Here is a 72,089-nt window from a genome sequence, read left to right as displayed (position 1 = left end):
ATCTTTTAAAAATACATATTATTTTCTTAACAGAACCAAGTGAGGTTTTTGTTCTCTAAGTGTATCTTTTGCCTTGCTTTGAAATGAGAAATACCATATCATTTTATTTTCTGCTGCACATTTGCCACAGCCCTTAAAGATTTCACACAGAGTAAAATCATCCAGACACGTAATATTCATAAGCAGGGCATTTTAAATAAAACTATTAGGACTATTCCTTTTAATTCAATCTCCTGATAGATTTTATTTTCAAGCCAGGTGCACAAAGGACATGATGATGTAACATCCATATTCCTATTTGAATACCCTGGACTCATTGGCTTCTGGAAACATTTTTGAAAGCTGGAATATATCCAAGAGAATTATGCTTTAATGTCCAGGTGTCTTTTATAGGTAATAAGATAAATGTATCAAAAATATCTTCTATTTGGCTATATTTCTTACAGAAAGAAGTGAAAACTGATACAAAGGAAGTTACTCTGACATGAAACAAAAAAGAAAGAAGCTTTGTGGCAACTTTATGTGAAAGGTTGCAGAGGTAGGTAATATAATCTTGAATAACTAACAAACTACCCTAGGTGATAAAACAGTGTGTAAGTTCCGAGGAGGAAGCCACATATTCTGTAAAGATAGGATTTAAAGGGACAAGTGTTAATAGAGTCAGATAGTCTATGCAGATGGCATTTTGAGCTTATTATAACTATCTCATGTCAGAACAAATCGAAAAGAACTTACTATTGATTTATATAATTCAAAATACAGCCACTTCCAATGTTTCCTTTCAAAGCCAGTAATATACAAATACCCAAGTATATACGCTTGACATCTAATTTATTTTTGATATTCTGTGAGCCTAGTGCATCAGTTTGCTTACATTTGAAGCACAGAGTTATAAAACAAAATTCAAAATGTTGTGAACATTTCATTGAGGCCATTACTCTCTATTCAGCAAGGCTGAACATTTGAAATATTCTTAAAATCAGTTTATCTCTCAGACTAACACAACTTGCCATTTTTAAATCTGATAATGACCTTAGCATTTCTTTTGCAGTTGAAGTATCGTAAATGTTACATCCATTTGATAGAGTAATATTTACGGTGTCTAGAAATTTATAAGTTTCTTTATGCCAAAATAAATGCAGATAAAATAAACTGATACAAAATACTAGCACAAAAGTGAGATAATATTATGCTTCACACATTTGCCTTCAAATCAGATAACATTCCACTTTGATAAGCCATCATCCCTAAAATTCACAGCAGATAGTATCTCCCATGAATAAGATTTGTTATGTGTTTTTAATATTAGGTTTTCCTTTTATTCAACATTAAATTAATAAGCAATTTGGGGGGCGCCTGGGGGGCGCAGTCCGTTGAGCGTCCGACTTCAACCAGGTCACGATCTCGCGGTCCGTGAGTTCGAGCCCCGCGTCAGGCTCTGGGCTGATGGCTCAGAGCCTGGAGCCTGTTTCCGATTCTGTGTCTCCCTCTCTCTCTGCCCCTCCCCCGTTCATGCTCTGTCTCTCTCTGTCCCAAAAATAAATGAAAAACGTTGAAAAAAAAAAATTAAAAAAAATAAGCAATTTGGATTGCTAAGAATATTCTTATTTGTCAATCCAGATGTCCTTTTCTCTTTGTCTCATCTTTTTTTTTTCTCTTTCACTTCACTGTGGTTTTAAACTGAGATTATTCGAGGAACTCTGCACTGGTAACAAAAATTTCAAGCTGTATATAGCCAAGGTACAGTGTTCAACTAAGCCAATTCTTTGAGTCTTTCAAGAAAGAGGAACATGATTATTTAATTTTGAGAGACACAGAGTGCAAGCATGGAGGGACAGAGAGACTGAGAGACGCAGAATCTGAAGCAGGCTCTAGGCTCCGAGTTGTTAGCATAGAGCCCAACATGGGGCTTGAACTCACGAACCGTGAGCTATGACCCGAGCTAAAGTTGGACACAACCAACTGAGCTACCCAGGTACTTCATATAGTTTGAATTTTATTTGTTTATTATATTAGGATACAAACCATGTGCATACTATAGAGAAGTTCATTACACAAAAAGAAAGATTCTAGAAGTAAAGAGATCAAGAATGACTGGTAGGGAGGAAGGGGGAGAGGGAAGGAGAGAAAGAGAGGGAGAGAAGAAGGAAGGAAAGAAAGGAGGAAGAGACAGAAAGAGGGAGGGGAGAAAAAAAGAACCTGTCATATGCATGTGCATTTTCACTGATGCCCAAGTCTGAGAGCTTTTGTTTTTATCCAGTAGGAACAGATTAAGACTAAAGCTAATTTTAAAATTTCAAGGATTCATCTAGCAGTTTTTCAACATAGAATTTAGTTAAAATTAAATTATGTAAATTAATAAATAATAAATAATATTTATATAATAAATACTTATATGAAACAAAAGTAATAATTAATGAGGTGCCTGGGTGGCTCAGTTGGTCAACCGCCCAACTCTTGATTTCGGTTCAGCTCATGATCCCAAGGTGGGGGGCTCTGAAAACACTGTGTCAGGCTCTGCACTGAGCTTGGCACCTGCTTAAGATTATCTCTCTCTCTCTCCCTCTGCCCTCTCCCCTGCTTATACTCTCTCTCTTTCTAAAAAAAAAAAAAAACAAAACAAAAAAAAAAAAACCCAGTAATAATCAAGACACATAATATTTTGCTGTATTTTACTATTATCTATACTTCTGATATTATTTATACCTATTTTCCTTTCACAGTGGAAATACCATAGAATGATGTGTTACTGCATATCTCTTCCACATTCTGTAATAACACCTTAATAGTTTGAAATTGGCCATGTTCCATGAATTTACATTATAGAAATCAGAAAGTGCTACAAAGCAGGGTTTGAGTTATTGTTTGTTGATTCTTTAGAATTAAGAAAGTAATAGCTCTAGCCACTGTTTTGTGAATAGAAATAAAGAAAAAAATAGAGAGCAAGAAAGATGATATTGTTGTAACATTTCAAAATAATGACTCAATTTAGCAAAAAAGTGCTGATATCATTGATGAGTTCTGTGGGCATGGATTGGCTATATTAAATCCATAATAAAGTGTATTGTATATTTTTTATTATCATTTGTAACTTGTGTGCTACTTAATATTTATATCAGTGAAAGTTATAATATGCATATGCATGCTGGATTTATTTGTTTATTGGTGTTGAGGGGGCAGTTTTTAACATTTATCAGCTAACCACTGCCTAGGATACATCTATTTATAATTTGTTGCTTAAAAGATTCCCTAATGAGGTCCCATAGAAAACCATATTAATAAAAGGAACTTTGGTTAAGTCTACACTTCTGGCCTGACAAATGTAGACAGACAAAGTATATATAAATAAGAACATGTGTCTAAGACTAGCTGCATCTAAATTTGTTCGCATATGGCAGTCAGAATTCTAAAATGGTTTCCATAATTCTGTCTTCTGGTACCCACATCTTTGGGTAATAGCCATCCCTTGAACCTGGGCACGATGTGTAAGTTTCATCTAAACAATAGACTATGGGAAGTTGAAGATATTTTGCAGATATAATGAAGGTCTCCATTCAATTGACTTCATGCTAATAAAAAGGCTATTATCTGGGGTGGTCTGCCCTAATTGAGAGAGCCTTACAAAAGAGGGTCAGAGGCAAGAGATTTTTCCCTCTCACTTCATTACTATTTTTAAATAAACAAGTTTATAGAGACTTGCAGCCACTAGGAAATGAATTCTGCCAAGAATCTGAAGGAGCTTAAAAGTGGACACTTCCTTAAACAAATCTAAGGTTGAGGATGCACGCTGTTCAATAACTTGACTATTATAGCCTGGTGAGATAATGAACACATAACTAAATTAAGATGTTCCTGGAACAATGCCCAATAGAAAGTATAAGATAAAAAGATTTTGTTGTTTTAAGCCTTCAGGTATATAATAATGTGTGTGTGTGTGTGTGTGTGTGTGTGTGTGTGTGTACTACTCTGCAAAGGATGTTAAACAAGGTTGTTTCTGTGGAAGAAAAAATATATATTTGGAAACTTGGTTCTGTTCAAAAAAATAAAGAGAATTAGGAAAAGAATTATTATTTTTAATGTTTAGTTATTTACTTTTACAGAAAGAGAGAGAGAGAGAAGTGGGGCAAAGAGAGAAAGAGAGAGAATCCCAAGCAGGCTCTGCACTATCATGACCTGAGCCAAATCAAGACTTGAACGCTTAACAGACTGAGCCAACCAGGTGCTATGGAAATAGAATTATTGATGGTCAATTAAAAATCTTATTTTATTTCTTAATCACTCCAAAAGTTAATTCTTTAGGGGAGCCTGGGTGGCTAAGTCGGTTAAACATCCGACTTCAGCTCAGGTCATGATCTCACAGTTCATGGGTTCAAGTCCCACATCAGGCTCTGTGATGACAGCTGGGCACCTGGCACCTGCTTCGGATTCTGGGTCTCCCTCTCTCTCTGCCCCTCCCCTGCTCACGCTCTCTCTTTCTCTCAAAATAAATAAAATATTAAAAAAATTTAAAAAAGAAGATTTAAAAGTTAATTCTTTAAAGCATATATAAAAATGAAATTAATAACAAAGAAAACAAATGTGGAAGAAAGTAATAGAGTGTATACTGTTATAAGGACCTTAGAACATATATGAAGCAGTGGAATATTATTTAAAAATGGACTTTGTAAGGTCAAGGGAGGTTACTATATAATAAGCAATAGAGGAGATAAAATGGAATAATAAAATCCACAATTGAATCCAGAGAAAGGGAAAAAATAATTTGTTTAATGGAAGACATGTAAAACAGAAAGGAATATGGTAGATTGTGATGTAAACATATGGATAATCATTGTAAATGGAGATGATCTCAACTCAGGGGTTGAAAGAAGACAACGACTACCAAATTAGATGAAAAAATTGAGACCCAACCTCATACTGACTGTAAGTATCTCATTTAAATATAGACATAGATAGGTTTAGAGTAAACGAATGGAGAAACGTATTTCTCACAAACACTGACATCAAGAAGGTAATCAAGAGGGAAATTAATGATATAGGGTCGATTCTGCAGGAAGTTGGAACAATCCCAATTGTGTTATTTACCGTAGTCCCCTTTTATTCAGGATTTTGCTTTCCTCAGTTTCAGTTACCCACTGTCAAGTGTGATCTGGAAGCACATGATCCTCTTTCTGAGTATCATCAGAAGGTAAACAGTGGCCTATTGCTACATCACAATGCCTATGCCATTCTCCTTACTTCTCTCATCATATAGGCGTTTTATCATCTCACCTCATCACAAGAAGATTCAGTAGAGTACAATAAGATATTCTTGGAGAAAGAGAGAGACCATGTTTACATAAATTTTATTACACTATATTGTTAAAATTATTCTATTTTACTATTAGCTATTATTGTTAATCATAGGTATGTATGTACAGCAAAAATATTATATGTAGGGTTTGGCTCTTTTTACACTTTCAGGTATCTGCTGGGGGTTTTGGAAGATATCCCCACAGATACTGGAGGACTAATGTAATTCTGAAACTACTTTTAATCTACATAATCTCTCAATGTGGTTTGAGTCAAATGAAATGATCTTCCGCCTTATTCATATTTTATAAAATATGAATCAAAAATCGCATTTGACACGTTTATTTTAAGATATTTCTTGAAAATTGATTGTATAATGGAGAGAAGAAAGGCACCACATAATTTAAATACAATATAGTGAAGCTTCCTTAACTACCGTTCAAAGAAATTCGAGACGTCTCTATGGAGTGTTGTGAAACCTTCCGCTTGACAGCAATTTTAGAGGCTTCTCAAAAGTCACTGGGTAAGGAACTTTTTCTAAAGCATGGTGTCCTACTAATATCACTGGGTTAGCTATAGAAAGACAAATATTTATGTGTGTATTTGACTTAAAACTGACCCTCACTCCTGAGAAATATAGCCTATTATTAAAACGAAATTGACAAACAGGAAAATAATATGCAAAATACTATTATTTTCAATTGCTTAAAACTAAAGCTATTTGGAGTATGACACAAGATGAATAGCAAACAGTGTGAGTAATAGAACCAAATTACCCACATATAAAATGAGAGAGATGAGTTTTTTCCCCTTTATAATGATATCACTAATCGTATTTACTACAAACCTAGGGCAATCGTTCTTAAAACACACTTCTAATTTAAGAATATGCGCTACACAGACTTTATGGTGCCATCAAAATCTTGGTTTTATAAGCCTGTTTCCTAATGCTTAGCCCAAATTGCTTTGACAAGGTTAAAAGAAAGATCAATAATTTCTAGGAAGAGCTAACTGATATTTAACTGAGAATATTTTTCCATATTAAATGCCAAAATTGTGGCTCACCACAGTAATAATAATAATGTGTGTGTGTGTGTGTGTGTGTGTGTGTGTGTGTGTATACAGTGCAGTTTAACTAGAGAAAAACTAAACAATCAAGAAATTATGGAAAAATATGCTTTTCCTCTAAACCATAAAGAAAATACCTCAAAGTAATATCTAAAAGAAAACCACAGGTAAAGTGAATTATGTAATGAAAACTAAATCTAAAAAAGGTTAAATAAAATCATAATGAATGATTACCTTCTTTGGAGCTGTGGATAATCTCATCAGCCTGTCCTTTATCTGTACATCTAAACACAGCTTTTATTAACATATATGACCATTTCTAGAACATGATTTCATCTCAGCTTCTCATTTAGTGACCACAATGTATTATGTGTGTATGGGTACTTGGTTACAAGTAATAATTTGGCAAAAGGAAATTGCTAATACTTCAATGATGAATAAATGTCACTTTCACTAGGAAATACACAACAAGTGAAGAAAATGCATTATTGGTTCTCATATTCAGAAATTAGGCAAAGGACTGGAACGCCGCCCATAAATACACGGTGTTGTACAACACATTTTTATTATTATCTAACATAAAATTATATTTTACTATCTTTCATATTGTTAAATGTGCAATAAAGAGAAAGTCAATATTCCTTTTACCACTTGGTCTACTTTTATGTTAGTTTTAATTTTATTGAGATATCCATTGGCAGCATTTTTAACACTCTAATAACTCTTTTCTGAATATAAGGAAAGGTTATGGAGAGAGAGAGAAAGCCAAGAAATATTTGCATTTTGGGTTGTTTCAAAGTCATCACCTCCAAATCTAAAACACAGAAAAAATAGTGAGGCATTGCATTTCTTGGTTGTTCAAATAAATCAGGTTTCTCAAATAAGTCAGGTGAGGAGGGGAGGTTGGAGATGTAATAGTACACCGAGACAGGGCTTTCACATGCATGCAGAGATACACTTTATTTTACTGCTTTTGACTTAGAAGTATCTATTTATTCAAAAAAGAATTTTGCCAGATAACATGGAAACATTCAAATATTTTAAATTTGGTGGGGGTGGGACTGCCTTGTTTTCCAATTAATGCATGAAGATAAATAAGGAAAAGGAAAAAGATAGACTCATGTCAGATATATGTACACTAAATTCTTCTTTTCCAAAAAAATACCACATCCAAACAACTGGAATTTCTAATGAGTTTGCGATGATAAATAATTTCAAATATGAAAATGTAATTGCTTCAGTTTTCCATTGTTAATGAAGACCATAATATATATGTAGTCATGGGGTTGGTTTTTATTTGACTGGCTTATTATGAATGTGTAGACTTTATAGGTCTAGAAATTTCATTTGCCTGTGAGTTGCACAGAGCAGGAAGAAAGTGAGGGAACAAAGCTTCTTTTTCTATTGCTCCATTCTTTTGTTGTGTTTGTTTATTTATTTTGAAAGAGAGAGAGAGAGAGAGAGAGAGAGAGAGAGAGAGCAGGTGAGGGGCAGAGTAAGAGCGAGAGAGAGAATCCCTGCAGGGCTGGATCTCACCAATCAAGAGATCATTACCTGAACTGAAATCAAGAGTCGGACATTTAGCTGACTGATCCACCCAGACACCCCACTGTTGCTCCATTCTTTGTACATTCCCTGAAGTTTTGCTGGCTATTGTAGCAAACTATCAAAAAATATATTATGACTGAGGCACTGGGGTGCCCCATGAGTGACCTGCTCTTTATTTTGGTTTAAGTCATTATCCCAGAGTTGTGAGATTGAGCCCTGCATCGGGCTCTGCACTGAGCACGGAGCCAGCTTAAGATTCTCTCTCCCCCTCTGCCCCTCTCTGCTGCTTACACTCATTCTCTCACTCTAAAATTAAAAAAAAAAAAAATGAAAAAAGTGTATATTCATATCATGACTGAAACATGGTACAAGTAAATGTGTCAATTATCAAAAATCCAATATGGTTTTCTTGGATGATTCTTATTATACAAGAGGTGACCAACAAACAGGCTCTTCCATCCTCATGGTGCTGTCACTGGCTTTGGGCATAGAAAGACTGTGCCTCACTTCGGATCACATTTCTTCAGTGTCCACCAGTTAGAAAGGAAGAGAATAGGGAGGAATACAAAAGGCATATGACATTATAAAGTGACTCCTTTTATCAAGCCAATGGCAGGTCCTCCTAGTAAATGTCCTATATGTTCCTTTGGCCAAATGTATGGGGTTTGTTTGTTTGCCTGTTTGTTTGTTTTAAACATAACTGTAAGGGAGATTGAGAAATAGATTTTTGCTTCCTTACTTGTTCTATTTTTGGCTATGCACATCATTAAACTAAATAAAGCTGGAGTTTATGTAATAATAAGTAAATGGAGAAAATGGATGTTTACTCGGCAACTGACAGCTATGCCGATGGCCACATGGACAGAGCTATTGTTCCGTGGATAGCAACACACTGTAAGGTTAGCACATTCGTATTACTACCTATGTCATCAGTTCTTTTGTGTCTATGACCAATGGTGTTAGTTTATATTCATGAGCTGTCAACAATTCTAATTACCTAACATATAGTTTATTATTAGCCCAACCTTCTACCCACTTATAATGGCAGGTAAAGGACCACTGATCTTTAAGTAGGAAAAATGAAGACATTTATGTCCCGGGAAAGCTATTTTGAATACCACAGCATTCTCTCTTGATATATACAAAACTCAAGTATTGGCTAGTTGAAACTCTCCATCCACCTCATAATAAGCTTTGAGTAGGAATAGGTACTTCAAAATAGTCATGGCATAACACGAGGATCACTCAAAGTCATAGACCCTCATTGTTGCCAAATTAGGCTTTATAAAGGAGGCATAAACCCAGGAAGTGACGACTTGTCTTTATGAATTTTCTAAGTCCTCCTGGACTTCTCATATTCCTTTCCTGAACATCACTGCCTCTGGTCACATTTATCTGGAAGTACCTACTTATATCACATTGGCTGTAATTAGAGTGTCCACAAGATCTGATGTGCCAGATGGTTATAGCTTTCACTTGTCCCAGCACCCTATCCAGACAGTGAACAACTGTACTCTCACTTTTACAAGTATCTCTGTCTGGATAGCAGTTGTAGTGGCCAGGTAGCTATGAGGTTCATGAACAGAGTTATGTGGTCATGCAGGTTCCTTATGGAGTAGTCTCCATACTTCTTAGATCCTTTGCTTCCTTGATTCCTACTACAGTATCAGTGAATAAAAGTATCAAGGAGATGCAATCACAAAATAATCCCCCAAAATCTTACTACTAATAACAAAAGTAACATTAGTTACAAAGACTAAGCATATTTATAATAATTCAACTAGGTTTCAGTGTTTTACAACTTGCAGAATGGTAAATATCAGTGTTAACCCAACCTAGAATAGGGCTTTTCAAACTTTAATGTAAATACAGATCACTCTGGAGGTCTTTCCAAAATCCAGATTCTGACTCATGTCTTGGGTGAGAGATAAGACTCTCCATCTCTACAAACGTCCAGTTGATGTAGATGAGCAAATGAGCAGATCACACGTAAGCCTAGTCTATTTCAAGATAATTAATTTGAACTTGGAAAATGCAATTGGTTCCATTTATCAAAAGTAAATTACAATACAAGTGCTCTTTGAATTCAAATGCTTTGTTTGGTACATAAAAGATTAGAGATAAATTGAGCTGAGCAAGTTTTAAAAGTAGCTGTATTAGTTTGCTAAGATTGGCATAACAGAGTACTAAGCACTGGACAGCTAAAACAACAAAAATGTACGCTCACAATTCCGGAAGTTCTAAGTCTGAGATTAAGGTGTCAGCAGGGTTGATTTCTTCTCTTCTTGACTTGCAGATGGCAGTCTTCTCCCTGTGTCTTTACATGATCTTACCGCTATGTGTGAGTGTCTGAGTCCTAATCTCTTCTTATGGGGACACCAGTCATATTGTATTCAGGCCCGCCAAAATGACCGCATTTTAATTTAAAGACCTTATCTCCAAATAAGTCACATTCTGAATTATTGGGGATTATAACATCAATATATGAATTAGGGGGTAGATACAATTCATCCCATTTCAATACTATTCAACTTCCCCGGACATAAAAAGGCAAGCAGAGCTTTTCCTTTTGAATAATTTTTTGAAGAGTACAAAACATTATAATATTTTTTCCATTTATTTTAATAATATTTTTACAATTGCCTTAAAAACAATTTTCTTCAGGTTTGATTATTTTTTCAAGTAAATTATTATTTTTTTTAATTTTTTTTAATCTTTATTTTATTTTTGACAGAGAGAGAGACAGAGCATGAGCAGGGGAGGGGCAGAGAGAGGGAGACACAGAATCGAAAGCAGGCTCCAGGCTCTGAGCTGCCAGCACAGAACCCGATGCAGGGCTCCAACTCACAGACCGCGAGATCATGACCTGAGCCGAAGTCGGACGCTCAACCGACTGAGCCACCCAGGTGCCCCTCAAGTAAATTATTAAACAAATGTGTCAAAATTTTCTTTAGGTTGAAGTTTAAACTAGAGAGATTACTCTTTGGGCTTAAATGTACATGAAGTTGGTAAGGGGATCCATTGTGTTGTAACAGAAAGAGTTGCATTTTCAGTCAAACTGTGATGGTAAATAGTAAATGAGCGATGGTACACGTGTAACTTTTTCTAAGCTTCATGATAGCATTTACAAATGTGGCAGTAACTATCAATATTTGGTATATAATAAATGTAGTATCTCACAATATATGGGAAGAGTTATGCAGATAGTGTACATGAAACTGTAAAAGAGCATATTTTAAGATTTTGGACAGAGTTGAAAGAAATGTTATAGAATAGAATGAGAATGGGTTTTGTCCTTAAACCCTAGCTGTATGACTATGGGTAAATCACTTTACTCCTCTAAGCAATTGTTTCCCCTTTGTATAAAATAAAAATCACAATACTTTTTAAAAAGTGTTTATTTATTTCTGAGACAGAGAAAGCGTGCAGCAAGCAGGGGAGGGGAAGAGAGAGAAGAAGAGAATACCAAGCAGGCTCCACACTGTCAGTGCACAGCCCAATGCAGAGCTCAGTCTCACAAAATGTGAGATCATGACCTGAGCTGAAATCAAAAGTTGGACGCTTAACCAACTAAGCTACCCAGGCACCCCAAGACTACAATACTTAATTTTCAGGGATTTCTTAGTTTATGTAATTGTCCTTTTCCATAACAGATACTCAATACATTTTACTTTTGATCTCAAATCATTGATTTCCTAGAGAAATGCTGACCCTAATTTCTCCCATGACAGTATTTTAGATATTTTTCCAATTATATCTTTATGCTGACTGTGCTAAAAAACCAACAAAACTCATGATGATAAAAATATAGAGTAAATAAATAGGCATAGTAAAATTCTGAGCTATTACCTCCATTACACACAATAAGTTACAAATGATTACCTGAAGTCCTTGCTCAGCCATCACCAAGAATGTTTTTTATTCTCTAAGGTCAAACAAAAGCAAGTGGTGAAGCAGAAATCAAAGCAAAAGGCAAACAATAAACAACAATATTTATAAACTATGTTAATTACATTCCAAAATAAAATAAAACTTGGGTCTAAGCAATTAATTCTACATTCCATACAAGAATTTGGGCTGTTCAGTTTCAGATAAGAGATCTCAAAATTTATTATCTTATAAATAAGGAAGACAATAGGTAAAGAACCAAAAGACCAGTCAAGTTATAGTAAGTTCTTTTAGAGGAGTGATTAGAAACATTATTAGAAACAGATAAATATGGCTCAGCTGGATAAGCATCTGACTTTGGCTCGGGTCATGATCTCATGGTTGGTGGGTTTGAGCCCCGCATCAGCTTCACTGCTGCCAGCACAGAGCATGCTTCAGATCTTCTGTTCCCTTCTATCTCTCCCCCTCCCTTATGTGCTCTCTCTCTCTCTCTTTCCTCCTCTCTTCTTCTCACAAAAATAAACATTAAAAAAAGAGAAAGAGATAAATATGTCTAGATAGTGAGAACGTAAATAAATTCCCTGGTTCCCTCCACCCAAAGCTGATTTCTGAAAGGACAGAATTGGTGATGAAAAAACCCCAGAGGGTTTGGAGGAACTGAAACTAAAAACCTTGCCTTTGTGTGAGTCTTGAATCTTGGTGAGGCTTGAGAGGACTTTTCCTTGCCAAAAATAGTGGCAAAATTAGTCTAACCAAAGAGTCTTGAGGCTATCACCCTCCAAAACTTCTACCCAGATGTCATACAGTTTTCCTACTCCCAGATGGAGCAGCCGCGTTTTCCAAATCACATCCTGTTTTAGAGTTAATGCAATTTTGGAAGAGTAGTGCAAATGTAAATATTAATAAAGGAAAAAGTAGGATAAGTTGTTGTTTTTTTTTTTCTCATTCATACCAGTGGCTTTGAGGGTAGCTTTGAACCAAAGGACCCTGTGAATTCATGTTATACTGTAGACTCTTCCCATTCCGGAAACTATACAGCAACTAAGGAAGAATGAGGACCAGCTAAATGGACATATTGATAAATGGCAGCAACTAACTTTACCTTAAATTGATTTATTTATAGTTTAAGATATCATGAACATGGGAGCTTTTGCTATAAGGTAAATAAATTACAGAAAAATAGAGAATATCACAGGTCTTTACACCTGAATTCCTGTAACAGCAAGACTTCGCCTACTGGATATTGCAGTTAACTTTTAAATTATTATCTTAAATAGCATATACTCTGTATTAGTTGCTTGGACTGCCATTACAAGCGATCACAGGTTAAGTGGCTTAAACAACAGAAATTTATTTTCTCACAGTTCTGAAAGCTGGATGGTTAAGATGAAGGTGCTGTTAAGGGTTGAGTTTTGATTCCTGGCTTGCAGATGACCCCCTTCTTGCTGGGCCCTCATATGGCTCTTCTTTGTGCATACACAGAGGGAGATGTCTCGTATCTCTTCTTTTGCTTAAAAAGACACCAATCACAGAATTAAGTGCCCCTACATATGACCTTTCTTAACTTTAATTACCTCCCTTGGACATTATATCTCTAAATGCAGTCCCATTGTGGGGTTAAGGCTTCAACATAAGAATTGAGGTGAGAGGGTCACAATTCAGTTCACAAGGATACTCCCAAGATTTTCAAAGTAGATTCTGAAAAATAAAAATTTGCCTAATATTATCTTACTCAGAACCCACTTCTCTGAAGATTTGCTCACATACATGTTAAGATTTATGGTCCATCAACATAAACATCAAATCAAGATAACTTACTGAAATATAATATTTCAAACTCAGACTTATTGAAATTAGTATCACAACAAAAATATAATAATAATTTCCATAAATATTTTAAACAAAGCTAAACTTTACAGATAAAATGACCATAATTATGAAATATAATGCTAGAATATATCTATACATATTGCACTAAAAATAATTAAGGTGATGCATTTAAGATATATGATATGATTTCCTACCAGAACCATACCTTGTGGTATTTCTATCATTCTTTTTTCCTTTTAAGTAGCTCTTGGAAGCCATTACATCACTTCTTTTTGAGTCTTAGTCACTAACTTGTGGATGATGCTTAATGACCAAGTCTATTGAAAAGATGGATGAAAAAGGCCACTTTGCCAATGAAGATCTGCATTTCAGAGATTTTCCTTCTTTGAATTCTATGTCTTTGTCATGTCCATAGTGCTTTTATGGACTTCTTAAGTTTCTACTGTTCTTCTGAAGTTTAAAATATAGTCAGTGGTTATCAACCCACTGATTTACTTTTCCTTTCAGGATATGGACATTTGAATTGCTCATTTTAGGTTTTGATTTTGTATTTAAAGAAAGCAGTAATCACTGTTATAATGCCCAAAGTATGCCACCTCTCCCCTATGTTTCTAAATATGAGGAAAACTAAAGAACCTATAGGCCTGGGAGGCTAAGTTGACATAAAACTATAGTCAAAAAACAAGTTATAGAAGTAAATAAGCAAGTATAACACAATCGAGGTAACACCAGGGTCATTTACTTTTGTAAACCTTTGTAAGAGTCTAATTACACAATGCATTATTATAATACAACTTTTTAAGTTCAAATTGGTACTCCATGATGCTTGGAGAATGAGCTGTGACTATTGGATTTACAAATAACAGGGTTGCTCAGGTGATATTTTTAATCTTACTTAATCTCAAAGGAAAAGGAATTAATTATTTAAGTTTGACTACATGGGAAGTAAGTGAACATATTGTTAGAATTCGAAAATTTGCAACCAAACTTAACATTGCATTGCTATGTGATTGAGAATTTATTCTGAATATAGTGATGTTCCCACCCTCTTAATGCCAGCAGAGGGAAAATGTGCCCTCACAACTAATTTGTTTGTTCTTTTTCTTACTAAGAAAATATAAATTAAGAAACAAAGAATGATTTTTATTATGAATGTCATCCATAATAGAAAATATCTATAATATATTGCTGATTAGGAATGAAATAAATGAAATGGCCTTATGATTTTTGAGCAAAAGTTGAAGTTGTGCAAATGAAGATGAGAGAAAGTCACAATATTGACAATAACAAAGCTTATCAATTAATAATTCAGGAACTCTACTGCAATTATTCACTATATTTTTAACCAAGCAAGGCGTTTGGGTCAATGGGGGAAAAGTGTTAATATGAAAATTAAAACTATTACGTACAGAAATGCACTTCTTGAAATGTGATATGTTTTACAATTTGAATCAACATGAACAGCTCCAGTCAGCAAGAAGAAAATTATTAAACCATTCCCCTTACCTTTTGTCAACTGACAAAGGAGACAGAACTGAAAAAGAACAAAGGCCATTATTTGGGATCTCAGAATTGTAATATGAGGAGCATGAATCCAGAGAAACCGGAAAAGGGAGCTGTTCATATGTAGAAAGTAAGGGGCCTTTACGAGAAAAAAGAAGGGGATAATTACATGATTTAGATGAAGAAAAAAGAGAAAAAGAAAACTTAATTTAGTGCTAACCATTTGAGACACTTTTGATTTCTATCTAGCTTATTACTTTATTTTTGTTATCAAACTATCCCTGGTATGCTTTTGACAACTCTTCTGTCTTTATAAAATTCACATCAACAGTTTTATGGTCCTAATGCCAATTATTCTGTTGGATTTTATGAGCAACTTCTTACAAAATAATTATCACTCTTGGCCCAGTTCAAGATTTCATTTGTTAGAAAGGAAAATGGAGTCTCTCATGTCCAGACACCTTATACAATTTCACACTATGATAATTTTCTAATAGAATATTCAAAAAAATAAGTGAATTTTATTATATGTTTGGTGTCATTCAGTGACATGAGGATTGCAACATGCATATAAAACATGTTTTCTGAGTTTGTGTACCAATTAAGAGAAAACATAAGAGATAAACTAAATAGTAACCAGGTGATATTTTAGACTTAACTGTCTTATCAGTTCATGGGCTATTAAAATAACATTTTAAAAGCTGAAGGAAAAAATAAAAAGTATAGATTAAAAAAGGACAGAAAGTATATAAAAAACTTTAAATTTTTTAATGTTTTTATTTGTTTTTGAGACAGAGAGAGACAGAGCATGAGCAGGAGAGGGGCAGAGATGGGGGGGTGGGCACAGAATCTGAAGCTGGCTCCAGGCTCTGAGATGTCAGCACAGAGCCCAACGCGGGGCTCAAACTCACAGACTGTGAGATCATGACCTGAGCTGAAGTCAGATGCTTAACTGACTGAGCCACCCAGGCACCCCTATAAAAAAAACTTTTAAAAGATATTCAGTACATTTGAATTTTCCTGAGCAGGTTCATGATGCATTTGAAGCTTAAAAATATGAAGTACATATTCTGTCTGAATAAAACTTGACTACTATAATTTTATCCTTTTTGTTTGAAATTTTGGAGTCTTGAAGATATATGAACATCAATTATTAACAGGCTGAGAAAGACCAGATTCTGTAACATAAATGTCATCTTAAGATTTCTGAGAAAAATGGTGGTGTAAGAGGACCCTAAGCTCACCTCGATACATGGATGCAACTAGATAACACCCGCATCAGTGTTAATAGCCCAGAAAATGACCCAAAGACTGACAGAAGAGACTCCCCACAGTCAAATGTAGAGAAGGGCTCACATCAAAGGGGGTAGGAAAGGCAGAGATGCGATCGATTGATCTGAAGGTAAATGGGTCCACAGAACTATCTGCAGGAGGGAGGGATGCTGTATGCCACAGAGAAATGGGAAGGAGTGGATCCCCACACTAGGTAATCCAGGCATGGGGGACCACATGGGGAAGAAGATTCCCCAAAGCAATTAGTTTTGGAAACCAAGAGAGCTGAATTGCATGAGCTGTTACAATCAGTGAGGCTTAACACCTGGAATCAGTGGGCTTGACTCTAAGAAAGCCAATAAGTTGAAAGGAAACTTATTCTTCACCCTTTAGGAAACAGCACAATGAATAGCTCCATAGATATACAACATAGAAGTATCAGTTTGAAAGATGCTTGGAGTATACAGGGAAGAGATTTGTTTACTAAACTCAGCCCATGTGCTAGAGGGGTGGGGATTATTGGAAGACATCTCCGGGAATAAAGGGGCTGGCAGGCACCATTTTCCTCTCCCATACCCCAGCCCACATACAAGGACACCTGTGGGAGCCAGAACTATGCAAACACTTGCTACTTAACTTGCAAACAATGCACCCCACCTGCCTGTGCATTCTCCAGCAGATGTGTCCCTTACAGCCAGGCCTTGGCTCCAGGTCTCTTTCCACAGCAGACCTGTTCAAATCTCACTAACACCATGCATCCCACCCCTGTGCACTTCTATGGATCTGCCCCATCCAGTGTGGCCTACCTTGGTCCAGCCGGCTGCAATTGGACCAGCAATGCAGACCTTGCTAATAGCATAATCCCCGCCCCTGCATTCTTCTGTAGACATGCCTCCTCTATCTTGGCCTAGGAGGAGTATTCCTGAGTAGCTGCAGGCCCACTCCTGCAGCGGATCAGCACAGACCTTGCTGGCATAAAGTGCTCCACCCCCATGTTCTCCTGCAGACCTGCTCTCTGCAATACACCCTTGGCCAGAGACCACCCAAAGTAGTGCTACAAAACTGCTAGTGTACAAGCAGCACTGAAAGAGGCCAGCACTACCCCAACACGACTCCTGCCTTGGGGAGAAGGGAAAGATAAATGCATACACCAGTCTGATTTCAGCCCCTATAGTGTGCTGGGGCAGACATCTGGTATGATTTTTGGCCTTACCCACCAATGATAGCTTCTAGGGGACAACACAGGGATAGTGCCCTGCAGTTTAGTGCCACTGCATCTCTGATAAACAACTTGTCTGACTGAACTTAAGCTCAAAGCAGTCTCAGACTGACGCACTAGTAAATCAAGGACCAAACCCTCCCCACAATAGGCAAAGAGAAACATTGCAAATGATTGGACAGAAGGCAAAAGTGGCTCAGCCACCATAGCAGAGTGAAGGTGACACACATAGGAGACCCCCCTGAAGTGCCAGATTCTGGTTAACAGGGAACATTGCACTGCAGGGTAGTATAGGACCTCTTCTTTATAAGGCCACTCCTGTCAAGAACAGGAGACACAGCTGACTTTCCTAACACATAGAAACAGACACAGAGAGTTAACAAAATGAGAAGACAGAGGAGTATGTCTCAAATGAAAGAACAGGACGAAGTAATAACAAGACACTTAAACGAGATGGAGAAAAATAATATGCTTGATATATAATTTAAAGTAATGATTATAAAAATATTCCCTGGATTTGAGAAAAGAATGGAAAATAAAAGTTAGGTCATTAACAAAGAGATAAAAAACATACAAATCAACTAATAGATGAAGAACTCAATAACTGATATTAAAAATATACTAAATGAAATAGATAGTAGACTAAAGGAAGAAGAAAAATGGGTCAGCAACCTGGAGAACAGAAATAGAAAGCAATCAAGCTGAACAGGAAAGAGAAAAATAATAATAATAAATGAAAACGGACTTAGAGAATTCAGCAACACAACCAAGCATAATAACATTTGCATTATATGGATCCCAGAAGGAGAAGAGAAAGAAAAGGGGCAGAAAATTTATTTGAAAAAAATAATAGCTGAAAACTTCCCAATTCTGAAGAAGGAAACAGAAATCCAGATCCAGAAGGAACAGAGTCCCCAACAAAATCAACTCAAGGAGGTTCACGCCAAGACACATACTAATTAAAATCTCAAAAAGTAGTGATAAGGAGATAATTTTAAAAGCAGCAAGAGAAAATAAAAGTTACAAAAAAGGAAAACTCCATGACACTATTGGCTAAATTTTCAGCAGAAATTTTGCAAGCGAGAAAGGAGTGACATGATATATTCAAAGTGCTGAAAGAAAAGCACCTGCAGCCAAGAATACTCTATCAAGCAAGACCTTCATTCAGAATAGGACAGATAGAGTTTCCCAGACAAACAAAAGTTAAAGGAATTCATGACCACTAAATCAGTCTTACAAGTAATCTTGAAGGTGACTCTTTGAGTGGAAAGGAAAGATCAAAAGTAGAAGTAAGAGGGGCGCCTGGGTGGCTCAGTCGGTTAAGTGTCCGACTTCAGCTCAGGTCATGATCTCACGGTTCATGAGTTCAAGACCCGTGTCGGGCTCTGTGCTGACAGCTTAGAGCCTGGAGCCTGCTTCGAAATCTGTGTCTCCCTCTCTCTCTGTTCCTTCCCCATTCATGCTCTGTCTCTCTCTCTCTCCTTCAAAAATAAATAAAAACATTAAAAAAAAGTAGAAGTAAGAAAAGTAGGATACACAGATCATTAAAATGAAGTTTATTTATAAAAATCAGTCAAGGGATTCACAAAATGAAGGATGCAAAGTATGACACCATATACATAAAATGTGGGCGGGGGGAGAAAGAATTAAAGAATGGGTTGAAACATATGTGATTATATCAACTTAATATAGACTACTATATGTAGAATATGTTATATACAAAGTTAACATTAATCATAAATCAAAAACAATTGATATGCAAAACATAAAGAGAGAGGAATCCAAATATATTACTAAAGAAAGCCAACAAACCCTGAGAGAAGAGGACAAGAGAAAAAAGGAACAGAGAAGGACTACAAAAACAATCATAAAACAACTAACAAAATGACAAAGCGTACATAACTATCAATTATTACTTTGAATGTAAACAGACTAAACACTCCAGTCAAAAGAGAGAGGGTGACAGAATGGATAAAAAAGCAAGACCCGAAGGGGGTTCCGGAAGATGGCGGTGTAGGAGGACGCGGGGCTCACAGCGCGTCCTGCCGATCACTTAGATTCCACCTACACCTGCCTAAAGAACCCAGAAAACCGCCAGAGGATTAGCAGAAGGGAGTCTCCGGAGTCAAGCGCAGACCAGAGGCCCACGGAAGAGGGTAGGAAGGGCGGCGAGGCGGTGCGCGCTCCACGGACTGGCGGGAGGGAGCCGGGGCGGAGGGGCGGCTCGCCGGCCAAGCAGAGCCCCCGAGTCTGGCTGGCAAAAGCGGAGGGGCCGGACGGACTGTGTTCCGACAGCAAGCGCGACTTAGCGTCTGGGAGGTCATAAGTGAACAGCTCTGCTCGGAAAGCGGGAAGGCTGGAGGACAAAGGGAGGGAGAGCTGCTGAGCCCCCGGACGGCAGAGCTCAGCTTGGCGGGGAACAAAGGCGCCAGCGCCATCTCCCCCGCCCATCCCCCAGCCAAAATCCCAAAGGGAACCAGTTCCTGCCAGGGAACTTGCTCGCTCCGCGCAAACGCCCAACTCTGTGCTTCTGCGGAGCCAAACCTCCGGCAGCGGATCTGACTCCCTCCCGCTGCCACAGGGCTCCTCCTGAAGTGGATCACCTAAGGAGAAGCGAGCTAAGCCTGCCCCTCCAGCCCCCGTGCACCTTGCCTACCCACCCCAGCTAATACGCCAGATCCCCAGCAACACAAGCCTGGCAGTGTGCAAGTAGCCCAGACGGGACACGCCACCCCACAGTGAATCCCGCCCCTAGGAGAGGGGAAGAGAAGGCACACACCAGTCTGACTGTGGCCCCAGCAGTGGGCTGGGGGCAGACATCGGGTCGGACTGCGGCCCCTCCCACTAACTCCAGTTATACACCACAGCACAGGGGAAGTGCACTACAGGTCCTCACCACGCCAGGGACTCTCCAAAATGACCAAACGGAAGAATTCCCCTCAGAAGAATCTCCAGGAAATAACAACAGCTAATGAACTGATCAAAAAGGATTTAAATAATATAACAGAAAGTGAATTTAGAATAATAGTCATAAAATTAATCGCTGGGCTTGAAAACAGTATACAGGACAGCAGAGAATCTCTTGCCACAAAGATCGAGGGACTAAGGAACAGTCACGAGGAGTTGAAAAACGCTTTAAACGAATTGCAAAACAAAATGGAATCCACGATGGCTCGGCTTGAAGAGGCAGAGGAGAGAATAGGTGAACTAGAAGATAAAGTTATGGAGAAAGAGGAAGCTGAAAGAAAGAGAGATAAAAAAATCCAGGAGTATGAGGGGAAAATTAGAGAACTAAGTGATACACTAAAAAAAAATAATATACGCATAATTGGTATCCCAGAGGAGGAAGAGAGAGGGAAGGGTGCTGAAGGGGTACTTGAACAAATTATAGCTGAGAACTTCCCTGAACTGGGGAAGGAAAAAGGCATTGAAATCCAAGAGGCACAGAGAACTCCCTTCAGACGTAACTTGAATCGATCTTCTGCACGACATATCATAGTGAAACTGGCAAAATACAAGGATAAAGAGAAAATTCTGAAAGCAGCAAGGGATAAACGTGCCCTCACATATAAAGGGAGACCTATAAGACTCGTGACTGATCTCTCCTTTGAAACTTGGCAGGCCAGAAAGGCTTGGCACGATATCTACAGTGTGCTAAACAGAAAAAATATGCAGCCGAGAATCCTTTATCCAGCAAGTCTGTCATTTAGAATAGAAGGAGAGATAAAGGTCTTCCCAAACAAACAAAAACTGAAGGAATTTGTCACCACAAAACCAGCCCTACAAGAGATCCTAAGGGGGATCCTGTGAGACAAAGTACCAGAGACATCACTACAAGCATAAAACATACAGACATCACAATGACCCTAAACCCATATCTTTCTATAATAACACTGAATGTAAATGGATTAAATGCGCCAACTAAAAGACATAGGGTATCAGAATGGATAAAAAAACAAGACCCATCTATTTGCTGTCTACAAGAGACTCATTTTAGATCTGAGGACACCTTTAGATTGAGAGTGAGGGGATGGAGAACTATTTATCATGCTCCTGGAAGCCAAAAGAAAGCTGGAGTAGCCATACTTATATCAGACAAACTAGACTTTAAATTAAAGGCTGTAACAAGAGATGAAGAAGGGCATTATATAATAATCACAGGGTCTATCCACCAGGAAGAGCTAACTATTATAAATGTCTATGCGCCAAATACCCGAGCCCCCAGATATATAAAACAATTACTCATAAACATAAGCAACCTTATTGATAAGAATGTGGTCATTGCAGGGGACTTTAACACCCCACTTACAGAAATGGATAGATCATCTAGACACACAGTCAATAAAGAAACAAGGGCCCTGAATGATACATTGGATCAGATGGACTTGACAGATATATTTAGAACTCTGCATCCCAAAGCAACAGAATATACTTTCTTCTCGAGTGCACATGGAACATTCTCCAAGATAGATCATATACTGGGTCACAAAACAGCCCTTCATAAGTATACAAGAATTGAAATTATACCATGCATACTTTCAGACCACAATGCTATGAAGCTTGAAATCAACCACAGGAAAAAGTCTGGAAAACCTCCAAAAGCATGGAGGTTAAAGAACACCCTACTAACGAATGAGTGGGTCAACCAGGCAATTAGAGAAGAAATTAAAACATATATGGAAACAAACGAAAATGAAAATACAACAATCCAAACGCTTTGGGATGCAGCGAAGGCAGTCCTGAGAGGAAAATACATTGCAATCCAGGCCTATCTCAAGAAACAAGAAAAATCCCAAATACAAAATCTAACAGCACACCTAAAGGAAATCGAAGCAGAACAGCAAAGGCAGCCTAAACCCAGCAGAAGAAGAGAAATAATAAAGATCAGAGCAGAAATAAACAATATAGAATCTAAAAAAAACTGTAGAGCAGATCAACGAAACCAAGAGTTGGTTTTTTGAAAAAATAAACAAAATTGACAAACCTCTAGCCAGGCTTCTCAAAAAGAAAAGGGAGATGACCCAAATAGATAAAATCATGAATGAAAATGGAATGATTACAACCAATCCCTCAGAGATACAAACAATTATCAGGGAATACTATGAAAAATTATATGCCAGCAAATTGGACAACCTGGAAGAAATGGACAAATTTCTAAACACCCACACTCTTCCAAAACTCAATCAGGAGGAAATAGAAAGCTTGAACAGACCCATAACCAGCGAAGAAATTGAATCGGTTATCAAAAATCTCCCAACAAATAAGAGTCCAGGACCAGATGGCTTCCCAGGGGAGTTCTACCAGACATTTAAAGCAGAGATAATACCTATCCTTCTCAAGCTATTCCAAGAAATAGAAAGGGAAGGAAAACTTCCAGACTCATTCTATGAAGCCAGTATTACTTTGATTCCTAAACCAGACAGAGACCCAGTAAAAAAAGAGAACTACAGGCCAATATCCCTGATGAATATGGATGCAAAAATTCTTAATAAGATACTAGCAAATCGAATTCAACAGCATATAAAAAGAATTATTCACCATGATCAAGTGGGATTCATTCCTGGGATGCAGGGCTGGTTCAACATTCGCAAATCGATCAACGTGATACATCACATTAACAAAAAAAAAGAGAAGAACCATATGATCCTGTCAATCGATGCAGAAAAGGCCTTTGACAAAATCCAGCACCCTTTCTTAATAAAAACCCTTGAGAAAGTCGGGATAGAAGGAACATACTTAAAGATCATAAAGGCCATTTATGAAAAGCCCACAGCTAACATCATCCTCAACGGGGAAAAACTGAGAGCTTTTTCCCTGAGATCAGGAACACGACAGGGATGCCCACTGTCACCGCTGCTGTTTAATATAGTGCTGGAAGTTCTAGCATCAGCAATCAGACAACAAAAGGAAATCAAAGGCATCAAAATTGGCAAAGATGAAGTCAAGCTTTCGCTTTTTGCAGATGACATGATATTATACATGGAAAATCCGATAGACTCCACCAAAAGTCTGCTAGAACTGATACATGAATTCAGCAAAGTTGCAGGATACAAAATCAATGTGCAGAAATCAGTTGCATTCTTATACACTAACAATGAAGCAACAGAAAGACAAAGGAAGAAACTGATCCCATTCACAATTGCACCAAGAAGCATAAAATACCTAGGAATAAATCTAACCAAAGATGTAAAAGATCTGTATGCTGAAAACTATAGAAAGCTTATGCAGGTAATTGAAGAAGATATAAAGAAATGGAAAGACATTCCCTGCTCATGGATTGGAAGAATAAATATTGTCAAAATGTCAATACTACCCAAAGCTATCTACACATTCAATGCAATCCCAATCAAAATTGCACCAGCATTCTTCTCGAAACTAGAACAAGCGATCCTAAAATTCATATGGAACCACAAAAGGCCCCGAATAGCCAAAGTAATTTTGAAGAAGAAGACCAAAGCAGGAGGCATCACAATCCCAGACTTTAGCCTCTACTACAAAGCTGTCATCATCAAGACAGCATGGTATTGGCACAAAAACAGACACATAGACCAATGGAATAGAATAGAAACCCCAGAACTAGACCCACAAACGTATGGCCAACTCATCTTTGACAAAGCAGGAAAGAACATCCAATGGAAAAAAGACAGTCTCTTTAACAAATGGTGCTGGGAGAACTGGACAGCAACATGCAGAAGGTTGAAACTAGACCACTTTCTCACACCATTCACAAAAATAAACTCAAAATGGATAAAGGACCTGAATGTGAGACAGGAAACCATCAAAACCTTAGAGGAGAAAGCAGGAAAAGACCTCTCTGACCTCAGCCGTAGCAATCTCTTACTCGGCACATCCCCAAAGGCAAGGGAATTAAAAGCAAAAGTGAATTACTGGGACCTTATGAAGATAAAAAGCTTCTGCACAGCAAAGGAAACAACCAACAAAACGAAAAGGCAACCAACGGAATGGGAAAAGGTATTTGCAAATGACACATCGGACAAAGGGCTAGTATCCAAAATCTATAAAGAGCTCATCAAACTCCACACCCGAAAAACAAATAACCCAGTGAAGAAATGGGCAGAAAACATGAATAGACACTTCTCTAAAGAAGACATCCGGATGGCCAACAGGCACATGAAAAGATGTTCAACGTCGCTCCTTATCAGGGAAATACAAATCAAAACCACACTCAGATATCACCTCACGCCAGTCAGAGTGGCCAAAATGAACAAATCAGGAGACTATAGATGCTGGAGAGGATGTGGAGAAACAGGAACCCTCTTGCACTGTTGGTGGGAATGCAAATTGGTGCAGCCGCTCTGGAAAGCAGTGTGGAGGTTCCTCAGAAAATTAAAAATAGACCTACCCTATGACCCAGCAATAGCACTGCTAGGAATTTATCCAAGGGATACAGGAGTACTGATGCATAGGGGCACCTGTACCCCAATGTTTATAGCGGCACTCTCAACAATAGCCAAATTATGGAAAGAGCCTAAATGTCCATCAACTGATGAATGGATAAAGAAATTGTGGTTTATATACACAATGGAATACTACGTGGCAATGAGAAAAAATGAAATATGGCCTTTTGTAGCAACGTGGATGGAACTGGAGAGTGTGATGCTAAGTGAAATAAGCCATACAGAGAAAGACAGATACCATATGGTTTCACTCTTATGCGGATCCTGAGAAACATAACAGAAACCCATGGGGGAGGGGAAGGAAAAAAAAAAAAAAAGAGGTTAGAGTGGGAGAGAGCCAAAGCATTAGAGACTGTTAAAAACTGAGAACAAACTGAGGGTTGATGGGGGGTGGGAGGGAGGGCAGGGTGGGAGGGAGGGCAGGGTGGGTGATGGGTATTGAGGAGGGCACCTTTTGGGATGAGCACTGGGTGTTGTATGGAAACCAATTTGACAGTAAATTTCATATATTAAAAAAAAAAAAAAAAAAAGCAAGACCCTTTTGCTGCCTACAAGAGACTAATTTCAGATATAAAGGCATGCAGATTGAAAGTGAAGTAATGGAAAGGCATTTATCATACAAATGGAAGTGAAAAGAAAGCCAGGGTAGCAATACTTTATCAGACTTTGAAATAAAGATGGTACCAAGAGACAAAGAAGGACACTACATAATCATAAAGGGAACAATCCAACAAGAAGATGTAACAATTAAAAATAATTATGCACCCAACATAATTTGGAAGCACCCAAATACATAAACCATCTATGTTAATATGAACATTGATAGTAATACAGTAATGGTAGGGGACCTTAACACTCCACTTACATAAATGAATAGATTATCCAAACAGAAAATCAGCAAGGAAATTGGCTTGGAATCACACATTGGACAGATGGACCAAACAGATATATTCAGAAAATCCTATCCTTAAACAGCAGAATACACATTCTTTTCAAGTGCACATAAAACATTTTCCAGAAGAGATCAATGTTAGACCACAAAATAATCTCCAAAAATTAACAAAAGATTGAAATCATACTATGCATCTTTTCTAACCACAATACTATGAAACTAGAAATCAACCACAATAAAAAAATGGAAAGAACACCAATTTAAGAAGTTAAATAACATGCTAATACACAATGAATAGGTCAACCAAGAAATCAAAGAGAAAATTTAAAAAAAAAGAATAATGAGACAAATGAAAATGAAAACACACTGGACCAAAATCTTTGGAATGCAGCAAAAGCTATTCTAAGAGGAAAGTTTACAGCAATACAGGTCTGCCTCAAGAAGCAAGAAAAATCTCAAATAAACAACCTCACCTTCCACCTAAAAGAGCTAGAAAAAGAACAAATAAAACCCCAAAACAGTACAAGAAAGGAAACAATAAAGATTAGAGCAGGAATAAACAAAATAGAAAGGAAAAAGCAAACAAAACACAATAGAACAGATTAATGAAACCAGCAGCTATTTCTTTGAAAAGATCAACAAAATTGAAAATTCTTTTGCTAGACTCATAAAAAACAGGGAGACAGACAGAGACAGACAGAGAGAGAGAGAGAGAGAGAGAGAGAGAGAGAGAGAAAGAGAAGACCCAAACAAACACAATCAGAAATGAAACAGGAGGGGCAGGAGGGGCGCCTGGGTGGCTCAGTCGGTTGGGCGGCGGACTTTGGCCCAGGTCATGATCTCGTGATCCGTGGGTTCGAGCCCCGTGTCGGGCTCTGTGTTGACAGCTCAGAGCCTAGAGCCTGTTTCAGATTCTGTGTCTCCCTCTCTCTCTGACCCTCCCCCATTCATGCTCTGTCTCTCCCTGTCTCAAAAATAAATAAACGTTAAAAATTTTTTTTTTAAAAAGAAATGAAACAGGAGAAATAACAACTGACACACAGAAATACAAAGGATTGTAAAAGAGAATATTATAAAATTTTTATACCAACAAACTGGATAACCTAGAAGAAAAGGATAAATTCCTAGGAACTTATAACTTCCCAAAACAGAATCAAAAAGAAATAGAAAGTTTGAACAGACTGATTACCAGCGGTGAATTGAATCAAAATCTCCTATCAAATAAAAGTCCTGGGCCTGATGGCTTCACAGATGAATCCTACCAAATATTTAAAGAAGAGATAATATCTATTCTTTTCAAACTATTCCAAAAAAATAGAAAAGTAAGGGAAGCTTCCAAATTCATTCTATGAGGCCAGCATTACCATGATACCAAAGCCAAATAAAGATAGTACAAAAACAGAGAACTACAGGCCAAGGAACATCTATGCAAAAATGAACATAGAGGCAAAAATCCTCAGCAAATATTAACAAACAGAAACCAACAATACATTAAAAAAATTCATCATGGTCAAGTAGGATTTATTCCTGGAATTCAAGGTGGTTGAATATTCAAAAATTAAACAACATGATGTATCACATCAAGAAAAGATAAAAACCATATGATCATTTTAATAGATGCAGTAAAAACGTTTGACAAATTACAATGTCCGTTTATGATAAAAACCCTCAACACAGGTCTAGAGGGGACATAGCTCAACACACTATAAGCCATTTATGAAAAATCTACAACCAACATCATAATCTATGGCTAAAAACTGAGAGCTTTTCCTCTAAGACAGGAAAGTATAAGAATGTCTACTCTCACCACTTTCATTCACCACAGTCCTGGAAGTTCTAGCCTTAGAAATGAGAAAACAAAAAGAAATAAAAGAAAAGACATCCAAAAAGGAAGAAGTAAAACTTTCTCTATTTGTAGTGACTTGATACTACATGTAGAAAACCCTAAAAACTACCAAAAAATTACAGAATTAATAAGTGAATTTGGTGAGTCACAAGATACAAAATCAATATGCCAAAATTGGTTGCATTTCTATGCTCTAATAATGAAGTAGCAGAAAGAGAAATTAAGAAAACAATTTCAAAAAAGAAAAACAATTTCATTTACAATTGCACCTAAAAGAAGACTATATCTAGGAATAACTTAAACCAAACATGAATAATCTGTACTGTAAAAACTATAAAATATTGATAAGAATACATTGAAGATGAAACAAATGGAAAGATATTAAAATGTACATGATGCCCCAAACAATCTACAGATTTAATGCTATCCCTTTCAAAATACCAACATTTTCACACAACTAGAATAAATAATCCTAAAATTTGTACAGAAAAAGACATTGGATAGCCAAAGTAACCTTGAAAAAGAACAAAACTGGAGGTATCACAAACCCAGATTTCAAGACACACTATAAAGCTGTAGTAATTCAAAAAGATATTGGCGTGCACACACAAAAAACCCATATAGAACAATAGAACACAGCAGATAACCCAGAAATAAACCCACACTTATATGGTCAATTAATCTTTGACAAAGGATGCAAGCATATGCAATGGGAAAAACAATAGTTTCTTCAACAAGTAGTTTTCAAAAGAATGAAACTGGACCATTTTCTCACATCATACACACAGATAAACTCAAAAACGGATTAAAGACCTAAATGTGAGACCTGAAATCATAAAAATCCTAGAAAAGAGTGCAGGCAATAATTTCTGTGACAGTAGCCATAGGGACATTCTTCTAGAAGCAAGAAAAATAAAAATAAGTTATTGGGGCTACATTGAAATAAAGAGCTTCTGCAAAACAAAGGAAACAATAAAATTAAAAGACAACGCACTGAATAGAAGTTATTTGCAAATGACATATCTGATAAAGAATTAGCATTCAAATGTATAAAGAACTTACACAACTCAACTCCCCCCAAAAAACCCCACCAATAATCCAATTAAAAATGGACAGAAGACATGAACAGCCATTTCTTCAAAGAAGACATCCAGATAGCCAACAGACACATGAAAAGATGCTCAAAGTCACTCATCCTCAACAGTGAGTGTTATACGTAAGGGATGAATCACTAAATTCTACTCCTGAAACCAGTAGCACACTATATATTAACTAACCTGAATTTAAATAAAAACTTGAAACAAACAAAAAAAAATCACTCATCATCAAGGTAATGCAAATCAAAATCACAATAAGATATTACTTACATTTTATATCTAAAATACTTTAAATATTTTAGAATGGCTAAAATAAAAAACACAAGAAACAACACATGTTGGCAAAGATGTGGAGAAAAAGGAACCCTTGTGCACTATTGGTGATAGTGCAAATTGGTGCAGTCACTGTGAAAAACAGTATGGAGATTTCTCAAAAAAATAAAAATAGAACTACCATGTGATCCAGCAATTCTACTAGTGGGTATTTACCCAAAGAATACAAAAACGCAATTCAAAAAAGATGTATGCAGCCCCATGTTCATTATGGCATTATTTACAATAGGAAAATTATGGAACCAGACCAAGTGTCCATCCTTCAATGAATATATATATATATGGACTATTAATCAACTAAACAAAAAGGAATGAAATCTTGTCATTTGCAATGCTGTGGATGGATCTACAAAGTATAATGCTAAGTGAAGTAAGTCAGTCAGAGAAAGACAAATACATGATTTCACTCATGTGTGGAGTTTAAGAAACAAAATAAAGAAAAAAATAGACAAACCAAAATATAGACTCTTACCTATAGAGAACAAACAGATGGTTACCAGTGGGGAGGAGGAATGAGTGAAATAGGTGAAGGGCATTAAGATTACACTTATGATGAGCACTGAGTGATGTATATAATTGTTGAATCACTATGTCGTATACCTGTAACTAATATAACACTGTAAGTTTATTAAAAATATCCCTTTTATTGTCACAGTTCATTCTCAAGTGAGAATACAGCAGTAATAATTCTGGTAGAATAAACAGGCTTTAAATATTGCTGTATTTAGCAAACATGTTATCTATTTCAAACTTCAAGTCATTAGGAAATAAAAGAAAGTATGTCGCATCATCTGTAAAATATATTGTAACTGTGGTAGGCTGGATAATAGCCCTCCAAAGATGTCTTTGTCCTTTCCCTGGAAACTGCGAATATGCTACACAATATAGCAAAAGGGATTTTGCAGATATGACTAAGTTAAAGATCTCGAGATGGAAAGACTATCCTCTCAGTGGGTCCTACATATAATCATAAGTGACCTCATAGCAGGAAGGCAAGAGGGTCAGTGAAAGAGAAGGCAATGTGCCAATGCAAGCATAAATTAGATAATGTGAACAGGAGTTGAGGAAGGCAGTGGTCGCTAGAATCTGGAAGAGTCAAGTGACAGATTCTCCCCCTGAAACCTCCAGAAGGAACCAAACTTGCCTCCATATTGAGTTTAACCCCTTAAGACTCATTTTGGACTTCTGACCTCCAGACCTGTAATATAAATCTTTGGGGTGTTTTAAGCCACCAAATTTAGTATGTAATTTGTTATAACGGCAATAGAAAACTAATTTAGAAAATGGATATAATTTTAAATCCATTTGGTAATTTGCAAATGGAACACATTTGTCTTTAAATGTAACCTCTGGCATAATACATGTGAAATATGTCTGACAACTTTATATTACTAATACTAAATAGTATTAAAAGCAATGGTTTTGCTGATACAATAAAAGTAGTTAAAATGTTCACCTCCATATACAATCCGTGTGGCACAATCTACATGTTATTCCATAAAAGTCATACTCCCTGAAATGGTGTACTGCAATGTCCTTTTAGAGACTTGTCATCCTACTTTGTTCACTCAGCAGATTCAGTGCTTGAGCATCCAAAGTCCTCGTACCAAGTTTTGTATCTGTAGCATCATACCAACTGCAAATAACACCAAATCTAATTTACCTTGGATTCAAAAACAAGGGTATTTGTATCTATCATAAGCTGGAAGACAGTGACTCAATATGTCATCAAAAACTCTTGATTCTTGGGGAGACTGGGTGATTCAGTAGGTTAAAAATCCAACTCTGACTCTTGATTTCAGCTCAGGTCATGATCTTATGGTCTTGAGATGGAGCCTTGAGGCAGGCTCTTCATTGGGCATGGAGCCTGCTTAAGATTCTCTCCCTCCCTCTCCCTCTGCCCTTCCCCCGCTCTTGTGTGCTCACATGTGTGCTCTCTCTCAAAAACTGAAACCAAAACCAAAACAAACAAATGCCTCTTGATTTTTCCTTCCTCTCCTCTCTGCTATTCACAACAGCTAGATGCTAAGGCACAGTCATCATCATAACATAGCTATCAGTAATAAAATAGACTACATTTTTTTCTCTGCTCATGAACAGTACATAAAAAGGATTCACTTACTAATGCAGTATAAATCTCCTTTGAGTCTGATTGAGTCCATTTAAGTTACATGTAATTCTTGAAACAAAGACTTTTTAAAAGAAATCATACATTGTGTTTGAATTAAGCCTTGGTTCCTGAACCATATGCCAGAAAAATGGCATTAACATGATTATCATAGACTCATCTGACTCTACCCCTGGCACTGGGGCTACTACTTCTGAGTCATATAGACTGCTTCGGGGAAGAGTGCTTATCTGCCCAATATTTTTTTAATGTTATAAAGGCAATAAAGAGAAGGATTGGATATTGAAAAAATAAGTATTTGGTTCACTGAAATAAGTTCAGATTGAGATTTATTCAAAAAGCCTTTTCTTACCCCTTCCCACTATTCACCCATTTAGAACTGAGAACATTTTTTTTTTTGCTTTAAATTCTAATACCTCATCCCTGATCTTATACAGGGATAAATTTCAGGTTCCTCTTCTGTGGTAAAAACTCCCCTTTGCATGTACACATGGACATTAGACTCATTATGCTGTTCTATGGAGAATCTATTTATGGAGAACAGGTATTAAAATGCCCTGCAGTAAATAGTTGATCTGCTCTATGATCCGGAAACCTTGTTTTTCCTGTCAAGATAAATAAATACATAAACAAACAAACATAGGTATAAAAACCTAATTTTGGTGACAAGGAAAAGATACACTCTCACAGACACGAACTTGAAAAGGAAAGATGAAGGCCCTGTGGATCAATGTTAACAGATAGTGGATATGTTAAAAATTGTTTGGTCTATTGAGAAATACATTTTTCTCCACTCTGCTGCCCATTAAGAAAGAATTTGGGAGGTGCCAGGGTGGTTCAGTCGGTTAAGCATCTAACTCAGTTTCGGCTCAGGTCATGATCTCCCGGTTTCATGAATCCAAGCCCCGTGTTGGGTTCTGCGCTGGCAGCACAGAGCCTGCTTAGGGTTCTCTGGCTCCTTGTCTCTCTGTCCTTCCCGCACTCACGCTGTCTCTGTCTCTGTCTCTCTCAAAATAAATAAATAAACTTTTACAAAATTAAAAAAAAGAAAGAAAGAATTTGGAAGGCATTTGAAAGCCAAGTAATAGAAGATAGGGTTGAAGCAAGAAACCTGAATAGTGATTTCATTTTTTGTTCTTTCCTCCAACCCATAAGAAAAGGATGCAGGTGTTCTGACAGCAAGTGGGCCTTTGGTGAACCAAATTTACTTTTAGGAGCGGAGACATTTTCTATGTGTCCCTTTATTCCTTGCTTCTTTCTATCCTAATTTCAGCAACTTTAAGGGTTAGAGGTGAGATCAAGGTCTGTACCTAAGAAGGACTGAAGGCCATACACAGTCATCCAAATATGTTGGAACTCTGGGGTTGGAAGGCATTCGAAGTGTATAGAACTGTTGCAAATAGACACCCAAGACATGGCTCTGCCCACCTGCAGGCACAGAGGTAGACGAAAGTGCCATGGAATGTAGAGTGAAATGAAATGGCATGTGAGGGGTAGATAGAAAGAGCCCGTGAGCCCTGGCACTACCTGGGTGCTAGAAAGTGAACTGGTGAGTAGGCAGAAATAAAAAAAGTCTCCAAGGCTGCTAAAGCTATCACTCCCCATGATTTGCCTCAACTCTTTTTTTCCCCGACGCTCTGGCACTTTTCAGTTCCCATCAGGAAGATAAAATGATTTCCTGGCAACTTTGAATGTATGTAAATGCTGAACTTATAGAATGGAGCAAATTTGCAATGATGAAACATAAAAGAGGTTACAATGGCTTTGAATTGCTTTGGTGTTTCTACACATGAATGTATAAGAAGAACTAATATTGGACATTATATGCCTTTAATTTTACATCTCATAAGTGGCAAGATCATTCTGACAAGAGGAAAGCTGGAGACAGAAAAGTGGGTTAATAAAACAAATTTACCCACGCCTTTTGCCACCAGTTGTTTTCTTAGGATTTAGCATGAGTGGCAATCAATTCATTGGACCCTTTGGGTATTGAGGATAGAACAAATCTCTAATGATAATTTTCATCCACTGGAGACTTTTGCAAAGGGAGTCTCCATCCAAAAGGATGAAGCCCTTACTAGCAATAACCTCAGTGTGATTTGGACATGGGGTCTTAAAGAGGCTATTAGAGATGTTATTTTATTAAATACAGCTTGATAATAAGTGCTTGTTAAATTGGATGCCTAAATCATAGAAACCTAGTGACTCTCTGACCTAAGGCTAATTATATTTGAGTGGATCAAGTTAAATAAAGTCTGTGGCTAAGAAGGCAGAAAAGGCCCCCAAAGTCATGCTTGTTGAGTAGATGTGGTATAGTGAAGATTGTGGCCAGCCTGTCCCCATCAGCATTTTGGCTCTACATGAAAAGTGGGAGTATATTTTGGGGTGGAGAAGATGGTCTTGTGGCAAGGTGGGATTTATCTCCTATTCCACTGTTCGAAGTCAGAGATGCTGGCTCTTTTGGGATCATTGACTCACAGTATTTCCCCTAAATGCCAGTTGTGGTTGACTGATTTTTTAGCTAACGGAAATCCCATGATGTCTACTGTAGCTATGTTAGCTCCAGTAGCAGGCATTCCAAACTGAAAGTAGGCGTGGTCATTCTTCTTCATGGGTAAAACTCAGACACCGAGACTGGTACAGATTAAAGACACCCTGTTGGGGAGTCATGGCTGTGGAAACAGATCATGGGTCAGCTATGCAGTTATACTCGGCAAGTGTCTGTTCTTAAATGAGACCAACTGAGATTGAACTACTGAGTGAATCTGTCTTTCTGAAGGAGAGGCAATAACTACAAGTCAGATGTAGGACTTTTGTCAAAGATGCCCTCTTTGTCTCTAGGTTGGGGAGGCCACCCTGCTTGGAGTGTGTCCCCAACCTCTCTTGGCACATTGACAACTTCAGACTTTCAACCTTCTCTCTGGGCTACTCATTGGCTGATTCTGGCCACATTTATAGTTCCCTTAAAGTTAATGAGGTCATGTGCTTGGGTTTTTGGATGAATCTGTTTAATAGTGATAATGCCTTTTATGGTAGAAGCTATTCAACAATGAGCTGATAGAGTAACTTTACTCCTCTTTTTTTTTTTTTTTTTTTTTTTCTCCTGATCTGACTTAATAAGCCAGTTAGTTGGTGTTTTCTAAAGTACAACCTGTCGCCAGAAAGGGATTATCTTGTCAAGCCTGATACATGGATAACATTAAGGGTGAAAGGAGTCAGGGGACCGGTGGGGTTATATTGTGAAAATTCAGAATTCTGTCCTGATCATTCCTGAGCATGACATCACTCTTTCTCTCAACAGCAACCCCAGGTCACCCAGTTGGCACATCCTCAACTTGGCAGCCTACAGAAATGAGGACCTAGAGAATTCATACCTATTTCTGGTTAAATTATATGAAAAACAAAACAAAACAAAAAACAAACAAAAAAAGAAACTTTTGTCCTTCTTGCACCAGATCTTTCTGGATAAAGTCTGGATTAGGGTAAGAGATGATTGAAAAATAAATAAACGTATAGTTACGGAAATAGGACAGGCTGATTTGGTGAAAGTGCAGAAAGAAGAAAAAAGCATATACCTGAGGAGGGACAACCTTAAACCCTGGACGGTGCAGGGAATGGGAAAGTCATCATTATTTTTCAGAACTGCCTGTGGAGCTTTTCTATGAAAGGATAATACCCAGGCGTTGCTCTCCCAAACAGTTGCAGGAAACTTGGAGCCTGAGTCCAGCATCCCTTTCCGGAGAGCTCTGAGTCTAAGACCGAGGGTGGCCTCAACTCCTACACTTTATGTGCAAAACACTTCCAGATGTTGCCTACACCTCCTTTTTAGACATTCTGTGGGGCAGATGAGTAAGTGTCACCGACAAGCAGGACAGATTGAATTGATTATCCTCAAGCCATCTCTCTGTATCCACAGACTAGACTCTGTTTTCCACACTCAACTGAGGAACCTACAGCTTACCAGCTGGGAAGGCACCCTGGGTTGCCACTGGCCACTTGCAGCTTCTGATTGATGTATGTCCCACTTGGGAGGCCTCAATAATTGTTTTTAGGGATATCATGTTTCCTTCAAGATTTCACTTCACTTTTTATTTATTAAAAATATTTAATATTGAGGGGCGCCTGGGTGGCTCATTTGGTTAAGCGTCCGAGTTTGGCTCAGGTCATAATCTCGTGCTTTGGAAGCCCTGCGTCAGGTTCTGTGCTGACAGCTTAACTCAGAGCCTGGAGCCTGCTCCAGATTCTGTCTCCCTTTCTCTCTGCCCCTCCCCCGCTTACACTCTGTCTCTGTCTCTCTTGAAAATAAATCACCATTAGAAAAAACTTTTTTTCAAAATAAAAAATAAATTTATTATTGAAATATAGTTGACATGCAATGATAATATCACCTTTGGGTTTAAAATCATGTACAATGTGATCTGACAATTCTGTACATTACTCAGTGCTTACCACAATAAGTGTAGTCACAATCCATCATCATACATTGCTATTACAGTATTATTGACTACACTCCTTATGCTGTATTTTTCATCTCCATGGCTTTCTTATTTTATAACTACAAGTTTATACCTCTTAACTCCAATCACCTATTTTCCCATCCCCTCCCCCCCACTCATTGGCAACCACCAGTTCTCTATGCCTTTGAATGTTTCTGGGTTTTTTGTTGTTGTTGGGCATTTTATTTCTTTTTTAAGGATATGCATATAAGAAAAATCATATAGCATTTGTATTTTCTGTTTGACTTATTTCACTCAGCATAATACCCTCTAGGTCCGTCCATACTGTTGCAAATGGAAGATATCATTCTTTTCATGGCTGATTGATATTCCACATATAATATATGAGATACATATATGTATATATCTCACATTTTCTTTACCCATTGATCTATTAGTGGACAGTTATATAATGGCTATTTTAAATAATGCTGTAGTAAACAAAGGGTGCATATATATCTTTGAATTAGCACTTTCATTTTTTTCAGTAAAACCCAAAGTGGAATTACTGGATCATATGGCGTTTGTATTGTTAATTTTCTGGGGCTACTCCATCCTGTTTTCCACATTGGTTTTTCTAGTTCACATTCCCACCAATAATGCATGAGCCCTCTCTTTTATCCACATTCTTGCCAACATTTTTTTATTTCTTGCCTTTTTGATGTTAGCCATCCTGTTTTAAGATGATTTAACATGGTTTAAGACTGTTTTCACCTGTATTTCCTTGGTGATTAGTGATGTTAAGGATCTTTTCATGTGTTTGTTGGCCATCTGTATGTCTTCTTTGGAAAATTATCTATGCTGGTTTTCTGCCCATTTTTCAATTGGTGTGTGTGTGTGTGTCTGTGTGTGTGTGTGTGTGTGTGTGTGTGTGTGTGTGTGTGTGTGTTTAGTTGCATAAGTTCTTTATATATTTTGGAATTTAATCCCTTATCAGATATATCATTTGCAAATATCTTATTCCATTTGGTAGCTGCCATTTTGTTTTGTTGATGTTTCCATTGCCGTGCAGAAGATTTTAATTTTGTTGTTTACTATGGGTTTTTCATATATGATAAACTTTCATATATAGCCTTTATTATGTTAAGGTATGCTCCCTCTAAACCCATTCTGTGGAGAGTTTTTATCATGAATGGATTTTGTATTTTGTCAAATGCTTTTTCTGCATCTGATAAGATGATCATATGGTTTTTATACTGCCTCTTGTTAATGTGATATATCACACTGATTTGTGAGTATTGAACCACCTTTGTAACTCTGGAAAACCCCATTTATCATCTTTTTATTATATATCACACACACACACACATGAACACACACAATCTACCTGTCATATAGGCTGATATCTTAGACCCTTGATAGTTTCAAATTCAACAAGTCTAACTAAATGCCACTTGAATAGTTTAGAAAATCAGCAGTAATTTTAAAATCCCACTCATTCTGTACTTCTATAGCTCTGTCTTATCCACTGCTACAAGTTGAGGTGCTATAATTCTAGCCTAAGTGTTGGAAATTCTTGATGCAGCTACATTTTAAAATGATTAAAGTTAATCAACAGAGAGAAACATAAGGGGATTTACAACTTATAAATGGCTCTTAAATAAAAATTCTCATTACAATTATGTATTTTAATAACATTTTTATATCTTCTTATTAAATTTTGCCCTTTAAGGGCATAGATAATTTCATTTATATAAATCCTCCTGAATTAGGATCTCCAAACCATCATCATAAACCTTATCTGAACATGATTTTTTCAAAAAGATCCTTGGTATCATGATGCTATATAGTTGTTTTAAAAGACAGATTTTATTAGTGATTTTTTTAATTTAATTTTTTTAAAATTTATATCCAAGTTAGCATATAGTGCAACAATGATTTTAGGAGTAGATTCCCTAATGCCCCCTACCCATTTAGCCCATCCCCCTCCCACAACCCCTCCAGTAACCCTCTGTTTGTTCTCCATATTTATGAGTCTCATGTTTTATCCCACTCCTGTTTTTATATTATTTTTGTTTCCCTTCCCTTATGTTCATCTGTTTCGTCTCTTAAAGTCCTCATATGAGTGAAATCATATGATATTTGTCTTTCTCTGACTGACTAATTTCACTTAGCATAATACCCTCCAGTTCCATCCATGTAGTTGCAAATGGCGATATTTCATTCTTATTGATTGCCAAGTAATACTCCATTGTATATATATACCACATCTTCTCTATCCATTCATCCATCAATGGACATTTGGGATCTTTCCATACTTTGGCTATTGTTGATAGTGCTGCTATAAACATGGGGGTGCATGTGCCCCTTTGGAACAGCACACTTGTATCCCATGGATAAATGCCTAGTGGTGTAATTTATTACATATGAAATATGTGTACATAAGTATCTAAACCATAAAGAATATATGGTTTAGTCATGGGTGTTTACATTCATTAAGATGTAGACAAAAGCAACTCATCAGTACAATCCAGTTTTTGATATCTTTATATCACCATATAGATTTAGATTTATACACTTTTCAAATTGTAAAAAGCTTGAGCTCAATGGTCCAAGATCATTTACAGTGTTTTTATTTGTTTGTTTGTTTGTTTTTTGTTTTTTCTATTTTGGAATAGTACTTTGATATGGACACTAAGGAAACAGTACAATAGAGTAACTGTAAATCTAGCACAGGCCTCTTACCATGGTTATTACCTTGGAAAGTCTTTCAATTGTAGCCAAAAAGACAAAAAAATTCTAGATGAATGTAAATTAAATAAATTTATTAGTGAATGTTAATTGACTCCACAGCAATTACAACCTTGCCACCAACTATACAACCTTAAAAGAAGACTAAAGGGGAGCCTTGGTGGCTCAGTCAGTTAAGTTTCTGAGTCTTGATTTTGGCTCAAGTTATGATCAAGTTCATGAGATCAAGCCCTGTATTGGGCTCTGTGCTGACAGCATGGAGCCTATTTGGGATTCTCTCTCTCTCTTTCTCTGTCTGCCCCTCCCTTGCTCATGCTCTCTCTCTCTCTCTTTCTCTCTCTCAAATTAAATAAATAAACATTAAAAAAATAAGAGGACTATGATTTTTGGGGAGATATAGGGAGACAGATGTGAAGATAAATAAATTAAGACAATTTCTCACTGGTTCTGAACTGTGGGTGTGTGTGGAAAACTGTATGAATATAAGATTACTAGATGGAATGTGACTACAGGGCCTAACAAATCTCAAAATTATCTAGCAAATACTTCTTCCCTGAGTTTCACCTTCACGGACAGACATCGCCACAGAAACCAAATTGTACTACTCAAGAGTGCACAGCACAATAGAAGACTTTCAGCGAGCCAACACAGAGGGGCCTGGAGAACTTAGATTCCACCATGAAACTACCAAATGTTCTTGACCTGACTTGACCATGAGGGACAATAGTTATGTACTGATTCCATACGTTGAATCTTTTCTAAAAAACAAATTGAAAAGGGTTTTCAAGCTGAGAGACCAGAGCTATGACAGCACATACCCTACTGTAAGAGTGCCCATCAACAGGCCTGAAAATTCATCCACATTTATCTGTGGGAAACAGAAAATACAGTAGAGCCCTCATCAAATTAATATTTTAAAAAGATGAAAATAAGCCATTTTAGCTTACAAAAGAAGATGAGAATATATCATAAAATGAGTAGTAAACAATAGTTTACTACTCCAAAATAATCCCAAAAGAAAATACTTACCATGAATAGAAAATATTATATGGGGTATAGATCACCAAAATTCACATACCTGTCATATCTAGAGTGATCCACAGGACAAAATTTGGTAAGCTTACAGGAGACGTAGCAAACATAATTTTTGAATACTTCCAAAACCCTAAAACCATGATAATAAAAATATACTTTCTTTTCAAGTGTTATGGGGCATTGAGAAAATTTAATCATATCTTAAATAGGAAATAAAACTTCAGTATGTTTTAAAAAAGAAAGCCTTTTCTGACAATTAAATAAAAAGTCCCTTTCATGGGAGATTGATAGAAAATCACTATTAGTGATTCAGTAATTCCATATCAGGTATTTACCCAAATAAAACAAAAACAGAAATTCAAAAAGACATATACACGCCTATGTTTATTGCAGCATTATTTACAATAGCCAAGATATGGAAACAACCCAAGTGCCCATCCATAAGTGAATGGATAAAGAATATGTGTGGTTTATATAGATATATAGATATAAATATATACAGTAAAATGTTATTCAGACATAAAAAAAGAATGAAATCTTATTATTTACAACAACGTGGATGGACCTACAGTGTATAATGCTATGCTAAGTGAAATAAGTCAGTCAGAAAAGACAAATGCCTGGGCACCTGGGTGGCTCAGTCGGTTGAGCATCTGACTTCAACTCAGGTCATGATCTCGCTGTTTGTGCATTTGAGCCCCGTGGGGCTCTGTGCTGACATCTCAGAGCCTGGAGCCTGCTTCGGATTCTGTGTCTCCTTCTCTCTCTGCCCCTCCCCCACTTGTGCTCTGTCTCTGTCTCTCAAAAATAAATAAATGTAAAAAAAAAAAAACAAAAGAAAAGACAAATGCTATATAATTCTGCTCATTTGTAGAATTTAAGAACCAAAGCAAATGAACAAACACAAACACATTGATAGTTACCACAGGGGAAGTTGGTGGGGGTATAGGTGAAATAGGTGAAGGGGATTAAGAGTACACTTACCTTTTTTTTTTTTTTTTAAGCTTGTTTATTTATTTTTGAGAGATAGAGAGAGAGAGAGAGAGAGAATCCCAACCAGGCTCTGCACTGTCATAATGGGAGCCCAGTGCAGGGCTCAAACTCATGAACCGGACATCATGACCTGGCCGGAAATCAAGAGACGCTTAAATGACTGAGCCACCCAGGCACCCTAACAGTGTGACACTTATCTTGATGAGCACTAAGAAGTATATAGGATTGTTGAATCAATATATTGTACACCAGAAATCAATACAACGGTGTATGTTAGTTACACTTCAATTAAAGAATTACTATTAAAGATCCCTTGGTCTTGTGAATAAAAATTTAAGTTGCATTATTTCTATGCAACTATGTAAAGAGGCCTGTAAGCATCTATGAGATGTAGTTAAAGTGGTGCTCTGACACTAACTGGATCTATTCTTCGATTTCTTTTTATTACCCATGTCAATCTTCACCATTGCTGTATCTCACAGCAAGGAGAGAAGTATCTAGCATATAACAGGCATCCGATGACCATTGCTGAGTTCTCAATTATTTATCTAATGGGAAGTAGAAGCATAAATACTGAGAAAAAATATTCTATTTATTTTTTTAACGTTTATTCATATTTTGAGAGACAGAGAGTGGGGGAGGGGCAGAGAGAGAGGGAGACACAGAATCCGAAGCAGGCTCCAAGCTCTGAACGGCCCAACCTAGGGCTCGAACTCACAGCACACAGCCTGACCTGAGCCAAAGTGGCCACTTAACCGCCTGAGCCACCCAGGTGCCCCGAGAAAAAACATTTTAAAATAAGGACAACAATGGAAGAATATATCTGCCAAAGAGTAAAATAAACTGTCTGTAAAAAAATTAATCACAATATTATACTTACCAAATGAACGGATTTATACAAAAAATACATGTATGATAAAGGTTACATTTTGATATATTTTAAAATGATCTAGAAGAAAATAGTTTTCTATACTAATCCACATATAAATACCAATTGAGTAAGATTAAGAATAAATTTAAATAATTTAACCAACAATGTAAAATTAAATGAAAGAGTGTATTTTTATTAGGTTTAGGGTGAGAAAAAATTCATAAAAGATATGAATTCCAAAAGTCAACAGTGAAAATACAGATATATTTTCTTGCATAGAAATGAAAATTTAAAGGGGCACCTGGGTGGTTCAGTCAGTTAAGCATCTGACTTCGGCTCAGGTCATGATCTCAGGGTTCGTGGGTTCGGGCCCCACTTCGGGCTCTGTTCTGATAGCTCAGAGCCTGGAGCCTGCTTCGGATTCTGGGTCTCCTTCTCTCTCTGCTCCTTCCCCACTCACGCTCTCTCTCTCTCTCTCTCTCTCTCTCTCTCAAAAATAAATGTAAAAATTTTTTTTTTTTTAATTTAAAGAGCAAAATACAAATACACATGCAAAGGGACAACAACAACAGAGGTGTTCTAAGTAGTTGGAGGGTTACAACATAGCTAATGAAAAATTGAAACTTACAACGAACACTGAGTTTACACCATTTAATATAAAGAAAAACAACTCAGCGTGAATGGCGGGAAAATGCTAACAGACAGCTCACAAAAGAGCAATTCCCAATGATAAAGATACAGTTAAGGTGGGGCTCAAAGTCACAGGCAGTCAAGGAAAAATATTCTCATTTTAAGATGCTGTTCACAGAAGGGCTGGTGAATATAAAAATCTTTCATATCCAATGTTGGTGAGGGAGAATACGCATTTTATTTCTCAATAGAGTAACAGAAAAAGAGCAGTTAAAATTAATTAATTCCTAGTCCCATTTGTTTCACTGTTATCTACTTTTTAGGAATAAAGTATAGGAAAGTATGCATAAGGGAATTTTTTGCAACAATGTTTTAGTTGCAAAAGTAAATTTTGTTTTATCCATAAAAGGAAAGAATAAGTAGCTATTAAGAAAAATTACATCTAATGCTAAAAACATAAAGGGATTTTCATTATTTTTTAAATGAGAAAGTATGATAATAATAAAACGCTTGTAATTATATAGTGAAAGCTTATTCCCTAGACTTGTTACTGTGCACAATGCAAAAAATGTGGAATTTGGTTGAGGAGGAAGAAACAGAAATTTGCGACATATAATACAATTCTAACATTGACACATTTACACCAAAATGCAGGTCTTGGGGTGCTTGGGTGGCTCAGGTGGCTCAGGTCATGATCTCGTAGTTTGTTGGTTTGAGCCCTGCATTAGGCTCCGGGACATCAGTGTGGAGCCTGCTTAGGATTCTTTCTCTCTCTCTCTCTCTCTCTCTCTCTCTCTCTCTCTCCCTCTCTCTCTCTCTCCAAATAAATAAACTTAAAAAATGCAGGTTTCATTTTCTAATTGTGTTAGAAAAAGATAGATAAGTTTATCAATGTACATAAAAATGTCACGAGGGAAAGAAGGAATAAACAAAGAGGCCATGATCTAAACATAGCTGTGTTCTTTTACCAACTCTTGTTCTGTAACTTGAAAGCATGAAGATTTGAGGAGAATAAATTAAAGTTATAATTGGATTTTTAATGCTATAGTTAAATAAAATAAAAATATCTTTATTTTTTCCTCTATTTTTTCCCTGAATTTCAAGTTAAAAAATGTGAAAATATAGGTAGTGATTTGAGAAGCATTGGTTAAACATTTCAACATTAAAAATATACAAGGTGTTGATAATAAAAGTGTGACTGACAAGAGATTAACATTTATAAATACTTACAATGGGCTGAGTACCCTTTTAAGCACATGATACGTTTCATCTTAAAACCTGTACAATTCTGAGATAGACTATTTTCATTCCCATTTTATGAGCAGCAAGACACTGAAGTTAAGTAATTTGATCAAGGTTCCAGAGGAAACAGTAAATTCAGAATTATAATCCATGCTTACACTATTCTAAATAAACATGGTTTAAAGTTGAGTACTATATTTAACATGAACTTCAAAACTTTTTTATCCAATTATTGGTATTTTATAACAGACCTGGGAATAATATTTCTGAAGGCTTTTATTGCAGTCCCCTTACAAATTTCTTCTTGACATCTAGTATTTTAAATCAGGGTCTAGTTTTTCATCTTTATTCTTTCATGCATTTTTTTCACCCATTGCTTTTGTGATTATACATGCAAGATTGCATAGAGCATGTAATAGAGTAGAAATGTGTTTAAGTTTTGTTTAGGCTATTTACCTAACAGTATTTACAGAGAAATGATGTGGCTGATAAACTCTTATGATGGGCTCCATGATTCCCTACAGGTATCCATGCCCTGTGTGATCACCCCCCCGCCTTTAATGTATGTGGGATGTGTGAGTTGATTATACCCCATAGAATACAGCAACTATGGCAGGTGGCACTTGACTAGATGTACATGTTGACATGATTATGTTGCATAAGGTTGTAGCACCGATCTTGCTGGAATCTTTCTCTCCTTTGCTCACCTTGAGGAAGCAAGTGGACATTTTGAGGATCCGCGTAAGTCAAGGAACTCTGAGTATTCTCTTGAAGGTGAGGGTGGCCGCAGGCTGACAATTGGCCAAATAACTCATATTCTCAGTCTACAACTGCAAAGAAATGAATTTCTCAACAACCTGAAATGGGAATACTGAAACCTTTATATGAACACTGCAAGTATTACCTAATTAGGTATTATGAAACACTTTGTAAATGACAGAGCGATACAAAATTAGATTATTACCACTGTCTGTACAGATATATAAAAATTTCCATTTAATGAAAAATGACGGAACTAAACTATACAAGTTGAGTGCTGCAATTTACTACTACTGCGAGTAATAACAGACGACCATCCAAATTTGATGGAAAAGCATTTACCTACATGTTTAAAAAGATCAGTAAAACTTTGCATAAGATAAACTCAAAGATAGGCACACCTAAACACACCATAGTCAAACAACACAAAGTCAAAATAGAGAGAGTATCTTGAAAGGAGTGAGAGAGAAGCAGCCCAATGCATGTGTAAGAGATCCACAATAGAATCAACAGCCACTACTCACCAGAAACCTTAGAGTTTATGACATATTCATGACATAGAGTTGATGAATGATACATTCAAAGGGCTGGAAGACAAAACTGTGCACCCAAAGTATTATATATAACAACTATCTTTCAAAAATATAGGAGAAATTAACACATACCCTGATAGACAAAAACCCGAGAGAAGCTTGTATTGGCAAAACTGCTTTTATCAAGAATCCTTGAGACATAAATGAAAGGATACTAGAATGTAATTCAAATCAACACAAAGAAATAAAAAGCACCAGCAAAGGAACTACAGATATAAATATATGTGGCAGATTATTAAATTTTTTTTCTCCCAGTTTAAAATGCAACTTGTATAAAGCAATAATGTAAAACTGCCTTGATGATCATGTAACATATAAACCTGTAATTTGCATGATGGTATTAGCACAAAGGTAGGGAAAAGGAAGCTATAGAGAAGTGAAATTTTCCTACCCTATCAAAATTAAGTTGGTATTAGTCTGAACTAGATTATTATAAAATATATTATATATATTTTATATTTATACTTTATTTAAATATGTTATTTAAAAATATAATCATGTAATAATTATAATTTCCAGAGCAATAATTAAGAAAATATAATCCAAAAATAATATAGTAAGAGGGGCACCTGGGTGATCCAGTTGATTAAGCGTCCAACTCTTGATTGTGGCTTAGGTCATAATCTCTCATTTCATGAGTTTGAGCCCTGCATTGGGCTCTTTGCTGACAGTGGAGAGCCTGCTTGGAATTCTCTCTCTCTTTCTCTCTCTCTGCCCCTCTCATGCATGCTCTATCTCTCTCTCTCTCTCAAAATAAATAAATAAACCTAAATAAAGAAAATAATATAGTAAGAAAAATGACAAAAGATTAAAATAGTACACTGGAAAGGATTTATTTAACACAAAAGGCAGAAATGGAAAAATAGAAGGAAAAAGCATGTGATGCACAGAACATTAATAGCAGTCCACAGATGTAAGTTCTTCCTTGTCAGGAATTTATAAATTTCTTTTTTTTTTTTTTAATTTTTTTTAACGTTTATTTATTTTTGAGACAGAGAGAGAGAGAGCATGAACGGGGGAGGGTCAGAGACAGAGGGAGACACAGAATCTGAAACAGGCTCCAGGCTCTGAGCGGTCAGCATAGAGCCCTATGCGGGGCTCGAACTCATGGACCGCGAGATCATGACCTGAGCCGAAGCCGGCTGCCTAACCGACTGAGCCACCCAGGCGCCCCTGTCAGGAATTACTTTAAATGAAAATAAATTAAGCTGTCCAATGAAAAGATATTGAAATTAAAATAGATAGTGAATGATAAAGTATAGGGTGTTTCTTTTGAGGTAACGAAAATATTCCTGTTTTAGACAGTGATCATGATCTTACAATATTGTGAATACACTAAATCTACTTAATTTTTAAAAATTACTTGAAATGAAGAACAAAATGATTGTGTAGACTCTGCCACAGAAATCCTATGCCTTATTGATGTTTAGCCCTAAATTCAATCAAATCTTCCTGAACTTTAGAATGTGGTAGAATAATCTATTTTCATGACAAGTGATGCTGACCTTGTCACTATTAGGCTTAACATGTTTTGGTAATTGTCTGTCATCTTTAATTGAAAGTTGTAACAGCCTGATTATTAGTTTGGGGATGTTCAGACTGGTAAACGTGATTCTTTCTGCACAGAAGATGAAATTATGGTGACTTTGAAGTCATATATTTTTATAGTGTTTATAAAATTTGGGTGTATCTTATAAACGACTTTTTGAACCTCTAAGATTAAAAAAAAAAACACAAAACAAAACAAAACAAAAAGTACTGGTAATGCAATATTAGTGGTAGAGAGACAGGTGGCCAGGGTCTCAGTCAGCTTCATAGTAAGTCTGATCTCCACAGAGACTCTGGTTTGCATTAAAACTGGATTAACAATCACATCAAATGTTGTATCCATTACCAAAGACAGATTACTTTGGGATCTATCAATAATCAAGTGAGGGACAAAGTAGGTCAATTTTCAAAAGAAAATGATGGTCAATGAAAACAACAATCACTTTTTAAGATCATTTAAAGTTACTCATGTTACAATAATATGAACTTCAATCCTTGCAGTCTAGGACTGTGTTAATGCAGGTGGCTTCCAGGATTCTTCTAATAATATATTCTAGATATGGAATGTGGTTGCATGTGTGTGTTCACTCTATAAATAACTTCACTAAACTGTACACTTAAAATATACACTCTGTAAAAAAAAATTAAAAAAAAAAAAGGGGGCGCCTGGGTGGCTCAGTCGGTTGAGTCTCCGACTTCGGCTCAGGTCACGATCTCACGGTCCGTGAGTTTGAGCCCCGCGTCGGGCTCTGGACTGATGGCTCAGAGCCTGGAGCCTGCTTCCGATTCTGTGTCTCCCTCTCTCTCTGCCCCACCCCCCGTTCATGCTCTGTCTCTCTGTCTCAAGGATAAATAAACGTTAAAAAAAAAAAAAAAATTAAAAAAAAAAATAAATAAAAATAAATAAATAAAATATACACACTGTGCATATATTATACTTCCGTATAAAGCTTCCTTAGGAATATGAATTTGAATCATTTACTACTTTTTTGACTTTATTCCTTTTAACTATTTAAAACACCTGTGAAAGCTAGTGCATGGTGTATATTTTATAACATTAGTGGAAAGTACATGTATGTCCACATGCATACATGTACTCATTCATCATTTCATTTATCCATTTATGTAAAGGGCTTTTCCTAGTCCCATTATCATCACATCTTATCAGGCGGGCACATGATATTAAGATAATTTTTTGCAAGAACTGTTAATCTTGGTCACTTAAATAAAGTGGTGTTTATAAGCTTTCTCCATAGTAAAGTTCTTATTTTCCCCTTTCCATTCTCTATTTTCTGGAAAGGAGTAACTACCTCCAGTCCAAACTCAAGGGGAAGGTGTTGGGCTTCAACTCCTTAAGAGAAAGGTCTGAAAAAGATTGATTTTCATATGTTAAAATCATCTCTCTAATTTATAAATTTATGGGAAATACTTTACAGTTATGCAAGTGTCCTGTTTCTCCTTAAATGTTCTGCTCGCTAGTATGAGCATTCATCACTGCTTAAAGCAATTATTACTCTGGTGCTCTGATGGTGATTAATGCAGGATTTTTATTTCATTGCCTTGTAATCTGAGAATAGGGCCTATATACCATAAATTATTTGGTATTTACTTTAAATCTTCTTTTTGACCAAGTATGTTGCACATTTTGGGGGTAATTATTTTATATACTCTTGAGACTAATTTATATTATTTCACTTTTGAGCATAGACTACCAGACCTACCTTAGTTGGGGTTTACTAAATTGTTTTCATCAAATCTTCCAAATCCTTGCAATTATTTTTTTCTCTTTGATGTATTGATTTCTAGATAAATTGTATTAAAATCTCCTAACCTCCTGGAATTAATAAATTATTCCTCAAGTATTTGTATTCACATCATAAGATCCAAAGACATTTTTTTTAAATATAATTTATTGTCAAACTGGCTAACATACAGTGTTTAAAGTGTGCTCTTGGTTTTGGGGGTAGATTCCCGTGGTTCATCGCTTGTATACAACACCCAGTGCTCATCCCAACAAGTGCCCTCCTCAATTTGTTTCTGACACCCTCAGTTTGTTCTCCGTATTTAAGATTCTCTTATGGTTTGCCTCCCTCCCTCTCTGTTTGTAACTATTTTTCCCCCTTCCTTTCCCCCTTGGTCTTCTGTTAATTTTCACAAGAGCCACACATGAGTGAAAGCATTTTGTATCTGTCCTTCTGTAACTAACTTATTTCACTCAGCATAATACCTTCCAGTTCCATCCATGTTGCTGCAAATGGCATGATATCATTCTCAAAGACATTTTAAATTGCATCTAAGTTAAGACAAAATTGTTTTATTTTTGTCCATTTATTGTTTTTCTCTTAATTTTTTAAAGCCAATATTCATATTTCTGTAACTGGCTCACACTTTGGCAGTGTTTTGCCTATTATATCTTATGAATCATTTTTATTTTAGTCTTTTGGTGCTATTTGAAAGTAATAAGATATATACAAATAAATATTTTTTTTAAAAATCTCAATATGATAGATCATTTGTCTTTTAATAGCTAAGTATAATACACAAATAATATTGTGATTTCTGATATTACAATTTGAGGGTTGGGGATGAAGGATACAAAGTTTCAGCTTGATCCTTGGGGGCATAACAGCTATGTTCAATTGGAGTCTCAGAGTTTATCCTGAAGTGCAGTTATAATCTCACCTTCCTTCTGTCACAGCATGAGCAGGACTAGCTACATAATTTGTGGAACTTAGTGAAAATTGAAAATGCAGTGTCTTCTCTTTAAAAATAGTTAAGAATTTTCAGATGGCAACAGAGGAAGCTGGAATCAAACATGACACCCTTCTGAGTGCAGGGCCCTGTGTGACATTGTTGGTTGTACTCCCGTGAAACCATCCCTGTGTATGGATTTGGCATTCTTGGAAATCTACATGAGGTTTGGAGGAAGTCCAACGACAGATCCTTTAAGTCCTGACTTGTGGAATCAGAAAATATTAGTTTTGACTTGCTCCAGGCTCAAGTACAGTTTTATTTCATTTTGAGAAGTAAAGATTGACATTTAGGGGCACCTGGGTGGCTCTGTTGTTTAAACATATGACTTTGGCTTAAATCATGATATCATGGTTCGAGTCCTCCATGGAGTGAGCTGCAGCCACACTTCAGGTGAGCCCCACTTCCCTCTCTCTCTCTCTCTCTCTCTCTCTCTCTCTCTCTCTCTCCCTTTCTCTCTTCCCCTTGCTCACTTGTGCCCTATCTCTCTCTCTCTCTCAAAAAAAAATTGACTTTTAAAGTGGCAAGACAAATTTCATGTAAACTGTGTATACATAATTATTACACACATATATACATCTAATTTTTACTAAAAGCACCACCACTGATGTCTATTTCACTGGAAAAGAAATTTCAAGGGATAATTCACTTAAAAGAGTACTATGTGTATTACAAAACACCTTCACATTTGTTAATCTTCTTTGAACAAACCTTATATTATTTCTTTGTCATTTGATAGGTTTACAGTACACATTTGCAATCAGCATGTATCTGTATATGTTTATACTATGAGTGTAAACAAAACCAGTAAGTATTCTTCTAGTGCTTATTTTTTTTAAATGTGCCATTCTAATCTTTTTGTTTAGTTAACTAGAATATCTATAGTTGCTAAAAACACATTATATTTTTACCTACTCCAACATTTATTTTCCTCTGAGCATTTATATTAATAGCATTACTGGAATTAATAACAAAAATAGGAGATTGTTAGTTTGTTATTTGCTTTTTTTTTTTTTTATTTTTTTTTCAACGTTTTTTATTTATTTTTGGGACAGAGAGAGACAGAGCATGAACAGGGGAGGGGCAGAGAGAGAGGGAGACACAGAATCGGAAACAGGCTCCAGGCTCCGAGCCATCAGCCCAGAGCCTGACGCGGGGCTCAAACTCACAGACCGCGAGATCGTGACCTGGCTGAAGTCGGACGCTTAACCGACTGCGCCACCCAGGCGCCCCTGTTATTCGCTCTTAATTACACCCATAGATGTTTTTGTTTAACCAAGAAGGTACATACACAGTCTTAGAACATAGACCTAAAGTTTTTTAGGTTTGTAGTTAATTTTACTCATACCTAATATTATGCAATATGGTTTTAGTTTACATCATATACTTGTTATTTCAACATGATGAATTGACAAATGTATGTGAAGGGCTGAATATCCATTCAAACACAGGACAAAAGAGCTAAATTATAATTGCAAAAGTGGGTCAAATTAATTGAGATCACGAGACAACCTGGAGTATTTTTTTTAAATTACTTCGAAATGCCATAGAGTTTGAATAAAATCACAAATTTTGTTACTATAATTACCTTTTATAAAAAACTAAAATCATTGATCACTGCATTCCAGAAGCATATAAACCTTAGCTATGCCAAAACTCATGGTTTAGACTTTCAGTCATTCTCACCCCAAGCATACATGTCACAGCCAGTCTTCTCATATATTACGAAACAGATGTATCGGGACTTTCAAGAAAGTTTCAATGTCAGAAGAGGTAAAATAGGGGCGCCTGGGTGGCGCAGTCGGTTAAGCGTCCAACTTCAGCCAGGTCACGATCTCGCGGTCCGTGAGTTCGAGCCCCGCGTCAGGCTCTGGGCTGATGGCTCGGAGCCTGGAGCCTGTTTCCGATTCTGTGTCTCCCTCTCTCTCTGCCCCTCCCCCGTTCATGCTCTGTCTCTCTCTGTCCCAAAAATAAATTAAAAAAAAAAAAAAAAAAAAACGTTGAGAAGAGATAAAATAGAAATGGATAAAGGAAAGAATCTGATAAGTGAGTTCATAGGATAAAAAAAATAAAATTCCCTAAGGGAACAATTTTAAGCAGGATGCACATGCATTTGTGCATAAAAGAGATACAGAGGTTCTCATGCAATGGATACAATAAGATATGCATGGAAATTGCACATGGAAAGATTTGAGGATAAAGCAAAGAGTGGGTTTTTTGACTTGCATTCATTTGACTTCAATTTCCATTTGTTTCTAGGATATTTGTGGTCAGAGTTAGTAAAAACTAGAAGAGCAATTTGCCTGATACTACAATAAAAATATTAGAGGTGAAAACAGATAAGCTTGTTTGAATCTCAATCTTCCTACGTATGAGTTCAATGACCCTGGTCACACCAAAGTATCCCTCTGAATGTAAGTCTTCTAATTTCTTAGGTCAGTGATAATATTATCCAATAATTAAGATTCAAAAATTTAATTAAAACACTGGAAAATTAGCTTATATTCTTAATAATTATTAATAATTATATTTGTATATAATTATAAAAATATTTATATGAATCAATAGATTCATAGCCATCAATACAAGCTACCCTTAAAATGTCCATATTGATATTTTGTAATACGTATTAGCTGTTTTTCTTCAAAAAAACCATTTTTAGTATGTTTCTATTAACCAGAACTTCAAAATTTATTTTCAATTAATTCATCTTTTAGGGTATTAGAAATGCATTGTTTAATACTTGTTTAATTTTTCAGTAAGTATACTGAGAATATTTGAAATTGACTTTGATGTTTAGAGATTATGTATGAATTATGGGTTTGAAAGAGGTTTAAATTTATACTAAGACAAGAATATATAGTGCAATGTGCATTTAAAAATAAAATTGCTTTTAATTGCTAAATTGTTTATTTAATTACAGTAATGGTTTGTCATTTTCCTATTTTTATATTTCACAGAAAATTTCAAGACAATTTTTTTCCTCTCATTATCAAAGCGAGGTGTTCCCACTTTTGACGGTATTCTTTCTTATATAGGCAACATATTTACTTTCTGAAACTGATGCAGTAATTGACAACTTATTCCCATTAAAAATGAGAAGATAGGGCAAAAGCAAATTAAATGTAAACTGTTTTTAATGATCTTAGGGATATCCTTTTACATTTTATTTTTGCTTAGAAAATTGGGCTAACAATGATATAGTTTATTGAGTTGTCACTCTACAAAGAATGTAATAAATCTCTAAGTTTTGGGCATGGTAAGAAGGAGGCAATCTTAAAATATTTATAGATGAAAATGACTTCTTCAGAGTCCCTCACTTGTGACTTGGCTAAAGCAATTTAGAATGAACAGATTGAAACTGAACTTTTCACCTTAAATCATTGGCCTACAGTAATATTGATCTCATGAACCCTTCCTTCACAGAGAAAGCTGAAGTTATAATTACCTTACCATCTTCTAAATTCTTCAACTCAGATCTGTCCAAAGATCAGCATCAGAATTGAGGCATCATCCATACCAATTCTGTATTTTAACAAGATCCACAGGTGATTCGTATGAACATTAAAATATCTTTTAGTTTTTTTTAAATTTTAAAGTTTATTTTGAGAGAGAAAGAAAGTGGAGGAGGGGAAGAGAGAGAGGGACAGAGAGAGGTTCCCAAGCAGACTCTGCACTGTCAGCACAGAGCCCAATGTGGGACTCAAACTCACAAGCCATGAGATCATGACCTGAGCCAAAGTCAGACACTTAACTGGCTGAGCCACCCAGGCACTCCTGAAGGACTGATCTCTGGTAGTCTAAAGATAAGATACTTTGTGATCTGAAGGTATAATATATTGTACCCTATGTTATTAGAGGTTATATAAATATCAAAACAAAATGGACATAAAACCTAATAATATATTAGCAGTTGAATAATTTCAACAAAGGCTCAAAAGAACATTCAAATACAACATCGGGGCTATGAAGTGGGGAAATGTTTTAAAAAATTAAAGCAAATAGAATTATTGCAGCTATTTGGGCTAAAATATTTAGTAGAGTAGAATTAAGATGAAAAACAAAAAGAGGAACAATTACGACACAGGATACATTAAATATAATTGTGATCAAAAAGCTGTACATTTTTAAGTAAATACAAAACTTGTAGTTTTTCCTATCAAATATGTAATAAAAATAATACTCTTAATTTTGATGATATTGCCTTTCAGTTTTTTGGAACCTAAGTAATTCATCAGAAACATGAAATGATATCAGACAAACTAGATTTTAAACTAAAGCCTGTAACAAGAGATGAAGAAAGGCATTATATAACAATTACGGGGTCTCAGGGTGCCTGGGTGGCTCAGTCAGTTAAGTATCAGAGTCAGTTCCAGCTCAGGTCATGATCTCACAGTTCGTGAGTTCAAGCTCCACATCAGGCTCTGTGCTGATGATGGGGAGCCTGCTTGGGATTCTCTCTCTCTGTCTCTCTCTGCCCCTCCCACACTCTCTGTCTCGAAATAAATAAATAAACTAAAAAAAATTAAAAAAAAATAATTATGGGGTTTATCAATCAAGAAGAGTTAAGAATTATAAATGTTTATGCACTGCATTCGAAGCACCCAAATATATAAAAAAAGTTAATCACAAACATAAGCAATCTTATTGGTAAGAATATGGTAATTGCAGAGGACTTTGATACTCCACTTACAACAATGAACAGATCACCTAGACAGAAAATCAATAAAGAAACAATGGCTCTGAATGACACACTGGACCACATGGACTTAACAAATATATTTAAAACTTTTCATCCTAAAGCAACAGAATACATATTCTTCTCGAGTACACATGGAACATTCTCCAAGATAGATCACATACTGGGTCACAAAACAACCCTCAATAAATATGCAAGAATTGAGATCATACCATGCACACTTTCAGATAACAATGCTAACACTTGAAATCAAACACAGGAAAAGTTTGGAAAACCTCCAAATGCATGGAGGTTAAAGAACATCCTAAAACAATAAATGGGTCAACCAAGCAATTAAGGAAGAAATTAAAATATATATAGAAACAAATGAAAATGAAATCACAACAATCCAAATCCTTTCAGATGCAACAAAGGCAATCCTAAAAGGAAAATACATTGCAATCCAGGCCTATCTCAAGAAACAAGAATAATCTCAAATACAAAATCTAACAACACACCTATAGGAACTAGAAGCAGAACAACAAAGAAACCCCAAAGCCAGCAGAAGAAGAGAAATGATAAAGATCAGAGCAGAAATAAACAATGGAGAATCAAAAAAGTAGAACAGATCAATGAAACCAAGAGCTGTCTGTTTGAAAAAATAAACAAAATTGCTAACCCCCTAGCCAGACTTTTCAAAAAGAAAAGAGAGAGGACTCAAATAGTTAAAATCACGAATGAAAATGTATTTATCACAACCAATTCTTCAGAAATACAAGCAATTATCAGAGAATAGTATGAACAATTATATGCCAACAAACAGGACAACCTGGAAGAAATGGGCAATTTCCTAGACACCCACACACTACCAAAACTTAAATGGGAAGAAAGAGAAAATTTAAACAGACCCATAACTAGTGAAAAAATTGAATAAGTTATCAAAAATCTCCCAACATATAAGAGTCCTGGGCCAGATGGGTTCCCTGAGGAATTCTACCAGACATTTAAGGCAGAGTTAAAACATATCCTACTCAAGCTGTTCCAAAAAAATAGAAATGGAAGGAAAACTTCCAGACTCATTTTATGAAGCCAGCATTACCTTGATTCCCAAACCAGACAGAGACCCCACAAAACAGGATAATTACAGACCAATATCCGTGATGAATATGGATGCAAAAATTCTCAACAAGATACTAGCAAATCAAATTCAACAGCATAAAAATAATTATTCACCATGACCAGGTGAGAATCATTCCTGGACTTCTGGACTTCAGGGCTGGTTCAATATTTGCAAATCAATCAATGTGATACGTCATGTTAATAAAAGAAAGGATAAGAACCACACTATCCTGTGAATAGAGGCAGAAACAGCATTTAACAAAATACAACATCACTTCTTTATAAAAACCCTCAAGAAAGTTGGGATAGAAGGAACATACTTAAACATCATAAAAGCCATATATGAAAAGCCCACAGGTAATATCATCCTCAATGGGGAAAAACTGAGACCTTTCCCCCTGAGATCAGGAGCACGACAGGGATATTCACTCTCGTCACTGTTGCTTAACATACTGTTAGAAGTCCTAGCAGCAGCAATCAGACAACAAAATGAAATAAAAGGCATCAAAATTGGCAAAGAAGAAGTCAAACTTTTACTTTATACAGATGACACAATACTCTACATGGAAAACCTGAAAGACTCCACAAAAAGACTACTAGAACTGATACATGAATTCAGCAAAGTCGCAGGGTACAAAATCAATGTACAGAAATTGGTTACATTTTTACACACCAATAATGAAGCATCAGAAAGAGAAATAAAGATATTGATCCCACTTACAATTGCACCAAGGACCATAAAATACCTAGGAATAAACCTAACCATAGATGTAAAATATCTGTATGCATAAAACTATAGAAAACTTATGAAGGAAATTGAAGAAGACACAAAAAAATGGAAAAACATTCTATGCTCATGGATTGGAAGAATAATTATTGCTAAAATGTCAATACTACCCAAAGCAATCTACACATTCAATGCAATTCCAATCAAAATTGCACTGGCATTCTTCTCAAAGCTAGAACAACAATCCTAAAATTTGTATGGAAGCACAAAAGACCTCAAATAGCCAAAGCAATATTGAAAAAGAAGACCAAAGCAGGAAGCATCACAATCCCAGACTTTAGCCTCTACTACAAAGCTGTAATCATCAAGACGGTATGGTATTGGCACAAAAACAGACGCATAGACCAATCGAATAGAATGAAGAACCCAGAATTGGATCCACAAATGTATGGCCAACTAATCTTTGACAAAAGCAGGAAAGAGGATTCAATGGAAAAAAGGCAGTCTCTTTAGCAAATGGTGCTGGGAGAGCTGGGCAGCAACATACAGAAGAATGAAACTAGACCACTTTCTTACACCATTCACAAAAAAAACCTCAATATGAACGAAAGACCTAAATGTGAGACAGGAAACTATCAAAACCCTAGAGGAGAAATCAGGCAACAACCTCTTTGACCTCAGCCACAGCAATTTCTTACTCAACACACCTCCAAAGGCAAGGGAATTAAAAACAAAAATGAACTATTGGGATTTCATGAAGATAAAAAGCTTCTGCACTGCAAAGGAAATAATCAAGAAAACTAAAAGGCAACCGACAGAATAGGAAAATATATTTGCAAATGACATATTGGATAAAGGGTTATTGTCCAAAATCTATAAAGAACTTACCAAACTCAACTTCCAAAAAACAAATAATCCAGTGAAGAAATAGACATGACATGAATAAACATTTTTCCAAAGAAAACATCCAGATGGCCAACAGACACATGAAAAGATGCTCAACATCACTCCTCATCAGGGAAAAACAAATCAAAACCACACTGAGATACCACCTCATACCAGTCAGAGTGGCTAGAATTAACAAATCAGGAAACAACAGATGCTGTCAAGGATGTGGAAAAATGGGAACCCTCTTGCATTGTTGGTGGGAATGCAAACTGTGCAGCTGCACCAGTGTCGAGGTTCCTCAAAAAATTAAAAATGGAACTACCCTATGACCCAGAAAGAGCACTACTAGAAATTTATCTAAAGGATAAAAGAGTGCTGTATTCATAGGGGCACACGTTTATAGCACACAATGTTTATAGCAGCTCTTTCAACAATAGCCAAATTCTGGAAAAAGTCTAAATGTCCATCAACTGATGAATGGATAAAGAAGATGTGGTTTATATATACAAAGGAATACTACTTGGCAATAAGAATGAAATCATGCCATTTGCAGCAATGTGGATGGAACTGGAAGGTAATATGCTGAGAGAAATAAGTCAGTCAGAGAAGGACAGATACCAAATGTTTTCACTCATATGTGGATCTTGCAACACTTAACAGAAGACCATGGGGGAAGGGAAGGAGGAAAAATATTTTCAAACAGAAAGGGAGGGAGGCAAACCATAAGAGACTCTAAAATACAGAGAACAAACTGAGGGTGTATGGGGGATGGGGTAGAGGGGAAAATGGATGATGGGCATTGAGAAGGACACTTGTTGGGATGAGCACTGGGTGTTGTATATAATCAATGAACCATGGGAATCTACCCCAAAAGCCAAGAGCACACTTTACAAACTGCATGTTAGCCAAATTGACAATAAATTATATTTTAAAAAATGGAGAAATACAAAATGATATAGGAAGTTTTGCTCATGTCTAGTGCCCAGCACCCTTATGGTCTTCAATATCATTGTTTTCCTATTTTTTGAAGTACTGAAGCCTTTATTTATACTTTAATTTCTACTGTGATGGAATATAATTTATACAATTCCTATTAGTAATATGTAATGTGCATGTTCCTTCTACTCATATTTTCCATAGTAACCAAAGCATAATAGCATCATTAAATATAATAATCGATGATATTATTTTCTATATCTTCATAATTTTAGAGTATTAAAAATCCACATAATATTTATTCAGCTTTATTTTCCTCCTGTGACTCCAGAAGAATGTAGGTGACTTATAAATCACACTGACACTGTGCTCCCCTTTGTCACTCCGAGGGAGGTGAGAGTTACATAATTCTTGGTCATCATGGAAAAGCACTTCCTGAAGTTTTGCAAGGCATGATCTTTGTGTACAAATGTCAGGGCCCTATGTGCTGCTGTGCTTCTTCAAGGGATTACAACTGCCTACATCTTGAAAAAACACTCAGGCTCTCCAACAGCACTGTCAGGTATTATCTGTGCCCACGAATTATTGAATGACACCATCCTCAAATAACTCTCCATATCATCTGCTCCTTATTAGAAAAAAGAGGTATGAATATCAATAATACTTCATCCTGACCCTGTGTGTCAGGTAGAACTGTGAAGCACAGTGACTTTCTCCGCAGCGTCTTTCTTTCAAACACCTCTTTTCTCCTCACACACGACGGGTCTTTTCAGCTGTCCCTCCTAGCAACTTCCTGCAGCTTCGAGAAGTTCCCCATCCCCATGTAGGTAGCTAGATCCCTGTCTTCACTGAAACTTCCCTGAAAGATTCTGCACACCTGACACATAGCTTAATCCCTACTTACCCACCAAAATCCCATTTTGGGTTGCCATCCTGCCTCAAGGCCTTAAGGCCAAGTGCTTTGGCGTGTTTTTAATAACCCACTGAGAAAGAAAGCCCAAGAATACAATATAAGTAAATGTCTAAATGAAAATATTTTCTTTCTTCCCAAGAAAAATTTCCCAATGATCTTTTGCATATGTGTTATCTACATTGCTATGATAACAAAGGTATAAATTGAAAGGAAGGAATGTCAGGCCAGTGAGAGAGGACAGAAATCAAGTCTGTATATGTGTGATAACTAATCTTTGAGTAAAAGTTACCTTATAAGGCATAGCATTTAGATGTTTGACTTGACTTCTACATTAAATTATTTATGTAAAGGAAGAAAGTGTTGTTTTTTAATGTTTATTTTGAGAGAGAGAGAGAGAGAGAGAGCAGGAGAGGGGCAGAGAGAGAGGGAGAGAGACAATCCCAAGCAGCCCGCCCTGACAGCTCAGAATCCCAAACCTGGCTCCATCTCAGGAACCATGACCTGAGCTGAGATCAAGAGTTGGACACTTAACCTGAGCCACCTAGGTGCCCTGAAAATGGTATTTGAAAGATATTTTTGCCATACATAAACCTTTATTAATTGCCCTGCTTTCTAAGTCAATGTCTGTTATTAAAAGCTTTTTTTTCATCTTAGAAATATCCTCTGACATTATTTGCCCTCAGATTATTCATCTGTAAAACATCAGGATCAGTGGAGTAATCTTAAAAGCTCCTTCTAGCTCTGCCACTTTATGACTTTATCACTGTATAACAAAGATGTTGATGTATTTGTGAATGACTTGATTCAGGCAATAATTTATGTGTGCCAGATACAGGGCAGTAGCCACAGAGGCAGGATTTCAACAGAGCTGCCTTTAAATAGCAGGTCTATCACTATAGTGTTCTCTTGTGCAAGTTACCTCAACTTTCTGAGGTTGATTTTCTTCATCTTTAAATTGACCGACTAAGGGACATCTGGGTGGCTCAGGTGGTCAGGCGTCCGACTTCGGCTCAGGTCATGATCTCGAGGTTCATGGGTTTGAGCCACGCGGCGGGCTCTGTGCTGACAAGCCCGGAGCCTGGAGCCTGCTTCGGATTCTGTGTCTCCTTCTCTCTCTGCCCCTCCCTGCTTATGCGTGCTCACACTCTCTCTCTCTCTCTCAAAAATAAATAAACGTTAAAAAAAAATTTAAATTGACCATGAGATGAAAGTTCTAAGAACAAAATAAGTTAAATGTATATACAGCAACCCATTGTCTTGGCCCAACAGTAACTTCTAGATCCCTCCCAAATGCTAATTGGTTGCAACTAGTCAATTTCCATACAGCAAGTCAAGATTTTGTGAGTGCTGCAATTAAATATTGTAGTGACACTTGCGAGGAGGTCTATTTATCTTTCAGGTGTAACTTTCCTGCTGAACTAGAATATACTTCACCTTTAGAAAAACACAGGCAAATGTAACAGGTAATAGAGTGAGAAATTTGCTAAAATACAAATGCAGATATGCATTTACAATATCTGTATTTTATCATCCGTACTTATGCACAGATCTGGGGCTTTTGTTTTATTTCATGTGCTAAACTTCACGGATTATATAATGGTCAGTATAGAAATGGTACCTTCTTTTACATAAAAGTAATTAAGATGCTCGGAAGGTTACCATGTTCAATCTTTTGGTTTCACCTTCCTGAAATTGGAAAAAGAATATTGTTTATAGAGGTCCTTCACTCCTAAAATTGCATTCTTGCATTTATGTTGGCCTTCAGGGAAAATGCAAACACATTGATTTAACTTGGTAGAAGAGGACACAACATTTTTAAATGTAATTTTTGTGTTAATGGAAATGCACCCAGAGGACCAAGGGCTGATCCACATTTTGAATCAATTTGAATGGGCAAGATTCAAATTCTAAATACCTCTTTGATTACCCATGGGGGATAAAACCTTATTTAGTATAGGTTTTAAGATGTGCACCTTAAAATATTTTAAACAATAACTGTGCTACAAACAAAGCATAATAAAAATGTCATTATTTTAGTAATATACACAATAGATAAACAACCCAATTTTAAATAAATTTGATATTGGCTTATCTGAAATACACTTTAAAAAAATACATTATTAAACAAGATTAACATGACTAACCCTGCAATGGCTGCTTTAAAATATTTAAATTGGCAGTGCATTAAAAGTAACTCAATTGTAATAAGGGTGAATAAAAAGCTTGGGTTCAGAAAATTATCTCAAATCCTTGGATTGGTTTAGTGAAAATTCTCTGCCTCTGAAATAAATGGAGCAAGCAGGAAGTCAGTAAAATAGTAACTTTTTAATATGGAAAAATATGTGAAAGCAGTTATTTATAATGTTTCTTCGAACTCAATTCTTTCCAGATAATTTTGGCCCAAACATTGTGGTTTTGTATAGCTATTCATCAAGAAAACCTTTAGATATCTTGGGTTGTAGTTAGGATATCAGGAGATGTTCCTGGCCTGAATAATTTTAAAGCGTAAGTGTATCCTTATTTGTGTCTTCTTTTCCCTCATCTCTAACATCAAAACTAATTTTAAGATGCTTTGATACATATTGTCACATATAGAAAAATACTATGTTGAAAGTATAAACAGGTGATTTTTATAATCCAGTGTAATGCTGATGCAGACGTAGCTGTGTAGGACATAGAAAACTATTAGTGAATTTCACAATACACATAACGTATAATGGGCCAGGATCTCTGTAGAACTAAATGGAATGTTTGAGCTTGATCCTCCAGTGCTATGTAAAGAGAAAAGGTCGATATATGATATTCAGCTACAGCGGGATTTGTGATGGCTTGCATTTATCATTATTTGTGTCCTCTTTGGATTCATTGGCATTGTATTTTTTTTTTCCTGAATTACAATGAAGCTTATAGTATGCATGTGAGCAGTCCCAAAGTTTAAGAAAACTTCGTCGTGTTTGAGAGTTCCTTTGTAATCAGTAATAGACATTTTATAATATGAAATAAAACTGATGTATAAATCTTGAAAATGACATCTGAAAAGAACCCCGATCAGCTGATGAAAAACAAATGGCATCTAATGTATTTTTCACATTGACCGTGGCAGTGATTTATGATGTTGTCTAAGATGCTAAATACACATCATAAATCCCTCCAACAGAAATCTTATTGTTTTCATTCATCTCTTTTTCACATGCCAGCACTTCTTTTCATAAACTTCATTGTATGAAAAGAATCATTATTTTTTTAAATGTCATTTAAATCTAGTGATTTTTACATTGGATATAAAAACCCAGTGAAAAGTGTTTTATTTGTTTGTTTGTTTTGGTTTTGGTTTTGTTTTTTATTTGTTTGTCTTTTAGCTTCAGTAGAGAAGGTACCCAACTGGAAACAAATGTTTCCATTTAAGATTTCCTTTCTGTAGGGAAGAAGAAAAAAAAAAAAAAAAGTAAAATGTACCAGAACTCATTGTCCAGATGTCAGTTTCGTCTTGTATGACACACTCTCCTGTAGGTGAAAGAGAAAGAAAAAAAGTGAATGTGAACTTATGCCTAATATCTGCATATTGCACTTTTAAGTCCAGTAATATTTTTTGTATATAGTCTGGGTACATTATAAATTTTATTAATAATTTTGTTAGTGACCATACTACTTATATTTACACTCATTTCTCAATATTTCCAATGAGAATGCTATGAACATGAAAAATGAAAACATTAAGCACAGAACACAGAGATTAAGGCCGTGAATTTATTACTGTATGTCCACTTGTCTACTAATGAAAGAAAATAACTGTTTTCATCAGAGAAAAATGTAAAATATGTGTTTTGTGCATAATTTAAGAGCTATGCATCCCAGGAAACTTGTTTTATATATATATATATTTTTTTTTCTAGTGGAGATAGCTTTCTGCAAGGCAAGAGAACTAATCATCACTGAGTAACTGGATTCAAGGATGTCCAAAGAAATGTCTGAACTTATATTTGAATCTTTTATCAAAGACCATTGCCACCAGAAGTTTGCATCATTTGTGTATTGTTGGGTTAAACATTCTGCCAAAAAAAACATGCTTAGCTTATTGCATGGCTTTTAATGTGATTTGTGTTATTATGCACAATGGCAATGTTTACAGAACTTAAAAGCACTGTTTGTATTAGACTTCATTTCAGATTTTATAATGACATGCTTTAATTTGGGAAAAGTCTTGATAACATGAGATATGGAAAAGAAAATAAGTGTGGAGAAAAAATAAATATACAGTATTAAAGTAAGGAAGCATTAAAATAAGATAAACATTTATAGCAAGAGTAGTGCAAAAAATGTCTTGCTAAAAAGTTTGGAAAGGTAATAAATTTGAGTTTGAAATATGAATTCTAAATTTTGTATTAAAATGTATTATATTCCAGGTTTTAGGATTCTCAACTGACAACAATAAGAAAACAATATGGAATATTTGTTTTGACATTAAAACAAAATCAAAAGTAGATTACTGTTTATGGATTGAATCCTGATAGAATAGATATTTAAGAAGATTCCAGAACAGAAGTGGAGTTCTCAACTTCTCCACGAAGCTTCACAGCACAAGACTAAACGAAACAAATTAATTGTGAGTGAAAATATACCTTATGGGAATATTTAAAATATTAAAATAAAAGATTAAAATAAAAATATCAGTATCACTTCCACCTTGAGTATTTGTCTTAGAATATGCTTTTAAAAGTTTACTCTCCTAGAATATTTGTGAGTCAAGTTGAACGTATTTATATTGCTTATTTATGTTTTGCTTGCATTCATTGTGTTCTGAGGATTAAGAAATAGAGAATAATGTATATGACATAGCCTCTGATGTCAAAATGCTCATACTGAAAAAGGAGAACAAACTGCATACATAATACATTGTAACCATATAACTGCATTAGTTAATGTGTATTTTGTAAGTGAAAGATGAAATTTAGTTACATTGTTATAATTTAACCAGCTGTGATTACAGTTATGCTACTCTATAGATAGAGAATATATAGATCAGTCTGATAGGATATTAATATGCATGGATATTTAGTAAAGAAATTTCTCAAACACATGATTAGTAGCCAATAAGGAATATTTATTGATTCGTGAAAGAAACAATGAATCAAAGATGTATTTTTTTTTTATTTATCATCATGTTAACTCACATACAGTGTACTCTTGGCTTCAGAAGTAGATTCCCGTAATTCATCACTTACATACAACACCCAGTGCTCATCCCAACAAGTGCCCTCTTCAATGCCCATCACTCATGTTCCACACACGCCCAAATCCCCACTCTCATCAACTCTCAGTTTATTCTCTGTATTTAAAGGTTTCATATGGTTAGGGGTGCCTGAGTGGCTCACTCGGTTGAGCACTAGGTTTGATTTAGGTCATGATCTCACGGTTCATGAGTTCAAGCCCTGTGTCAAGCTGTGTGCTAACAGCTCAGTGCCTGGAGCCTGCTTCAGATTCTGTGTCTCCTCTCTCTGCCCCTCCCCCACTCTTCCGCCCCACCCATCCTTCTCAAAAAAAAAAAAAAAAAACCAATAAACATTAAAAAAAAAGTAACCTTAAGAGTTTCATATGGTTTGCTTCTCTCTCTGTTTGTATCTTATTTTTCCTTCCCTTCCCCTGTGGTCATCTGCTAAGTTTCTCAAATTCCACATATAAGTGAAATGATGTGATATCTGTCTTTCTCTGACTGACTTATTTCGCTTGGCCTAATACTCTCCAGTTCCATCCATGTTGCTTCAAATGGCAAGATTTCATTCTTTTTCATCACCAAGTAGTATTCCACTTGTATATATACCACTCTTCTCAATCCATTCATCAGTTGATGGACATTTGGGCTTTTTTCCTTAATTTGGATAGTGTTTATAGTGCTTCTATAAATATTGTGGTGCCTGTGTCCCTTTGAATCAGGACTCCTTTGTCCTTTGGGCAAATTCCTAATAGGGCAATTTCAGGGTTGTAGGGTAATTTGATTTTTAATTATCTGAGGAATATCCACACTATTTTCCAGAGTGTCTGCACCAACGGTGCAGAAGGGTTCCCCTTTCTCCACATCCTTGCCAACATATCTTGTTTCATGAGCTGTTAATTTTTGCCACTCTGACTGGTGTGAGGTGGTATCTAAATGTGATTTTGATTTGTATTTCCCTGACGATGAGGGATATTGAGCATCTTTTCATATGTCTGTTTGCCATCTGGATGTCTTTGGAAAACTGTCTATGTCATCTGCCCATTTCTTCACTGAATTATTTGTTTTTTGAGTCTTGAGTTTAGCAATTTCTTCATAGATTTTTGAAACTAACCCTTTAACCGATGTGTCATTTGCAAATATATTCCCCCATTTCATTGGTTGCCTTTTAGTTTTGTTCATTGTTTCCTTTGCTGTGCAGAAGATTTTTATCATGATAAGGTCACAATAGTTAATTTTTGCCTTTATTTCCCTTGCCTTCAGAGACATGTCAAGTAAGTTATTGCTGTGACCAAGGTCAAAGAGGTTGTTGCCTGTTTTTGTCTTGTAACATTTTGATGGTTTCCTGTCTCACATTTAGGTCTTTCACCCATTTTAAATTTATTTTTGTGTATGGTGTAATAAAATGGTCCAGTTTTATTCTTCTGCATTTTGCTATCCAGTTCTCCCAGTAAGCACAATTTGCTAGAAAGACTGTCTTTTTTTCCCCTGGATATTCTTTCCTGCTTTGTCGAAAATTAGTTGACCACATATTTGTAGGTTCATTTCTGGGTTCCCATTCCTAATCCATTGGTCCATGGGTCTATTTTTGTGCCAATACCATACTGTCTCGATCATAATAGCTTTGAAATAAGGCTAAAGCCTGAGATTGTGATGCATCCAGCTTTGTTTTTCTTTTTCCACATTACTTCTGCTATTCAGGATCTTTTATGGTTCCATACAAATCTTAAAATTGTCTGTTCTAGCTCTGTAAAGAATGATGGTGCTATTTTGATTGGGATTGCATTGAATGTGTAGATTGCTTTCGGTAGTATTGACATTTTAACTATATTTGTTCTTCTAAACCATGAGTGTGGATTGTTTTTCCATTTCTTTGTGTCTTCTTCAATTTCTTTCATAAGCATTCTATGGTTTTCAGCATACAGATCTTTTGCCTCTTTGGCTAGGTTGATTCCCAGGTATTTGATTGTTCTTGGTGCAATTGTAAATGGGATTGATTCCCTGATATCTCTTTCTGTTGTTTCATTATTGGTGTATAGAAATGCAACCAATTTCTTTACATTGATTTCATATCCTAAGACTTGGCTCAATTCATGTATCAGCTCTAGCAAGTTTTTGGTGGGGTCTTTTGGGTTTTCCATGTACAGTGAAAGTTTGACTTCTTTGCCAATTTAGATGCCTTTTATTTCATTTTGTTTTCTGATTGCTGAGTCTAGGACTTCCAACACTACTTAAACAAAAGTGGTAAGAATGGATATCCCTGTTGTGTTTCTGATCTTATGGGAAAGCTCTCATATTTTCCGCACTGAGGGTGATGTTAGCTGTGGGTCGTTCATGTATAGCTTTAAAGACGTTAAGGTATATTCCTTCTCACCCTACCTTCTTGAGGGTTTTTTTTTTTCAAAAAAGGTTGCTATATTTTGTCAAACACATTTTTCTGCATCTATTGACAGTATCATTTGATTCTTATCCTTTCTTCTATTAATGGGATGTATCACATTGATTTATTTGTGAATATTGAACCAGCCCTACAGCCCAGGAATGAATTCCACTTGATTATGGTGAATAATTCTTTAAGGTACTGTTGAATTCAATTTGCTACTATCTTGCTGAAAATTTTTGCACCTAGGTTCATCAGGGAGATTGGAGATTGGCCTGTAATTCTTTTTAGTGGGGTCTTTATCTGATTTTGGAATCAAGGTAAAGCTGGCTTCAGAGAATGAGTCTGGTAGCTTTCCTTCTATTTCTATTTTTTGGAACAGCTTGAGAAGAATAGGCATTAACTCATCTTTAAATGTCTGGTAGAATCCTCCTGGAAAGCCATCTGGCACAGGATCTTATTTGCTAAGAAATTTTTGAGAACCAGTTCAATTTCTTCACTGGATATGGGTCTGTTCAAAGTTTCTATTTCTTCCCTTTTGGATTTTGGTAGTGTGTGAGTATGTAAGAATGTGTCCCTTTCTTCCAGATTGTCCACTTTTTTGGCATATAATTTGCCATAGTATTGTCTAATAATTGTATTTCTGTGATGTTGGTTGTGATCTCTCCTCTTTCATTTGTGATTTTATCTATATGGGTCCTCTCTCTTCTCATTTTGAGAAGTCTTACTAGGGATTTATCAGTTTTGTTTATTCTTTCAAAAAACCAGCACTTAGATTCATCGATCTGTTCTACTGTTTTTTGTTGTTTTGTAGGGGTTTTTTTGTGTGTGTTCTTTTATTCTATATTGCTTATTTCTGCTCTAATCTTTACCATTTCTCTCTGCCACCTTTGGGCTCTCTTTTCTGCTGCCTTTCTAGTTCCTTTAGCTGTGAGGTTAGGTTCTGTTATTTTGGACCTTTCTTGTTTCTTGACATAATCTTGAACTGCAATATATTTTCCTATTAGGACTGCCTTTGCTGCATCCCAAAGGGTTTGGACTGTCATGTTTTCATTTTCATATCATTCTATATATTTTTATATATTTTTTTAATTTCTTCTTTAATTTCCTGGTTGACCCATTTATTCTTTAGTAGGATATTCTTTAACCCCCATGTATTTGGGGGTTTTCCAAATATTTATTGATTTCAAGTTTCAGAGTGTTGTGATCTGAAAATATGCATGGAATATCTCAATCTTTTCATATTTGTTGAGGGCTGCATTGTGGACAGTATGTGATCTATTTTGGAGAATATTCTATGTGCATTAGAGAAGAATGTGTATTGTGCTGCTTTGGGATGAAAAGTGCTGAATACATTTGTTAGGTCCATCTAGTCCAATGTGTCATTCAGATCCATTGTTTCCTTATTGGTTTTCTGCCTACATGATCTGTCCATTGTTGTAAGTGGAGTATTAAAGTCTCCTACAACCATGGTATTATTATCTATACATTTATTTATGTTTGTGATTAATTGATTTATATATGTGGGTTCTTCACAGTGGGGGCATGAACATTTACAATTGTTAGCTCTTCTTGATGGATAGACCCCTTAATAATGATATAATGCCCTTCTTCATCTCTTGTTACAGTCTTTGTTTTAAAAATCTAGTTTGTCTGATATAAGTATGGACACTCTGGCTTTATTTTGATGACCACTAGCATGATAGATGGTTCTCCATACCCTCACTTTCAATCTGCAAGTGTCCTCAGGTCTAAAATGAATCTCTTGTAGGCAGCATGTAGATGGATCTTGATTTTTTATCCATTCTGATACTCTGTGTCTTTTGACTGGGGCAGTTAGTCCATTTACATTCAGAGTGATTATTGAAAAATATGGATTTAGTGTCATTGTGTTGTCTGTAGGTTTCGTGTTGTGGTGATGTCTCTGGTCCTTTGTAGTCTTTGTTGCTTTCCACTCACAGGGTCTCCCTTAAGATTTTCTGCAGGGCTGGTTTAATGGTCATGAATTCCTTTAGTTTTTGTTTGTCTGAGAAAGTCATTATCTTTCCTTCTATTCTGAATGACAGCCTTGATGGATAGATTCTTGACTGCATATTTTTTCCTATTCAGTTCATTGACTATTTCCTGCCATTCCCTTCTGACCTGCCAAGTTTCAGTACACAGGTTTGCTACTCCCCTGTAGGTTAAGACCTGTTTGTCCCTAGCTGCTTTCAGGATTCTCTCTTTATCTCTCTATTATACCAGTTTCACTATGATATATCATGATGTTGACCAGTTTTTGATGATTTTGAAGGGAGTTCTCTGTACCTCTTGGACTTAGATGCCTGTTTCCTTCCCCAGATAAGGTAAGATCTCAGCTATAATTTGTTCAAATAAACCTTGTGCTCTTTTCCCTTGCTCTTCTTCTTCTGGAACTCCTATGATATGAATATTATTTTGTTTTATGGAATCACTTAGGTCTTTAATTCTCCCCTTGTGGTCTAACAATTTCCTTTCCATCTTTTTTTCAGCTTCATTATTTTCCATAATTTTATCTCCTATTTCACCTATTCTCTCCTCTCCTTCTTCCATCCTTGCTGTCACTGCATCTAGTTTATTTTGCATCTCATTTACAACATTTCTTCATTCATCATGACTATTTCTTAGGCCTTTGATCTGTGCAGAAATAGATTCTCTGCAGTCTTCTGTGCTTTTCTCAAGCCCAGTTATTACTCTTTTATTATTCTGAATTTTTGTTCAGATATATTATTATATGTGTTTTGAGCAAATCTCTGTCTCTCATTACTCCCTGGAATTTCTTTTGAGGAGAATTTTTCCTTTTCATCATTTTGGCTAGGTTTCTGTCTTTTACGTGCTTTAATAGCTTCTTACGTGCCTTGTTTCTCGAATACTGCTATATTAAAAAGTGGTCATACACCTAAGGGCCTGGCACTTCAGGAAGTGTTTTTCAAGTTCCAATCTGTTGTGTGCACTCTGTTGTTGAGTATTTGGCTCCTCTTCCCACTAGTTAGTCTTCAAACAAAGCTCCTCCTTACTTATAGTGGTGGATAGTTTAGACTTTCCACCAGGTATGCTTTGATTTGTTCATTGAAGTAACCCTGGAAGAAAGGGAAGGGCCAGGGACCTGATCCCATACAAATAGAACAAAGAAAGAGGCAACAGAAAAAGTAGAGGATCAAGGAAACTATAAGGCTTGATACAGAGAGAAAAAGGAAGATAAAGAAGGAGGAGATACAAAAGGGGTGCAAAAAGAATAGAGTAAAAATGCCCAATTAAACAGAAAAAAAAGCTGAGAAAGAAAAAAAAAACTTATATCTATATCTATATATCATCTATCTCTAATTGACCAAAAATACAATCAGAAACATGAGACTGATTCCAAAGGAATAAAAATAAGAAGGCAGAAAGAAAAAAAAGAGGAAAGATAAAAGAGGTAAAGAAAAGAGAGAGAGAAAAGGAAAAAGCATGGACTAATATATAAAACCTTAGGACTATTGTCTGTTTGTGCCTGGGACTGGTGACTGCTGGTCTGGAGGAGAGGCCCTCTGGTTTGGTGAGTGTCAGTCCAGCTCTAGTAGATAAGCAGTTGTCAGGCATGGAGTGGCGGGGTTTGTGTCAGTGAATCTTGCCTCCACTAGGGGCCCACTGTGTTTCTCCCCGAAGTCCCATTGTGTCGGTGTTGGGGAGAAAAATGGCGGCACCCCAACCTCTCCTCCCTGGACTGGGTGTCCCAAACCACTCTGTTCAGTCAGCCTTCACAGAGTAGTGCAGGCATCTGGCTTGTCCTGCTCCACAGTCTTCTGCACCTCCTAGGTACTCTGCTGGGATTCAAAGTCCAATGTTTTTTGTTTTTTGTTTTTTGGTTATTTTTAATAATGTTTTTATTTTGGAGAGAGATAGAGAGAGAGAGAGAGAGAGAGAGAGACAGAGCACATTATCTGGGGAGGGGAGAGAGGGAGACACAGAATCAAAAGCAGGCTGCAGGGTCTGAACTCATGAACCTTGAGATTATGACCTGAATCAAAGCTGGGCGCTTAACCAACTGAGCCACCCAGGTACTCTGATGTCTTAAAGAATCCCACATCACATGAACCATGTTCTGGGGTAGCACCACGCAGCCCTGGCACCTGCAGGGTCTTTTGTCCTTTTGGGGGACAATATATCCTTTTCCCTTATTCGAGGAAGTATTCGAGGAAGGGGACTGTTCTCTCCTAGTGTGCCCTAGATCGCTACTGCTTCTCAGGGCTGGCTCCCCTCCCCCCACGCGCATACATGTTGCATACTTTGGTCCAGAAAAAATTGTGCACTTTTGATAACTCAGATCTGCAGCTCCTAAGTCTGTTTGCAAAGTAGAGACTGGTACTTTCTGTACTTTTCATTCCCCAGCCCATGGTCTCTGGAGAGGTTTTTCTCTTGTCCTAACCCAACCCTTGTCAGACACCTCTGTTCTGACAAGCTGTCTCCCTCCACCTGTGGAAAATTTTCTGTCATTCCACAGATAGATTTCCTGATAGTATTCTGACCTCAGTACAGCTGTGCTTGAGGGATGAGGGAAATCCTGGTCCCCCTACTTCTCTGCCATCTTAACTCCTCCTCTCAAAGATGTATGATTGATTTAGAGTGATATGCAAAATAATTTATTAATACTGTTGTGGTGACAAAGATTATGTGGCTTTAGATTTGTGGGAGTCAGTGGAAAGTATGGTAAATAGTATGTCTTTTAAACTTTGGAAAAACACGTTTATTAGAAGGACATATAGAACCTTCCTATCTGAAAAACTTCCTGGTTTCTTTACTTATATCCGGTAAGAGCCAGTGAGAGTGCCATTAGAGCCAAATAAAGAGAGCTTATGCCAAAATACTAGCTGAAAAGCACATAGTGGTATTTATTGTCAGTGAAAGTAGAAATTAATCTTTAGAAATTGCTAGAAAGTTTCTCTATGTCAGCCTAATTTCTCCTTCCTCTAGATGCTCAAGTTTTTAAAATAATTTCTGGTGCTCTCAACTAATGAGTCAGGCAAAATAATTGTGAATATAATAATGTACATAATATTGGGTAGGTATATATCCAATGTATATATTATGTGTATTTATACTCGTATTTTTATTTTTGTTTTGTGGGCTCTCTCGGTATTATAAATACTGTGTAAAATTAGACATTTAAATGAATGTTGCACAGCATCTGAGCATCTGAATGTTACCCTAAAGTGGTTAGCTAATCTTTCATCAATTCAGGGCAGCCCGAGTTCATTTTTAAAAATTAATGAACAGCTTTTTTGTCCTCAAGTAATATATAAATGCACCATATGAAAAGTGGAAATCTAAAACTTCCTATTTCACCTTTGAAAAATTCTGAACCCATTCTTGTTATTTTTAAAAGCCTGAATCTCTTTATTTAATCTGAGAATTTAGGTAAACTATCAAAAATAAATTATTTCCACTTTTATGAGAAGAAAATACTAGATGGCAAAATCTACTTTTAGGAAACGACTTCTTGTTAAGAAGGAAGAAGTTCCCAAACAATTGTGCACCAGGAATATTGCATCTCATTGCTCAGTGAAGAGCTAAGTTTCCCTTTTCTCTTAACCGTGTCCTGGGCCATGCTTCCGTGTCCTGGGCCATGCTTCCATTCTCCACCCAGGCCCATTCCACTACATATTGAAACTACCATTTCTCTGAAGTGAGCCAAAGCGATTTTTTCCCAACATGCCGGAAACCTTACTTATGACATGTTATTTACTATGGTAAATAAAACAGATTATTCTCCCTAAGATTTAAATAGCAACATTAACTTTATTTGCATCCTGGCTTAGTAGTTCACGAAGGCAATGTTAGTAATTAGCATTTTTTCACTGTTAGTGTTTAAATATTTATGATTCTTGTGCTCTGCTCCACCTTTTTTATATTCAAGTGCTATTTTGCACAAGATGAAAATTGAACATAGTTGAAAGGAAAGTCTATATTATACCTTCATACCTCTATTTGAGACAGTTACTAGCTCTTCCTTGAGGTTGACCTGCCCTGATGCTGCACCGATTCAAATTATGTAGTCAAGCCAGTAACGTCCTCCAAAAGATCAATCCAATCAGCTAACTTCTAACTTCTTCCCAGCTCATGCATGCTGCCAAACACAAATGTTATCATGGGACAGTAACTATGGTGATTGCTTTAAAGTTATTGTAAGCAGAATGTTGGGGAAGAGAGAGGCAAGAAAAACTGCCTCAGCAATAAACTAAGAATGAAACAATTTGATTTCAATTAGGAGAAAAATAGAATAGTGTTTCACCACCTTCTCACCA

Source organism: Panthera onca, chromosome B1 (assembly GCF_046562875.1).
Source record: "Panthera onca isolate mPanOnc1 chromosome B1, mPanOnc1 haplotype 2, whole genome shotgun sequence".
In the NCBI taxonomy this organism is placed as follows: domain Eukaryota; kingdom Metazoa; phylum Chordata; class Mammalia; order Carnivora; family Felidae; genus Panthera; species Panthera onca.
This window is presented reverse-complemented; position numbering follows the sequence as displayed.